Below are 72,089 nucleotides of genomic sequence, written 5' to 3'. Positions count from 1 at the left end.
CTGTATGACACTTTAGTCCTCTTTTTCTCTACAACAATATAGCCTCCTAATTCCGTCGTGAGAGTAACATATTGCTGAGAAATTTCATCGGCCCATTCACCACATATTTTTAAACCAGTGACCGGAATATTTTTATTGTGGGTGTTTAGTTTTTTTTTCTTATTTATGAATTGAATTGCAGTAAGAAAAGAATGATGACTTTCAAAGTTATCCCCAAATGTATTAATAAAATTACTATCTTAGATTTTTGATTAAAATTAATAGTTTAAAAATTAAAAGTTATTTTTAAAGTCAATGGAGTTGGTGGCCCGCTGGTAAAATTTTTAACTTTGAGGGGATTTCTGTAATTTAAGATTAAGAGTATATTAGAATGTTGTTTTTTTTATAAAAAAAAAAAAAGAAGAAGAAGAAGTTTGGTTTAAATTGTGATCCTTAATTTGAATTTAAGCATCAATATCTTCAATTTTACAAAATAAAGTTAACTTCAACAGGATCATAATCCATGAAAAAAGAAAGAAATGACACTTGGCAAAGAGGCACGGTGAACTAGACATGAGCATTCGTGGGAACCAACAAAGTTCGTTAGCCTAGCATCCATTATTTTGTTGCATTTGACCGCCACTCTCTTTGCCTAATGCATGATGTTCATTTCCTGTCCCTGCATTTTGGCCCCATTCTAATTACTTCTCTTCTCTCAATTTAATAAATTACTAATTACTTTTGGACTTATCCGAGTATACGTTCAAAATTTCTGACCTGTTGTATTGTATTTTTTCCAAAGAGTAATATTATTCACATTTAGCAAACTGATACTGATAGACTATGTATATTTGTAGAATATTATGTATTTAATATATTGATATTTAGCTTGGAGAGAATTTTTCTTGGAGATATTTGTTACCTATTTTATAGACCTTTGTATCTATATATTGTAACGATATTGATCAATGCAATTCAAGGATTTACATTCCTACATGGTATCAGAGAGTAAAACAGAAGCTCTGGGGTGTCCTAATTAAACGATGATGCCATAAGTCTTGAGAAACAGCAGTAAATGCAGATGGGGAAGTAACACGACCACCAAATGAGGAAGTAAGTGGGTACAAATCACCGGTGTTGTTACATCTCAGGATGGGTATCTGCGTCGGGAAGTCCTTCACATCAAAACCAAAGAGTTCAAATTCAATAGAGATATTGTTGTCCACGGTAAGGCGACGAACAGAAAGAAGATTTTAATAATGTGAGGAACATTTTTTAAAGAGAGAGGCCGGTAGGGAACTGATAGAGTTTGAGAACCAGAACCACGAATTGGAAGTTCATGTCCATTACTGACAACAATATTTTGTGGAATGCTCATATTGAAATAAGAGGAAAAATTACCTGATGGGTTGGTCATATGAGAAGTTGTTGTTGAATCCATATACCAATTGTTGTCCCGGGAAGCCAGACTCATAGTATGCCTAGCTTGCTCGAGATTATTAGGAATCGAAGTAGAAGCTACATAGGCCTGTCGGGGATGGGCTCCAAGTATGCCACGGATTGAAGACGAGCTGTTGGTATTGGGCTTACTCTAATTTGAAGTGGGATAAGAGCAAGGAGGAAAAGCCCATGGCGAGGAGTTCCAGGCCCAAAAGGGATTAACAGCCCAGGTAGGGGGCGGTGGTTGTGCATGGGAGGTGTCTCCAGCATTACTGGGATATAAGCCTCTACCACGACCACGAGACCCATTACGACCATGCCCGCGACCACGATTTTGTGTGGAAGTAACATTATTTGGAGTAGGGGGATGGTCAAAAGGTGATTCTTTTTGCTTGTTTCTTCCATAACTAGACGGGAGCGAGCAAGATAGAAACTAGGGAGCGGATCAGATTGTTGAAGATTAGTAGCAACCTCGTCATAGTTCTCATTAAGACCAGCAATAAGTTGTAGAACAAGACGTTGGTTGGACACCGGTGCTCCAACATTTGAAAGTTGATCAGAGAGCATCTTGAGTTCTTGACAGTAGGAAAAGATGTTTGGAAACGAATCCAAACGAGTATTAGAGAACTTATTTTCAAGGTAGACGGCACGAGCATTCTTATTGTCTTGGAAAATATTTTCCAAGACATCCCAAGCTTGCTGAGCGTTGGAATCGGGGTTAAAAATAGTATGAAGGAGGTCACTAGAGATAGTGCCATAGATCCACTAAAGTACAATGGCATCGAGACGATTCCAGAGGTCACTATCAACTGATTTTGTTGTATCCTTGTCATTGGTTTTATTTTTATCAGGCTCAGAAGTGTCGGCTTTTGGGGGTGGTGAGATGTGGTCAAGAACTTGATAAGCTTGACAATGAATTTTAAATAGGCCCGCCCATGCGTTATATTGGCCTTTCTTCATCTCAAGGGTAATAGGGATGAAGTTTCGAATGTTGTTAACGGTGACTGGACTGGTAGGTAGAGTTTGCTGTCAGCCATGAGAATAAGAAAAAAAGTAATAAAAATAAGAAAAAGATGAGACAATCTTAGCATTCGTCCTCCTCCTGCTTCGATTGCAGGGGTATGATAGACTATGTATATTTGTAGAATATTATTTATTTAATGTATTGATATTTAGCTTGGAGAGAAATTTACTTAGAGATATTTGTTACCTATTTTATAGACATTTGTATCCATATATTGTAACGATAATGATCAATGCAATTCAAGGATTTACACTCCTGCAGATACAGTGAGAAGTAGCCACAAATATACGATTTTTATACTGTACTACATTTACATCCTATTAAATTTTGTAGCTTTCCATAAACAATACACATTCATACGTTTACGATAAATTGTATCTCTTCGGAAAAAAAAAAAAAACGAGTTTATCTGGCTTTTGATTTATTTAACAACATTATCTTAAATATGACTCAATTAGTATCCAATTAATTAATAAGGTGATGTTTCCAAGATTTGACTTGCTTATAACATTTTTAAAAATGTAACACATAAAGGATAGCAGAAATTTTTAAAAAATACTTATAATTTCCGATTAAATGGATATATTTCAATTCACGACCGAGAATAAATTTTGTAAGAAAACTTACGGTACCTTTTTTTTAACGGCTAATATGGGTTCATCTCTTTTGCCACATATTTGGCGCACTGTGAGAGAACGAGAGTACTATATTAATACTTATTTTTTCAAAGTAACATCTTTTAAGAGACCGAGAGTACTACGATATGCAAGCTTGTTATATTTTCATTTAATATTGATGTTTATGTTATACTAGTGTAAAATTGAAAGAATATGTTACAATTGTTTGTTTAGTTTAACCAAATGTTTATTTCCCGTTAGACAAATAAGACTAAATGTTCATCTTCTTTTAAAATTATTTTATTGTTATTTCTCAAAAAGGTGATCTTCCTTGAATAATCCAAAACATCCCTATCATATATCAATGGGGAATAATAAATTTACAACAAACGTACTCAACCAAAACAATGCATGCTTTATACATTTGTACATTGTCTAATATAGTAACCACATTTATTGTAGATAGAAATAATTTGATGTAGAGACTTTAATAAATTTTTTACAACGTTTTGATTGATAATAAAAAAAAATTAATTTTTAATACCATGCATGCCCGTGAAAAAAAAATTGTCAAGATTACTGACCCAATGTAGTACTGGTTGGGGTGTACTCGAGCTCGAGCTCAAGATCATTTTAGAAGCGCGAGCTCGATAAGTGATCAAAACTAAGCTTGATTAGTATTTGGAAACTCGATTAATACAATATCCATACCCCTTGTAATACAAACTGTGAGTTTTTTAATCCAGCATATTCTTTCTACCAAATATACCCTTGTACAGAAACAAACCTTACACGCTCCTCATTGCCCCCTTACTTCTCCTCTGCTCACACTCAACACACACACAAACACACATATCTCACCATAACCACTCACTGTCGTCAATCACCGCAGTCCATTACCACCGCAACCATAAATCCCAAAAACCATCATCGTTTAGCCGCCGCAATGTGCGGACATCCATTTAGTTTATGTATATAAGTAATTATAAATTATATTATTATATTATATATGAAAGCTCGTTTAGGCTCACGATCGAGCTCAATCGAGTTATGTATTCGAAGTTTGAGTTCGGACTCGATATTCTTCTTACTTTACTTACTCTATATATCCTCCCTTTATTTTTTTAGATATATATCTTGATCATACAAAGCCTTATATATATATATATGTGTGTGTGTGTGTGTGTGTGAGAGAGAGAGAGAGAAAATATCAATCGAGGGCAAAATGGGCCCATTTTTTCTAACACAAAAAGGAAAAAATGAATATCATTCATTAATTAGGGGCTGATTTTAACTTCATATGAAATTTTTCTGGTGATCAGTTCAATTTCTCAATCTAGTTCAGTGTTTTGGATGCGAACTGTCTTCTCATGATGATTTTCTGTCAATCTAGTTAAGTGCATGCATGTTTTGTATGCATGCGAAATGTCTTCTTATGATCCCAATGGGTTGGTGTTCAATTAGACCTTGGGTATTCCACTTAGGTTCGATCTCACGTCCTACATCTGTAGTTGTGATTTGGGCTTTGCATACTGTCCAATTAGATGTTGCTATGATGTCTTAAATGTTAACTAACTCGTTATTCAAGGAAAAATTGTCTTCATAAAAATTTTTTTCTTATGATGATTTTTTGCAAGTATACTACACTAGTTTTTTGAGTGAATTAACATGAATGAAAAAAATACTCTATATTAGCAAGCAAGGAAGGAAGAAAGCAAAAAAAATATATATGTTGTGCATGGTTTTTTTTTTTTTTTTTTTTTTTACATCAGCATAAGTTCTTACTATAAACATTTGTTTACCTATAATAATAACATATTCATTTTTCACAAAAATAGCATAGAATTAATATGTATACACAATAATTATCTCTCCATATCGTTTACAATCCTTTATTACCTACAAACACTCTGAGCAATACGCTCTTTCACAAACATCATCTACATCTCATCCCATTCTTCTCATGACGTATAACCTCACATTAATAATTCAAAATTAATATCTATTTTTATGGATTCTTAATTATGTTACACACAAGCTAGTACTACTACTGGGATATGATCTGTGGTATGTGGATCTTCTAACACACATTACAAAGTAATATATAAATAGTAATATTTAGTTTAGAATTGAATTGGAAATAGAATTTAGAAACATATATATGATACATGAATGATAAGTGATTGATTTATGATGGGTACATGCATTTTGATGATTTGCATTTAATTTTTACATTTTTGAGGTTTGACTTTTATTTCCTTACTTAAATTATTGTTAGGACCAGTTTTGTCGAAAACTGGCCAATCTCCAGTTGTATCTGGAGACCAGAAGAATTGTCCAAAAATATGTGAAGTCCAGTTGCAAGGTACAGTTTGTGCAATTGATGACTTCTTCCAGTTGAAGATCTACTCACAAATCTGAAGACATTCCAGTTGAAGTCAGAGACATCAAATTAGAAAGAGAATGTCAATGGCAGCGAAGCCCAGTTGACTTTCTAATTAGATCAATCAACTGGACACCATCAGTGTAAACGCACTTACAAAGCTTTACACTGATTACGAGGAGGACCTTTATGCTTTACGTGTTATTATCTGGACAATACCAATTGTCCTTGATTAAAGTACATTTGACAGAAAGGAGCTGGGATAAAGTACCTTTTAGGTTTACTTTATCTAGCATTTCAAAAGAATTAATTGTAATTCCTTAAATGCTTGATCTTCAAGCCGACTCTCTATTAGATTGCTTCCCTTCTGTCTCTTGAGGTCCTGTTCATCCTGTTGATGGTAATCAACAAACGTCGCAAATAACTAACTTTTTGGTAGATAACCATCTACGCTCGAATAGTTGTTACATTTCTCCCTCTAATCATCATTATAAAACAAATACAATACATGGACTAATCATCATCATAAAACAAACCATTTGTTCATCAAACCTTACACCAAATGGTAAACTCTCTTCATTTGCAGGTATTAATTCCGGTTCATGTAGTAATATTTGTCAACATGCTATACAGGTTATTTGGAAACAGAAAGCATATTATATTAAAGTAAGATGCTACATAAATTTGCTTGCTTCACATAAAATTAGGGTTGTCTAAAAGTCTAATCTAGGTCAACTTTCTTTACATACAAGATGACAACTTCATTGGTAGCCAATGGAGTAAAGATACTTTTAGCTAATTGAAATGAGGCAACTAGTTTTAATATGCACATCTATCAAGTTGAAGCACACAATCCCTTAGCAACTAAGTTGAAGAATAACATTGTTGACCTAAAGATTATCAAGGATCAAAATATAACTAAGGGGAATTATAGCAGAGATAATAGGTCAATGAGAAAATGGAAGCTACTTTATTTACAATGAAAAGATGACCAGGCGCTTAATCCTTGATTGAAATGAAGGTAGCACTTTCAATGTAGTTATTTATGAACAGTCAATTAGGGTTTAAACTAAACTATAACGGGTCAGCTCATTAAATGAAATTGGGTTGGACCAGTGGGTTAAAAGTCGGCCAGAGTATATATGGATGACACACAAAATCAGTCACCTATTTTAACGAGATTCATGATCAATGCATATGAACATAAGGGTTCACAAGATAAAACACTTATATAAGTGTAACCACTCGGATACCCCTGATCTTTGCCCAGGGATGTTCAAATGTCCTTTCATCCATCTTTAGTTATTACCAAAGAATCAACAGCAGGTAGATTTACTGTCCCTCACCATGGTGCAAAAATCTACATAAAAAAACCATATGTTTAGCCAATTATATCTCTAGAAACACCCATCAATAATTACGACGTATTTACTAACCATTCTCAATACCTGCCCAGCCCATCTCATCCCATCAATTATCCCCACTGCAGATTTTAACTACATATAATCAAAATCAAACACAATTTCATAAAACTTCCCATCTAATCTAATTTCCAGTTTCTAATAATGACCTCCATTGTCTAATCTTATAATACAAACAAGATGGATTAGATAGGATTAGATACCAAGACGCAAGCTTGTCCATCAGGTCTACTTTAAAATGAAATAAAAATGAATGAACATAAAAGTAAAGGAAGGGTAATAATCGGTGAGATTAACTTTGACTTCTTTAATTCTTCTTTCTTCTGATCCTTTTTCCCATGTGCCCAACACAAACAAACATCTTATGATTCTTCGAAAACCAATCAACAAATTCACCCAAAATCCAAATTAGAAACATATAATAGAGAGACTATTTCTGCCTGGGCATGTGGTATTCATGCTAGATAAATCATCATCTAGATCACAAGAAAAGCATTATATAACATTATACATGTGACTTTCGAATAGAGACGAACCCCAACTACTTAACATAAATTTCCAACACTTGGGTCAACATTAGGGTATTGGTTAGTAGGACGTAAACGGTCTTACCCTTATAACCTGCTAATTAAACTAAATTCTAAATGGGCTGGTATAAGTACACATGTTGTTTTCTAAATGAAACATGTAAGAAACTTTCATAACAAATCTGAGGATTAAATAGAAGGCTACGGGGTGTACACGGGGATTAGGGTTTGAAGTGAGGAACGATGAGGGTCGCACGTTATTAGAGTTTGCTACGGCTCACGATCTGGTTATTGCAAACTCTTTTTTCCGAAAGAGGGATTCTCAGCTGATTACTTTTCAGTGGCCTAAATAAAACTCAAATCAACTACTTCTTGGTGCATAAAGGCGACTTTAGGGTTTGTAAAGATTGCAAGGTACTCCTGAGAGAGGCGGTTTACTCCCAACATAGACTGTTGGTAATAGATTTGCTCTTAAGTAGAAAAGCAACTAAGACAAAGAAGGCTGTAAAGCCAAGAATCCTCTAGAAAAACCTGATGGGTGAAGCAGCAGAGACGTTTAGGTCGACGACTAGCTCGAGGTTCACAAGGGAGATAAGAGAAGGTTCGCATATGGAAGCCGACGAGTTGTGGACACTCTTGGCAGAGGGTATGAGGGAGACGACAAAAGAGGTACTAGGAGTAACTAGAGGAACTGGACGACAACGGAGAGTGGGTAGGGAATCTTGGTGGATTAGCAAAGAGGTCCAGTCCAAGGTCGCGACAAAACTTAGTTGTTTTAAGGATCTTGTCAAAAGCCGCCAGAACAGGACAAATGAAGATTGGTCTTTGGCTAGGCAGAGGTACTACGAAGCCAAGACAGAAGCAAAGAGGATTGTTGCTATAGCAAAAGAAAGAGCGTATGAAGAGCTGTACAAGAAACTAGATTCCAAAGAAGGTGAAAACAAAATCTTCAGAATTGCTAAAGCAAGGGAGAGAAGACGTAGGGATTTAGGAGATGTCATTTATATCAAAGACGAAAGTGGACGGAGCATTGTGAAGGAGGGAGACATTAGGAAAAGATGGGAAGAGTACTTCGCCAACCTGTTTAATGGGAGAGGGTCGGGGAGAATTAAAGGAGGATAGAACCTTACCGCACACCCAAACACACGCTACGACGACGACGATGCTATGAGGATCAGCCAAGAGGAAGTAAGGGTCGCCCTAAAGAAGATGGGGAGAAACAAAGCAGTAAGTCCAGACCAAATTTCGGTTGAGACATGGAGATGTTTGGGGGACGTAGGGATAAACTTGTTGACAAGCCTCTTCAACAAGATTTGGACGAGTGCAAAAATGCCAAAAGAATGGAGACTTAGTGAGGTTATACCTATCTATAAGAACAAGGGGGACGTACAGAGTTGTAGCAACTATAGGGGCATTAACCTCCAAAGTCATACCATGAAACTCTGGGAGAGAGTGATCGAGATGAGGCTTAAAAGAGTTACGAAGGTGGCAGAGAACCAATTTGGTTTTATGCCAGGGAGGTCGACGATGGAGGCTATCCGCATCACTAGAAGCCTTATGGAAAAGTATAAGGAAAGACAAAAAGTGCTACACTGTGCCTTCCTAGATTTGGATAAGGCATACGATAGTGTACCACTTGAGCTGATCTGGAGGACTCCAAGCGAATGGAGTTACTGGGAGATAAATTAGTGTTACCAGGGATATGTATAATAGGGCGAGGACCGGTATTCGAACACCGGTGGGGAGCACAAAGCTTTTCTCGGTAGAAATGGGCCTACACCAGGGTTCGGCGCTTAGCCCATTCCTTTTTACCTTGATCTTAGACGAGTTGTCCAGTGGCCTTCAGAAGGAACTACCGTGGTGCATGATTTTTACCGATGACATTGCTCGAATTGCGAGATCGATGAATGAGCTAAACCGTAGGTTAGAGAAATGGAGAGCAGCCCTTGAAGACAATGGTTTGTGTGTGAGCCGAGAGAAGACTAAATACCTACGATGTGACTTCGATAAACAGGAGATAAGACAAAATTGGGATGAGGATATTCGCATTGGAGAGCGGATACACAAATTAGGGGGGATAGACGAATACATGATACATCGAATCCAAGCTGGATGGATGCGGTGGAGAGCAGCTTCTGGAGTCATGTGCGACAAGAGGATCCCGCTAAAACTTAAAGGCAAGTTCTACAGAGTGGCTATTAGACCGGTTATGTTATACGGGTCAGAATGTTGGCCCATGATGAAACTCCAAGCGTCTCGAGTAGAGGTGACAGAGATGAGGATGCTAAGGTGGTCTTGCGGGAAGACTCTATTAGATAGAATCCCCACGGGAGTTTTTAGAGACGAACTTGAAGTAGGGACCGTCATTAACAAGCAAAGAGAAGGGCGCTTGAGATGGTTTGGCCATGTTAGGAGAAGGGATCGAACAGCACCACTAAGAGAGCGGAGTCTATTCACGCTGAAGGCATACGAAGAAGGGGAAGGCCTAAGATGAGGTGGGAGGACAGATTAGCGAAGGACCTAATAGAGCTTGGTTTGTCGGAGGACATGACGTTGGATAGGAAGGCCTAGAGAACTAGGATTAGAGTAGAGGATTAGGTTAGGGTATGACTTTTGCGGGACTTTGAATGGCACCTTTTTCCCATATTGCCTTGCCTAAGGTGATTTGTGTTGGTTTGACCGGGAGATGTAGGCCCAACATAGGTAACTCGATGACAAAGAAGGCTTTGACCTGGGAGAAGAGGTAGGTCGACGGAGGTGGAAGGACAAAATACCGAAGGATACGAAGGAATTTTCTGGTGGAGGAGGTGGACTGTGAGTGTAAGGCATATGGGAATAGGTTTTTGTAGACTTTTTTTCTTAGACTTTGGTTCTCAGTAACCTCCGTAGTGGTTTTGGCCTAAGTAGAGGGAGGCCAAAATCGAGGGGGGAGGTTACTCTTGGTTGCCCCAAAATGCTTTGCCTGCTGGAGGACATGACCGATGAGAGTTTATTAGAGGACTAGAACTAGTTTAGGGGTTTGGGAGTTTGGTAGAGGACTAGGATTAGGTTAGTTAGGCGGCTAAGTTAGTGTGTTTCATAGGTTGCGCAAGGATTTCTTAGTTAATTCCTTATATGGAGGTTGGTTTGGGCTTTATGCTGGAACTCTTTTACTTTTGTCTACGTTCTATATGGTTGTTATTATAAGTGTTTTGTTAAACCTGTGCTTTTAGTTAAACCTGTGTTTTTAGTTATCTAGGTTGTTTGTTACTACTTTTCCTTATCCTTTTGTTGTCGGGTGTACTCAACTGACAATTTCTAGAGGACTGGGTGTGTAGGTTACCTTTGTCGTTTTGTGAGCGTCTTTGTGAGTAGACTAGGATTAATTTAGCTTAGCGACCTAAGGTACTTTGCTCCGTAGGTTGTTTAGAAATAGTTAATCCCCTTAGTTTTTAGTCATTTCATATGTATAGATATGGTTGTCCTGGCGGTTTACGTTCCCTCTGTTTGAGTTCCTTGCCGAAGACTTTGTTTATTATGTTCCTACATTTTATGCTATAATTTGCTTACTATGGTTGCTAGAGTTTATATACTGTGCTAAGGTATTGTTAGGCCGTACGTTTGCTACCCTTCCCTACTCTTAAGGTAGCCATACCCAGCGGACCCAGCTGACAGGTATATCATTTTATCGTGTTCTCGACAGACAGGTATAAACACTTTACCCTACTACGTCTTTTACATCTTCCTGGCCGGAGGTCCTTATGGAAGCAGCCTCTCTACCTTTGGGTAGAGGTAAAACTGTCTATAGCTCACCTCCCCCATACCCCACTCAGGGATTGGGTACAGTTATTGTGGTAAGCAACATGGATATAATATTCATCTCAATCGTTAATAGAGTATGATTCTACATTTAATATGAATCACAAAAATATATGCTCCATTTGATATTTAGCATCCTTCATAAATATATATAGATAGAAATAAGTATATATATTTTATATATATATATATATAAGATATGTTTATCTCCGCATTTTCATTGCTCCTGCTCCTCGTCCTCGTTGCGGCTATGGTTGTGGCTGTTGTTGTACTTACACATGTTTAAGTCTCGCCGAAGATGGTCGTCATCGCCGGATGATCATGGTGGTGGTCGGAGATGGAAGAAAGAAGGAAGAAGAATTGTGTAAGTTAACTTACACATGTACTATAAAAAGTACATGTACAACAAATAACTCACCCCTATATATATATATATATATATATATAGTACTAAGCATTTGTTATTTAATTATGTCCATTTTAGTCATTTATACATTTTATGCGACATAGTATTTCGACCATTTTTTTTATATGATGTTTGGTATATGATAAAGATTACGAGTTTTAAGTTCACTAATGTGTGTTTATTACAAGTAAGCATGCTCACTAACTTCTTGTTGCTATTGGTTTGATAGGTATTTTGCATCCGACATTCCAAATGATTTAAACGAGTCTATTCCCACAAAAGAAAGATCATTGAGGGAAAGGGTATGCATTTTGTCTCCTTTGGCCATTTTCTCGCTATTATTATCTCTTCTGGACTAATGATTAAGGCAGCTAGTTGCCTAGTTCGTTATATTGTCTTTGATTTTGGTTTCATATAGGAGTGGTATCCATTTCCTATGGTATCCATCTCTTCTGAAATGCTGAAGTATGAGCCCATTTCCATAAAAAGAAAGACGGAGAGATATGGTAGGCGTTTTCTCTCTTTTAGTCTGATAGGGTATCCATCCGAAAGCCCAAAGGATTTATATGAAAATGTTGTGAAGGGACATGGTATGTATTCTCATTTTATTTTTGTTATAAGTTGTCCCTGCTAAAAGGGTAACAAGTCAGCAAGTTCTTTAACTTGTTTTTGTTATTGGTTTCATAAGAGCTTGCTCCCTGGCATTCCAGAAAGAATATATATGCTTGTTAAGAAAGCAATTGCTATCAGGGGGTATTTGGAGACGAATAAGAGTGAGGTAATATTGAAACTAAGGTTGCTTTACCAATGACATCATTATTGAATCTCGCTACACAAGTTCGTCAAGTAGCTGCCCCCTGACTAGAAATAGTTTGTAACATGCTTCTTTCCAAAAAGTTCCTTGATAATTGTTGTCGGTTTTTACCTATATCTATGCTAGCTAACCGAATCCATCATATCATGTACTGTAATATGTTGCATTTATAGACACAAGTAATGCAATAGTTTGCCTTTCTTGTACCTTTTTATTGTATCCAATCAAAGCTACAAATCACCTTGAAATCGAGAACATAGTAACTGATATAGAATAACCAGGAAAGATGTCTTCCTCAAGAGTCGAAGACAAGGATTTTGTTTCCTGTCAAAGCCATTTCTTTCATTTTATCATCAAGGTTTTTACTTTTGACAATATTCATCTCATCAAGATATGACAACTTTACATGTGTTTGACTTTGAGCTTTAATCATGACATTGCTTGAAAATGTGTGATTTAGTATGACTAGCACAAGTAACTAACCAGATTTTTTCAGCTGGCATCTCAATTTAAGGCTTTTGACTGGAGGATACTGAAGAACCGCTTTCAACTCGCTTGATTTCGTTTAACACCTCTTGTAAAGTCGGCCGCTTCGACTGTGTCGAGCTATTACTTTTCAAGTTACTTAGTAAAGCATAAACATGCGTTAAACATGAGAGATACTCCCCCTTTATTTCAGCAAAATCAGATAACGACATCGGCTTTCCAAACTGAAAAAGGTATTCCAATTATAAGTCTATTTCTAGCCATTCGTACAAGGGTATAATCATGATTACCTGTCTATAAGCAGAAATGCAATCAAGAAGAGCATTCTCGGCCTTGGAGAGTCTTGCGTCCTTTTCCTGTTACCCAATTAAGGGAGGATATGTGATCGGATCAGAAACTTCGAGTTTATAACATGAAATTTCCAAGAACAGGACATTAAGGGGGTGTTTGTTATTGTGATTACAAAAAAGATTTTGCGTTTTCAAAATAGATTATGCGTATTCAAAACTGCGTTTTGAAAAAGCAGGTAGGTACATGCTTCTTCAAAACTGCGTTTTCATAGCAGATAATCACTTTTTCACACAAACATTTTTTTAGATTATTTGCGTTTTACGAACGTAATAATCAGATAATCACTTCAAAACGCATTCACAAACACCCTCTAATGCATTCACAAACACCCTCTAATGCAATCTTCTATAATGTATATATGTATCTACTTTCATGAAACCAATGGGATCCAAGTTGGTCACGATTTCTACCCGTTTAGTTAGATATGGGTTGATTTGGGTTTATTATTTACTCTCTAACAGGTTAAATGAATTGATCCGAAACCACTAGAATTGTATTCAGATGCTTACAACCTCCTAAATCTTTAATATAAAAACATTAGAGTATTATCTCAATTGTTTATTTGTATTACTTTTGTTGTTATTTTTTAATACATTTCAAGAAACCTGGCCACATTTGACTAGCGCATAATGAGGCTTTGGCCTGTTACCCAAAATTTGCCAGATAGACCATTTGCCACTATAAACCTAGAACAGTTGCAATCTATATATTTGTAAAAAGGAGTAACCAAATTCCCCTCGTATTAATACATAATGGAAAGTATCACATTCTGCATCATCTTAAAATATGGAAATACTTACAACAGAACCTCGTAAGTCGGCCTCTGTAACTTCCAGTTTGCTCAAAGCATTTAACGCTTGCAACTGCATAACATCAAGAACCAATATATATACATTTCACCTCTAGCTTACATAGTTATTATAGTAATATATGTATCACGTAGATGAATGTCACAGCAGGGAATATTGGATAATAATCTATTAATCCATGTGTGTCAAATAGTTACGTATATAAGTTAAGGGGTTTAATGTGTCAGAAATAAAGTCTACAACCGAATGGTAGTTATATGTCAGTTAGGCAGTTTAGTTTCTAAAGGGATGCGTCTTTTAGAACAGGTACGTTAGTTATAAGTTTGGTGTCGGTTTGAACAGTCATGCTTGTTGGTATGTACAGGTTCGAAAACTATATATATACATGTAAACCTATGTTGTGAAATAAGAAGAATAGTTTTAGTTCTATTCTGTGTTCGTGAGTGAGAGGGACGAGGGACCAACAGTGGCATCAGAGCCAAGGTCATTCGAACCAAAGACAGAGACCAGCGATTCAAGATTGATCGCTTAGAGAAGAGAGACAGAGAAGAGAACCGATTTGATACAGGGAATCAATCGAGAGAAAAGTGATCAAGAGTAAACCGATCGAAAGAAAACCAGAGAAGAAAATTGATTCAGGGGAATCAAATAAAGAAAGAAACGACTTGTTCAAGTGAAGATCGAATTAAGAAAAGATAAAGAGAAATGTACCAGATATTCGAAGAAGAAGAAGAAGAAACCGTCGCCGCCATCGTGTGTTGCCGGAGAAGAAAGAGTAACCGTCATTGAAACCGATTAACCACCACCACCGGAGAAAAAAGGAAAAAGAAACCAACACCGCTGTGTGATTGAAACAAAATCCATAGCACCACTCGATTAAAAGAAAGCCAGAAGAAAGAAAAAGGGGCGATTGGATTGAACCCTAATTTACGTGTTAAAGAAAGAAGGAAGAACCAGAAGCAGCGTGATTTTTGGGAAAAGGAAAAGGAACGGCCATATATCAAGAAAAAAGAGGGTCGTTGTTTTTATTGGAATTAAAAGGAAAGGGCCATCTATTTTGATAAAGCCCACAAGAAAAGAAGTAGAAGCCCACGAAAAAAAAGGGAAAGCCCAAGTAAGAGGTTCTATCATTCTTATAAATACTTGTGATTTATTTATTTTGTTGTTAGAAGAATCGATAAGAAAAGTTAGATAAGAAAAGTTTAGAATCTGATTATTATTTGAGGTTAGACGGAAAGTTAAGTTCGACTATTGTTAGAAATTTATTAGTTTTAGAAGAAAACCAAATCGAAAGGATATGACGGGAGATAAAAATGGAAACAACAATCATGTTGTTGCCATACCATTATCATCCTATCAATGTCCAATTTTAAACAATACGAACTATACGTTATGGGCCATAAGAATGAAGAAGATACTTGTGGCAAATGGAATATGGGATATAGTAGAAGGAACGGGTACATCAAAAGTGATCGATATAAAGAAAGATAGTTCTGCATCTGCGTATCTATTTCAAGGATTGTCAGAAGATCTACAAATGCAAATTGCGGGATGTGAAACGGCAAAAGAAATTTGGGACTCATTAAAGGCCAGATTTGTTGGGACAGAAGATGTTCAACAAGCGCACTAACAACAATTGAAGTCAGAATTTGAGAGACTCGTTATGAAAGAAGATGAATCAATAGATTCATTTGCCGGAAAGATGATGAGTATCATTGCTGCTACATGTGGATTGACATTTGATGAACAAACGAAAGTACGAAAAATACTCAACGCAGTGCCAGATAAGTTTATACCAATAGTAGCAACCATTGAAATGGTTGTTGATTTTAAGGAAGCGAAATTGGAGGAGGTTATTGGGAAACTTAAGACTTACGAAAAAAGGCTTACGTTTAGAAAAGAAAGTGGAGAAGATAATAGTGAGAAATTGTTGTTCACACGCCAAGGGAATGGCAGAAATTATGAATGCAACTATAGGAATAATAGACGAGGAGCTGGTAATCAAACAAGAGGAAGAGGCCAAGGAAAATTCATGAGAGATAATAGAAATGAAGATAGTTTCGATCGATGGAAGAAAAGCCCTGGAGATCAAAACCATCCAAGAAGACAACTTAAAGACGTACAATGTTACAATTGTCAAGATTTTGGACACTTTGCTGCAAATTGTCCAAAACCAAACCATAGAGAAGAAAAAGCAAATCCTGTGTTTGAAGATGACGAAACAGCGCTATTGATGGTTACTAATAAGGATGAAGAGGATACAACATCCTTGAAAGAAAAGAAGAGAAGAAATGGAATTCTCATTAGGGAAGATGAAATTCCAAAAGGAAAGTTAGATGAAATGAGGTCAGAGATAGAAAGTGACTTGAGAAGTAAACTAGAGTTTTGGAAGTTTGAAATGCTTCAAGACTTTGAGATGGAGAAACAAGAATTTGAGAAGAAAATGAAAGATAGAGAGATAGCATTTGAGAAACAAATGCAAAAGGAGTTTGAGAACCTGAAGAAGTTAAGAGATTGCACAAGAAAAGAGATAAAAGAGTTATAGACAAAAAGAGAAACGTTTGAGAAAGAGAACCATGGAGTTTTTTCGGATAAGAAACTCCTAGAAGAAGAACCAAGAACTAACAATGGCGAATGCAAGAAGCATCAAGAGATGCCATCAAGATTTCAAAAGGAAAGGAAGAATGAGAAAGACATCTAGACAAGAAACAAGAAAGTTGAATACGAAGATCGTAATACAAGAAACAAATTGTTGGAGATTCAAAATAATGGAAGATACCGACAAAGTTAACAACGATGATCAAGATGAGATTGAAGACAAGAACATAAGAAGCCAAATCGAGGGAGAAGTTCAAGACATAGTTTGTGTTAAAGATCAAGACAAAGAAAATGGAAACAAACCAAAGTTCAAGGATAAAGACAATGAAGCTCTTGAAGAAGTAAAGGCATGGATTAATAAATTAGGGGGGAGTATTGGATAATAATCTATTAATCCATGTGTGTCAAATAGTTACGTATATAAGTTAAGGGGTTTAATGTGTCAGAAATAAAGTCTACAACCGAATGGTGGTTATATGTCGGTTAGGCAGTTTAGTTTTTGAAGGGATGCGGTTTTTAGAATAGGTACGTTAGTTATAAGTTTGGTGTCGGTTTGAACAGTCATGCCTGTTGGTATGTACAGGTTCGAAAACTATATATATACATGCAAACCTATGTTGTGAAATAAGAAGAATAGTTTTAGTTCTGTTCTGTGTTCGTGAGTGAGAGGGACGAGGGACCAACAGGAAAAGTATGCCAAAACAAAACCTACTAAACCTACTAACTGAATCATTTTGGGACTAATACTACTAAATAACCTAAAGTTGGAACATAGATATCTATCGTCCCCAACTATCCAACACCTATTGAGAATATTGCAGAAAATTGCAGCAATTAAGTAATTTTAACTTTCTTTACTTCAATCACATGGCATAGTTATTAAGTTGAACGCCAAAATTATCACTCTGGGGATGCATTTACAAATAAGCTATAACAAAGATATGCACATGTCAAAGATGACATATGAGTTTGCTTCTTATGGAAACACCTCAATCTCGGCCATAGCAAATAGTTTTATTTGTTGGTTCAAGGAGAGCACCTAACACATACTAGTTGTTCTTTCAGATTATACATTTCCAAACCATCAAGTGGCACCAACAAATGCATGCAAACTTATGATTATGTAGAGCGATAAGTGTGAGTCACTAAAACATTCAAATTAATTTACTGTCTACAGCCAACGGCTAAAGGTTCTGAATGTGTATCATATCTTACAGAGATTTCCTCTCCTGCTTCCCCAATTCCTAAATTCAGTAGCACATAAAGCATCTATGCTGCAATTTAATCATATTATCATGAAGGCTGATGGAGCTGAAAATAGAAAAGAATGCATGCTAAGAGAGTAAACAAATAATGAAACCCATTTCACCAAAATCGACATTTTATTGTTGCTGTAAAAGTTAAAAAACTAAAAAAGAGTCCAAAAGGGTCACATTTTTTAGGAGGTGGTTTATTTACATCTCAAACAGTGTATATTGCTTTAATTTTTCATAATGGTTGTTTTATAATGGTTTACATGCAGACAGGCAAAGATATTTAGCCACAAGAAATATAAGAGTTCACATAGAAATTTAAGAGTAACTTTGTGTTAGATGTCAACAAACTCATATACAACTAAGACCACCAATCTTATCATTCAAATACAGCTTTAACATCAAAACTCACAAGTGAATTGAAGACCTTAGAAGCAACGTTTATGACCAACGGAATCAAATTATTAGACAAAGTAGTGTGGCACTTAACAAACTCATATACAACTAAGACCACCAATCTTATCATTCAAATACAGCTTTAACATCAAAACTCACAAGTGAATTGAAGACCTTAGAAGCAACGTTTATGACCAACGGAATCAAATTATTAGACAAAGTAGTGTGGCACTGACCAGTATAAGCAAAGCTGTGCGCTGAGTGTGCTTATCTGTTCTGCCTACTTCATAAGAGTTACGGGTTACTCCTTGTTTACTAAACTTATCCAACGTCTGTTGAGCAATCCTGTCAAAGAATACATTGTCATTTTAAAAAATAGAAACCTTCTTGATATAATACAGAGAAATATAGAAGAATCTATTAACGTTTAACGTAACATGTCCAGGCAAGCAAACAGTTCTAACTTCTAATAAAGGCACACAAACTACATATATACTAGAAATATTTCAGCATTGATGTTTATAGACATTTATCAAATGAAAAGCTAAAAAATGTCAATTAAGACTGCATGGAGTTATTAGTGAACTAATTCACAAAAGAAATTGAAGCAACCTAGAATCTAATGCAACGTCAAGTCGTCAAGTGGAAAAAAATGTAGAGGATGACACATCCAGACTGAATAGTTGTATTCAAGTAGAAACTGAAACCTTATTGCATTGCCTAAATGATCTCTTGCATTGTCAATTAATATGGCTGCTTCCGAAATATCCCCACTTGTTTTTTTGTATAGGAGACACTCCACCCTAGCCATGTGAAGCATGTTGGCAGCTATCTGACACGAATAAAAGAACATTATTTTTAATATTTATTGCAAATAAATTCTGACATTGCTATAATTAGGTATATATCGAACTTGTCAGATTTATTTATCATAGTTTAGCACTGAAATAGCGTTAGATGCAAGAAAAGCAAGAAGTCAGATATAAAGCAGTTAAGACAAAAGTATAGCTTTGAGCATGACAAATAGAAAAGGGATTATTACCTGTGGATGTAACTAACTTTAACAAAATGTGTATGTTATGTAAAGATTTCGTAAAATATCTATGCAATGTAATGAACTTTCAAATTCTGGTCATTGGATGTACCCTGGTATATGTGGCAACCATATAAGTTGCCACGTGTAAGTTTTATCCAATAATCGGGATTTGAAAGTTTATTACATGACCGAGATATTTTACAAGATTTTTACATAACATAGACATTTGGTCATAGTTAGTTACATCCATAGGTAATAGTCCCAATAGAAAAACAACATTTGGTGACTTAAGGAGTAATAAAATATAGCAGAAACCTGAATATGATCTTGGGGAAGCAACTTTCTTCGTGAATCAAGACATCTACAGCATATATTAGTCAAAGCCTTAAACCATTTTTCACATCCATTACAATTAATATTAGAAAGTTAAGCAAGTAAACCTTTGTAGGAGTTCTTTTGCCTCCATCAAACTCCCTGATGACTTAAGAATAATCAATGCAAGGCTTTCAGCTGCAATCACAGTTTCCAAAGACTCCCATCCCTGACCAATCAAAAAATTTCTGATTATCTTTGCCAACACTAGTCAGATAGCAACACAAAGAAACAAGGTCACACCAACGACATGAGACTAATATTCCGACCTACAAACAGCTTCCAGGTATAAGGTTAGACATTTGGAAAGAAAAGCCGGTACCATAATGTTCATCAATCCCCTAACATTACAAGGTGGGAGTCGAGACACACCATAGTGCAAAACATTTTCAGATTCAAAACCAGAAACTTATATGATAACAGAATAGACAAAGTAGAGAAGCTAGATCCAAGAGCTCAAAAACAAAGCATATCATACCAGTCTCCACAAGACTAGCTCTTGAAGAAAACTGTATAAAATTAATGAGTCATCAATGATTTTCATGAATAGAAAAATCAATGTGCTAACCTTGGACATTTCCATTGTATGCAAGATTTTTCTCTGTATATTCAAAGCATCTGGGAATTTACCAACATTGATATAGATCTGCAAGGATTTGATAAATCAGAACACTTGAAACCACTGTGTAGGCAATATAAATGTGATATAGCAAAGGGTGGTCAATGAAATCAGGGACAAAATAGGACAATGTTGCAAAAGACTTGGAAGAGCTAACAGTAATTCAGATAGACTCTAACATCATAGATAAACAAGATTATATCCATGTGTCATGTTTGATTTATGCATTAGGCACTTGAATAGTTGTAACTAATTATACTTGAAATGCAGGGTCAATTTTGTTTGTCGAGTAACTGGTCACTTATCTAAAGCATTTACGATTTCTATCAATATATTAAAGCATTTGAAGATTTTTGGCCTAAATATAAAAAGCATTTACGATCTCTACGATCATTGATAGCACATCTAGTCAAACTTGGTCAAAGGCGGCCAAAGTCGGTAGCAAAATCATTTAATTTACACCAAAAGGTTGTTGGGTTTCTGAAGGCCTTGGACCATCTACAATAAGGATATCCATTGGAGATTTGTGGTGACATGGAGGGTGTTTGTGGGAAGAGTTTTGATGTGGGTGGTGACATGGAGGATGTCCATCCTTGGTTGTTTGTAGGGAAGGATGGAGAAGGATGAAGAGAGATGAAGGTAGAAGACAAAAGTTACTTCGGAAATTATTTGGTTGTTTGTAATAAGAATGTATATATTATTATTGTGGGTAAAAGGTGTTTGTGGGAAGGATGGATGAAAAGCTGACGTGACATGCTGATTAGGATGTTTGTTAGAAGGACATCCTAAACTGATGCGGATATCCTTACGGGCTTTGGGCTTTTTAAAAGCCTTTGGCTGCTAATGGGAACATACTCTCATGCCAACGACTCTTAGAAGCATTTTTCTCAACACATAAAGAGTTCGAAGTTAGTGTCACATTTGCTTAGAAAGTTCGGAATTCCGAATATTCAAAATAGCAAAGTTTAATATTTAAAGTTGAAATGAATGTGTTCATACAAAAAGATAAGTTTTTAACCCGGATATTCCAAGTTTTTAAAACATTATTGAGGTCTTTTGAAAAAATTCGATTCTTCATTGTTCCATTCTCGAATTTGCGCCCATAGTGTTCATCTTAAAACTCCACAACAAATATTACTTAACTCATAGAAGCATCTGTATTATTTTTTTACAGCAGTGTCGGCACCTGAAAAAATGTAAATATCCTTCATTTTTTACTTGTTTTCTAAAGTAAATATCCTCAAAAAGTAAATATCGGTCTGCAAAGCCTATCTTGTTAGGAACTCAGGTCTGATTAAACACACACACACAACTGAAATTCTGGAACTTAAACAGAAAGTAAAGAACACGAAGATTTAACGTGGTATCTCACACTAAACTGTGTGAACTAATCCACGGGGGGAAAGAGGTTTTCTTATTGATTTTCCACACAAATACATGTACAAGAGATAAGAGATATATATAGGCTACAATTAGGGTTGCTAAACTTGCTCCCCAAGTCTGCTCAAAACAGAACCGGGCCTGCTGCCCTGATTAAGTAAGGCCTGCTGCCTTTAGATTATTCTGGAAGTCTAGAACTTAATAGCCTTTAGTGGGCCTAAGACAACATAACGCCAACAATCTCCCACTTGGTGTCTTCGGACCTCGAATTGCACCATCTTCAATCTCTTCTCTACATCAGTATTAAGAACTAAATCTTGTTCTTCAATGCGTCCTATTTACCCCTAGCCTCGTCTTCAGGTAACCTGAAGGCCCGTTAAATCTTCCACTGAGTTTCAACCCATCAATCACGGCAATCTCTACCCCTAACTCGTTCTCTGTCTCTACCGGCTCCCACTCAAACGAACTGCCGGATCGAGAAATCCGGAGAACAAACACTCTCCTTTAAAGCAGATAATAAACTGGAGAGACATTAACAGCTGGAATAATACTAGCTCACTTAACCCACTGTCTGGAAGCTATGACTGAAGCACAACATCCATGCTCCCACTGTCAACAAAATCCTTGACTGGTTTCTCTGAACCTTTCCTAGCACGTTCAACCTGAATCTGGCCTGTAGCTCTGGGTTTACCAACTGCAAAGCAAACCTTCTTCTGCCCACGAGATTCTGTGAACTGAATTTTGTTTTTCTTCTGAACTGGGATGGTCACTCCCTCAGATGATAAACTGACCAAATAACGCGAACCTCATTTCATAGCTCAAGTCACAACTAGAATTCCCTTGATGACTCTCTACTGCCTGTTCCTGAACTTACCTCATACCATGTTCATCCAATTGCCGGACAGAACCAACTGTCCAGACATGGAGTAACCAGGACTTTCAAAGTCCATAATCCGGCTGGAGTCTTCAAATCTATGTCAACCATGCCTCACACATCAAGAAATTCATGTTCGTCGGTCTTGCCATTTCAAAATCCCCAACTTTCATATTCCGCAGTGCTTCACTGCTGTGGGTAGCATTAAATGAAGCACTGAAATCCACGACCCAAGAATTCATACTACTCTCTACTCTGCAATCAGCGCCTAGCGCCTCGTCTAAGTTGTAGTCTTCTGTAGTGTTCAGTTCTTTATTATTTTCTGGACATTGATTTTCTAAAATGTCCCACCTCTTCTGATTATGCTTGTTCAAAGAAATATCTCCATTGACCTGAAAACGAGCCACCTGCTTCTAACATTTTCTTTCACCTTGCTAAACGAGACGAATCCAAAGCCACCTACTTTAACGAATCCTTATTGCCTATTTTTCATGTAACACAACGGTCTCCTTATATCATGAACAAGCCAATCAAGGCCCGCAAAGAACTCAAAAAAGTATCAAAATGCAGTTATATAAGCTATCACTTTTTCAATTCAAGATCAACTCTTCGAAGGGTTTAGTGAGAGTATCAAAATGCAGTTATATAAGCTATCACTTTTGCAATTCAAGATCATCTCATCGAAGGGTTTAGTGAGAGTATCAAAATGCTGTTATATAAGCTAGAAGTTTTTCAATTCAAGATCAACTCATCGAAGGGTCTAGTGAGAGTATCAAAATGTTGTTATATAAGCATCGACTTGAGAATAGTGAGAAAGCCTGGAAAAGACCCAACAGGCATACAAACTCAAGTTTCCGAATTAGCTTTAGAGATTGAGCAAGTGTAAAAAGTATAGAGTGATCTGGTTTACGCGGCTTTTAGGTTATGTCTACTAGAATAACAACCCGTAGTCTAGTTGAAACCCTCTTTTACAAGATTACAGACTAAAATGACTCGCTTTCTTTCTGAATCTGCTTTCTCTATTGATATATAAGAGTCTCGACTTGAGCGCTTCCTCGAAATAAAACGGCGAAGGAACGCCTTCTCTCTCGTGCTAACATAGCACACCATGCTGAAAATTTTGATCTGATCTTCACTACCCAGAAATTCTTTCTCAACAACCACCAACCAAATTATAAAAAAAACAACTGACCCTCCTGCTTCTGTCCCTTTCTTTTTTCTAGCTAAGCATGACCTAGTTCAAAGCCTCCTGTCCGCTTCTTCAGCTCTGGTTGGAATAACTTATGCCTCAAGAACAAGCTGTCTTGCTTTTCTGTTCTTATACTAGGCACAAAAGAAAGAATAAAACTTGGTTTGAAGATACCTGATCAAAACAGTCCCTCAAAAACAGCCCTGAAACAGCTCTTGCCGTCTCAAAGAGACTTGAAACAACCCCTGCTGTGAGCAATCTCTGTTTTTCTGCTGTTATACACACTCCAGGAACAGCCCCTGCTGTCCCAAAAACCAGTTCTTCCTCCTGTTAATTCACCGACCCCCAAAAAACCCCAATCTGCCAAATCAAGCCCTAATATGCCTAACTGAACCTTGATGTACCAAAGTCAGACCCTGAACTGCCCAAAAGATTATCGCCGGAACCCTAAACTGCCCAATTCAGACCTAAATCTGCCTAAATCAGAGACCTGATTCTCACAAAAGCAGAGACCTAATACTGAAATCAGTTTTGCCCGATCTCTAATCGGTGGCTGTGGTGTAATCTGGTTGCGGCTGATGTGGTAAATGGTATTGGCCGGAGCCCTAATCTGGGTGACGGATTTGTGTGATCTGTGTGAATCAGAACCTTGGAAGCCGTTAACCTTGGCTCTGATACCACTTGTTAGGAACTCAGGTCTGATTAAACACACACACAACTAAAATTCTGGAACTTAAACAGAAAGTAAAGAACACGAAGATTTAATGTGGTATCTCACACTAAACTGTGTGAACTAATCCACAGGGGAAAGAGGTTTTCTTATTGATTTTCCACACAAATACATGTACAAGAGATAAGAGATATATATAGGCTACAATTAGGGTTGCTAAACTTGCTCCCCAAGTCTGCTCAAAACAGAACCGGGCCTGCTGCCCTGATTAAAGGCCTGCTGCCTTTAGATTATTCTGGAAGTCTAGAACTTAATAGCCTTTAGTGGGCCTAAGACAACATAACGCCAACATATCTTGTTTCCTAAAGGTTCGGAAAACTCCTGGTTGTTATGCAAGCAGTCAAAAACCAGGGTAAACCCTCATCAAAAGCAATTTTCTACATGGTATCTCAAGTAACAGGTTATGCTCCAGATTTTGGATTTGATTCTAGGACTCTATACACTGGGACATAACTCCTATGCGGTCAACATGGAGTCAACCATACATTTGATTTTGGGAATTTGGGATTTGCATGAGGAGTTTGCTTTAAGAACCTCATTTTCTTCACGACTTGCTCCTAGAGAGTTTACCAGCATGTGTGTTAGCGCACACAATAATGAGAAAATAACAAGAATGAAGAAAAAGGGAGATTTAACGTGGTATCTCACACTGAGCTATGTAAACGGATCCGGGGGGTGGGGGCGGGCGGCAAAGATGTTTTCCTATTGATTTTACACAATACATGTACAAGAGACAAGAGAATATATATTATATAGGCTACAATTAGGGTTTAGCTAAACTTGGTCTCCAAGTAACCTAACAAAAACAGGGGCCTAACTTAGATTAAGGGGCCGGTTTACATATCCTATGTAATAAGATCTGCTGCCTTAATACTTCTTCTGCCTTCTGCAGCCTTAGTGGGCCAAATGACAACATCTCGCAAACGATATGATCTCATGTTGTTACTTTTCTTTCGGGTACAGAGCGAAGGATTCATTAACATAATTTTCTAATCCTTCTACTGGTGTATGGTTGCTAAAAGTCACAATCTTTAGATATTCTTTAAGAGAAGTGTAGAAAGAGTCTGGTCCAGGAATCCTTTGATAGCATCTGGTAATGATAACTAGTGTGGATATTTTGACACCCGTTATCTAAAGATGAGAAAGACCTTCTTAACAAGTTAGAATGTTTTTTGTGGCACCAATAAATTAAAATAATCAGTCCACCAGCATGGCCTCCTCAAATAAATATTTTTCTTAATCTAGATTAACATCTTTGTTGCATAAGGTGAGTAAAAGTGTTTTGGCCACCTTCATCCACTATCCAGACACCGATTCTATATAATTGTGCTCATTTTTAACCATATATCATCATATAAGAAGGTTTAATGCTTTACTATATAAACAAGTAACGTAAAGCAGAACCTGGACGAGGTACTGTAGTCTCCTCATGCATAAGAGAGATTCGGCTTGCCCACCTTCCTATATAGTTAAACAAAAATCAGAATGACACATAGAAATCCAGCAAATAGATAGAAGTTAATGTACAAAAAAAAATGCACCTCAATTATCCGAATAGAATCCTTTATAAGGACTTCTGCGTCCTTCGCATTTCCTTTAAGGTATAGTACCTACAAATAAAGATTAAGCATCTTACTGAGTGAAGATCAAGACTCTGGGAAAAGACTAGAAACATACATATCTAAAAAACCTTGGATAGAAGCATAACTCATTTCCGTATATAACTTAAGTTGGGTTTGAAGGCTTGCTGGCCAGAAGGCCCGATCTATTAAGGAGGCCTGTTTAGGTTTCCTTGGGGACCAAGTTATTTACCCTAGCTGTTCTCCTATATATACCTCTCATTGTAATTGTAATCTTATGATTTAAAGCTTAATAAAATAACCTAGTTGCAGCCGGCGGACTAGGCCCCCCCACTGGGGCCGAACCACGTTAAATTCTTGTGTCGTTTATCTATTTTATGGTTGTTATCTTCTTGTTTAATTGCTTCCGCTGTGCTACGGCTAAGGGCTGTTAGGTTTTATGTGATCAGTTTTTCGATTGTTGCTGCTGCTGTTCGAATTGTGATCTGCCTTTATTTAATTCGATTGGTGTTGCTGCTGTTCGAATCTGTTCTGCTGTTCACTGTCGTCTGCTTCTGGCCAGATCTGTTCCAGCTGTGCTACCAGCTGTTTGTTCGCGATTAAGGGACTGTTCTACCTCTTTGTTCGCTGCTGAACTGCTGCTGTTTCAGCTGTTGTTGCTGCTGTTATTAGCTGTTGTTGGCCGCTTCTTCCTGTAATCTGTTTTGGGTCTGGTTTGCAGCTGTTGTTGTTGCTGTTCCGCCACTGATTCATCATCAATCAGCCGCATGTTGTCGCTGCTGTTGCAGCCGTCACTGCTGCTGTCAGCCACCGGTTAGGAACTCTATTAGGGTTTCTGATTTGGGGTTTTGACGTTGATTTATCAATTGGAAGATGATAAAAGCATTGTTCAGTTTTTCTTGTTCGAGAGGTATTGGCTCCTGTTCTTGGCTTACCACTGTCACATTCTTGTTCGTCATTAATCAGGTGTTGAGGTACATGATTAGGGTGTGGTTTTTGCGGGTTGTTACTAAGTTTGTTGCTGTAATATTACCTTGATAGATTAGAATAGAAAAGAAAAGAAGACAGGTACCTTTGTTTGAAGTCAGTCCATTGAAACAAGGTATTAGGTTGATTAGGGTTAAGCCTTTGTTCAACCGGGTATATACGGGTGTTTTGGAATGGTTTGGATTATTGTTGGATGTGGTACTGGTTATTGAAGAAAATAGAGCAAACAGGTTTGGAGTGCTTGGAGTTTTTTGAGTATTCCTGTTCTGGGTTGCTAGTGTCGACACGACTGAAAAAAGTTAGTCAAGTCATGGAACTAACTCTTATTTTCTCTACGGTTGTTATTGATCGTTTGTTGTTAACTGGTCTGGAACTGTGGATGGCATTCCTTGTTCAGTTTTGACAGTGACTTGACTTTTGAGTGGATCTTTGTACCGGTATTAGGTGAAGGTTTTCGCTGGTTGAATACAAGAGGAGGTTCGTCTCATGAAGCCTGGTTTAGCGTGGTTTGGAATAACAGGGAAAGTGAGAGTGAGAGTTGTGCGTAGTTGACTTGTGGGATTGCATGAGGTGCTCAAGATTTTAGAGTCGTCCGGGGTTGAAAAAATTCTGCTTATGAGAATGTATCTGGGTTGATGCATTGGGGCTCATTGGAAGGCAGTGAAGACTCTTGTTACAGATTCTGGTTTGCCTCATTCAATGTTACCCACTCTAGTAAAGCATTGGTGAATTTGTTGATTAGACTTTTGGAGTGTGCAGATTACTACGCTACTGGAAGAATTGAACCAACTTTTGGAGAAAAGTCTTGGCTCGCGGATTCGAGAGTTATACGAGTCTGGTTCGTAGAAGAGGACTCTGGGACTTTCAGGTAATCTGTTTGAGCGTATTCGGAGGTTTGAACTTGGACGGGATTTTGTAACAGTGTGAGCACGATGAGTGTTTTGACATTTGTTGAGATCGACGTTAGGTTCTGAAGACCAGGTTTCCGAATGAAATCTCTTATGCGATGCTACCGCTAGTGGAGAGTGTTGTTAATCTAGAGTCTCTGGAGCTGGTATTTTAAATCAGTAAGAGCCGGTTGAGATTGAGGACGAGTCATTGGTGGTCTTAGCCATGACTGGGTCAGTTTGATTGTATTGGAGCAGTTTAAAGTTTCAATAGGCCTTTCAGGCGATCGATGTAAAGGGCCGCTGCAACTAGGTACACTTTATGCATGGATTGAAGTTTGGTTGTTCTTGGGAGTTGGACCTATGAAGACTTATGTTCCTATCTGTTTTTATTGAAATCTTAGCTTGTTCATAGAGAACCGAAGACTTGGAAAAGTCTATTTTGAAGTTTTAGTTTGTTCTTGAAACCGGAGGCTTAGAGGATTTCTGTTATCGGAAGATTACTAGAGTTACTGTGTGACCGGGATATTGTTTGCTTGAATGACGGGCTAAAGTTTTTTGCAAGGCCTTCAAGTGGGAGATCGTTGGTTTGAAGGCTTGGGCCAGAAGAACTGGTCTATTAAGGAGGCCTATTTAGGTTTCCTTGGGGACCAAGTTATTTACCCTAGTTGTTCTCCTATATATAACTCTCATTGTAATTGTAATCTTATGGTTTAGAGTTTAATAAAATAACCTAGTTGCAGCCGGTGGACTAGGCCCCCTACTGGGCCGAAACACGTTAAATTCTTGTGTCATTTATCTATAATCGGGTTGTTATCTTCTTGTTTAATTGCTTCCGCTGTGCTACGGCTAAGGGTTGTTCCTAACAACTTATCCAAACTGGACACATATTACCAAGAAATACTTACAGAGATGATAGTTTTATCATAAAAGTAGAGTAGTAGTTGGAAATAACTAAGAGAATTATAAAGTTTGTTCGCCATAAAGAGACTTAAAGAGGAACTTTATCGGCCAAAGTATCATTGTTGATAAGTCATAAGACCCACATACTAAAATGCATGCGTCCATGAGACAATTAATTTCAGTATTTCACATGGTAAATTGCATAAAAAGGTATCAAACTTATGCTTATTTCTCAATTGAGGTACTTAACTCTTTTTTCACCATTTAAGGACTCAATTTTTATCTCCAAAAAAGGTTTTTTGAAGATTTTTGTGTAGAAAAGTCAAATAACTTCTTTAGAAAAAGTACCTTAAAAATATAATAGCAAGTTTAGCACCGAAAAGGAAGTATACTTTTCGAGGCCAACAACCTTGTATGGTGAAAAGATTAAAAATTGAGTCCTCATATGACGCATAAAAAGTTGAGAACCTAAACTAGGATATTGGTATACGTTCGATTCCTTTTTATGTCATTTACCAATTTCACAAAAGTTGATTACTAACCCGCCACCATGGTTGCAAATATCGGCCGATATATCGGTGATATATCGGATATCGGCCTTCAACTGATACGATATACGGGTTATCGGCTGAACTTATCGTTTCGGTCAAATGTCGGTCAATATCGGCCAATATCAGTCAAAAAAGTTGACTTTTTTTTTCTTTTTTTTTCTTTTTTTTTTTATTTTTATAAACCAAAAATAGGGTTTACGACTTTAAGTTCAAAAGGTATGTAAAATTTGCTTCATAACATAGTAATTAAGATTAAAGGTATGTAAAGTTATGTCAAATTGTATCTATTGTTAGTATATATATATATATATTTAGATGAATTCCTTAACAATTTAGGGTATCCGACATATCCGATATATCGCATATCGGGGGTCGGCCGATACGATACCGATATTTACAACCTTGCCCGCTACAGCCCATAGGATCGTAAAGGCCTCTTACTCCTAAGATATAAAAGGCATAACATGAGCACATGATAACACATAATTTTCCTAATAGCCAAAACGGATTAGTTTAGTCACTGATTACACTATTTAAATTTGAACTGTTCCTTTTAGACTGGATTTTTAGCTTTACTCGTTTTAACGGTTAAAGATTGAATAACATGTTATATCAGTTTTTGTAAGTAAATGGGTCAAATTACTACCTTAACTAGAATCATTGTGGCTTAGATCGAAGTAAAACATAGCTGGATTCAAATCTTAAGAAAATATGAGTATCTTTTCTTTAGTCCTCCACTCTAGTCAAGACTAAAACCACATTTGAGCACTACATACATAGACAAACAAAATAATGAGAGACTACCCCGCATATTTTAAAATCAAATAAATGATAAACAGAAGGAAAGTATAAGCAAGAAACCTACATGGCAAAGCAATGTCACAGTAGTACCTTTCCTAAATGATACATAGTCTCCGCATAGTCAGCATGACCCTCTCCCAAAGCTCGCCTCTTTATCTTTGTAAAAAAAAGATATTGTAATACATCAACTACTGGTACAAATAGAAAGAACAAAAGGGGAAAGATATTGTATATATCTGAATTAGATCATACCTTTAGAGCACGCTGCCATTTAGGAGATGGAAGGTAACAAAGATGCAAAGTCAGTAATAATACATTGCATTAATACATTAAGTTGAAAAATTAGCATCTGAAGCTAATAGCTCGCACAAATATTGTATCTTCGGTAGTATAAATTATAAAAGGAAGTTGAAGAGTAAATCATGCTATATCTTCGAGATGAACACCAACATTAAGTATCATCCAATTGCATATATAAAACAAAGCTTGTGAAGAGTAAATCATGTTATATCTTAGAAAGTATAATGGTCGATATGAGGTTAGGGATGCCAAATATTGCCATTTTAACATCCACTATATATGAATGCAAGAGTGATAATTACATACACATCTTTTGACGTATTTAGTATCTTCACAACCTACTCTTCTAACAAAAGGCATAAACCTGAGATAACTTTGACTTCTAAAGGCCCGTCATTTAGAGAAGTCTATTCATATATATTTACAAAGTTCGTATGTTTGTTAATAAATATAACAATGAAATGAGAGAATAACTTTAGGATTCCAAAACCAGCTAGATATAAAAGACGATCGAATATAAAAGAATATCACATATTAAGTTAACAAACTTACTAACTCTATCTATCATTAACATTGCACAACAGCATAAGCCAACAATTAGACAATAAAGGTAAGGTAACCATTAAGTTTTCTCTTGTTTCTTTAGTTAGCATTATCGAAAACAAAACCCATACCTTGTCAAAGATGACATGAGTTACCCTATTAAGTTTTTGGTCTTCCAATGGAAAAGATAAAAACTAAAAACAAATTGTCAATTATTCTAGTCCGTTAATATAGCAACTATAAAATCAATCCACCATGTTTTGGGTAGAAAAATAAATATATAACTAAATCAAAAATAGGTCAACCAAATTGGTTGACTATCAAGCTACGCATATATACCTCATAGCAAGTTAGGGCTTCATCTACTTTTTTTTGGACAAGATAAAACTGGCCAAGATTGTGTAGAGCAGCACCAACCCTACAATGAATACAGATTTTACAAACATCATAATATGCAACTTTGTAATTGACACCAGACCTAGTAGCTGAAACATCATGAAACTAGATGACAGATACTGCTTACGATAGAGGCTCAATTTAAATTACATGCTAATGACACTAATAGAGTTAATTACTAGCTCATTTATTCAAGATCCAAAACAAAACACATTCCATGAAATCAAATTGGCATCGCTAATTACTTTACTCCTTTGGAATCCAAAATAAGGTGCATATGTTCACAAAAGCTAGTTACATGAATAACGGATCATGTACCTTATGTCTTCGTCTCCATATGATGCCTCCAGAATACTTATTGCCTCCAAGTACAATGGTTCAGCTTTATCAAATGCCTTCTTGACTCTGTATAATTCAGCCTGCAAAACATACAGCATGCTCAGATAAAAATAAAAGTTTTGTGATATGTTGGGTTGCGTAAGAGAGGTTGTAATATGTATGAGAGTCGAATAAAGGATAGGTGTACATATAAATACTTGTACAGATATAATACCTAAATCTAAGAGTTTACATGAACATTAGTAAAGTTGTAACAATCATTTCCCTATTGCAAAACAACATTCTAAGTTAGCAACTAAGGACCATTTAATGATTTGAATCCAGCATCTACACCGAAGCAAGAAGATATGGAATCACAAATTATCTGGAAAGAGAGACTTCAACGGCAAAAAAAAGAGGCATGATAGCACTAATCATCCTACAACTTGCTTTCTTTCCAAGCCTACAGAACTGGTTGCATCAGTCTAACAAATAAGGAGCTATCGCTATACATCTTTGTTATCTAACAATATCCAACAATCAAGGAAATTTAACGTAAATCTCATGAAGTAAAAGGAATTCTAGACACAACTATAACGGCTATTATTTAATAGTATTAAACCTTATTGAAGCTAGTTTCTCAAACAACAATACAAGTAGATAGAAATCTTGTAGCCAAATAAATAAAAGAAACCCACAAGATTATTGCATGAAGAGGCAACATGCGGATCCCGTATCCCGAAACCTTGTTTAGCTTGTTCCAATGCACCCACAAACAAGCGCTCCGCATCCTCCAATTTGCCCTGTAACAAGAAAAAAGCGACGTAATAAAAAATAATACTCGAGTTGAAAATAAAGAAAGCAATGAGCTTGATAGATTAATCTGGCATTTGCCTGTAAAAACAGATCCCTTGCGTTGTCGGTGAAGACCCTCCACTTAGACGTATGTATGTTAGATACAACAGACGTCTCATCAAGTTTGCGAAAATCGGTCCCGTCTGAATCGGTTGATGATATATCTTCTTGAGCCAAGACAGGGGCGAAACTTAAGCAGCCGAGAAATAGTGCTGCGGCAACAATTTTCTCAAAAATTAAAAAACAATCCATTTATTTATACTAGTAGTAGTATGTTGAGAATTATATGTGATATACTTTCTTGTAATATTTATTTGAAATATTATGATTCAGTTTTTTTTTATTTGAAACTCCATATTTCTTATATAAATATGAATCCCCACATTGTACGGATACTAAGAATTGTATCTTGTACAAACTGATTGATTGATTGATATATATATATATGAACTAATGTATATATATATATATATATATAGGTTAATAATAAGGAAACATATATATATAAAAGTGAAAGTGAGTGGGGGGAAGGGAACCTGGAAGTAAGGGGAAAAGTGTAGAAGTAGATTTTTGAAAATGAAATCCAATTGTTGTTAATGGCGGCGGAGGGACAGAAGTTTTATTAATGATCGGAATCGGAAATGTTCTTCTGGTGGTTGTTGTTACCCTAGAAGCAGCAGCAATACGCCACGTCCTCCACATTTCAGTGAGTGTATTCGCTTCTCATGGAATGGAATAGTGAACCAAATACACTCATCACAATCAAATACCAGTCTGTGTTTTTTTATGAGAGATTTAGGGTATGTTATTGAGTTTTGTTTTAAAAGGAAAAGAAAAGATGGCAAAGGATTTTAAAAATATTTGGGTTATTGAGTTTTATTTAAGGGAAGAAGAGAAAAGAAGGGAACAGATTTGGAAGAAGAATTCTATAGAATTTGTTAAAGATATTTTCTTCCCACTTTTGGGATGATTTGGAAGGAAAGAAACTCCACCCCTTCTCTTCCATTCATCCCTCTTCTCTTCTTTCCACTTCCTTTACATATAAACTCGAGAACACAGCTTAGGGTCTTAACTTTTAGTTTGAACTTTTAAGTCTAAATAAATGGACTCGTTGTTTTCGACTCAACTTAAAATCTTATTTTTAGTTAACTTAAAAAAGGAAATAAGAACCGGAGAAGAGAGAGAAAGAAAGTTTTTTTTGAGGAAAACTTTTGAAGCAAAAAAACAACTATACTCCCTCTCCTAATTCTTTTCACTCTTTCCCTTTCCACACTTAAAAAAATCTTAAGAATGTATTTTATAAGTTTCCCCCCTCTTCTCCTTTCCTTTCCACCTCTAAATAAACTAAACAATACAATGTTGGACTTCTCTCTCCATAATAAAGCAAGGTTCTTTAAGACTAATTGCTTTTAAAAAATTGACAAGTGGCAGTCTCTCCCTTTCTTTAAAAAAAATTACGAGTAATTAAAAGAAGAGAAACAAATATATTAACGAGACAAACAAACAACCAAATTTATACATCAATGATAATCAAAAAAATCTTCTCTATATAAAAGATTGTTGTCCTTATACTTTCTTTTTTGTATTCAATATCCAACAATAAGATTAAAGTTTATGCATCAAATAACATCCAAAGTTCTTGTGGAGAGATTTGAAGATTAAGATTAAAGGGGAGATTGTCGGTTTCTTTTAACATATGTTTTTTTTCAGTTTCGATTTTTATGATGTGTTCCAGTTTGGCCGTATGAAATATCGTTGGATAAGCCTACTAAAAAATGAGGTATCTACAACTTTCAGTTTAGTGGTTTTAATAGGTATTTTTCCATTCATGGTTACTGATGATATATGATTTGTATAGATTGAAAACAAAGATTTGAATAGAGATATTTGTTTCATTGTTATTGATTTGAAATAACCCATCAGATAGATATTGGATTTGCATTATTTGTTTTTCTTATTGTTTTTCAATTCTTATTGAATTTATTTTTTTCAGTATCCTTTTCTCAGATATTTGATTAATCTTTCAGGTTTTTTTTTCTTAATCTGCTTTTTTGATGGGTTTATTTTAGTGTATTCATAAAAATCATTGTTTATTTACATTATAAGCATTTTCAAAGTTATGCCTATAATGTGTTTGATAATATGTTTGAATGAATAATATAATTCATATGAGTACTTTCTTTCACTTAATTGTGTCTTTGATGTGAACACATGATTGATTTCTATTCAGTAATTGCAGCTAGAAATAACATGGAACTATAAGTGTTTAGGTTGATTTTCTAATGTTAGTTGAAAAGTTAACAAACCGATATCTGACTGATGAAATATTGAAGTTCTAGAACTTGGAATATGAATGTATATCTTTTTGAATTTTCAATTATGTTTAGTAGCTAAAGTAATAATGTTCGATATAACGTTTCGTATGTGAAGAGTTGTAGGTTGTATGTAAGGAAGACTTATAGATGAAATTTCCTTGGTTCACATTTCATTTTCCTATTCTATCACACTGTTATTTCCCTAGACTTTGATATCCTAATGATTCTAGCTATTTCATATTATAGCATCTTCACCTTGCTTTTCTAAAACAATTGTAAACACCGATTTTGATTGTTTTTAGGTGGTGCAGGTTACATATTACTCTACCAGTTTTCAAGAGTTGTTGGAATTGCAGGTTACTTTTGAGGTTTCGTATGGCATCATTGATTTTGATTGAAGCTAACTTTTATAACGCGACAAACTGAGTGCTATTGTCTAAAAGCAACTGGCTATTATTGTGATTTGCCAAAGTTTCGAGAGGGCATATATAACAAACGATATAATATTTTCCATGGTCATTTTAAGGTGGTGAAAGTTATTAGTTTGGAAGTCAAAGACTTTTATTAACAATTCTTTATTTTGCTTAAGTTTAAAAAAGTGTATGTGCAGTGCATTTTTCTTCATTTTTTTTATCAACAATTCACAAAATGGATAATTAGGTGTGCATTCAGGTTAGAGATCACAAAATGAAGTTCTAATATACTAGTATAATTATATAGTTTATGTCCAGATTTGAATTGAAATGAGTCCAACTCAAATAATCTTTGATTTCTAAACTAATTAATATCTTTGACTTGTGCATGATGATGGGGAAATTGACACACCTACAGGAAGCAAAACTGGTGAACCTCACAAAGGTAGAAGAGCGTATGAACTTGCAATCAGTTCGTCTTGCTTGACTTAAAAGGGTTAAAGTGCTTGCTTGCTCGACTTATTAACGTGTTGTAATGATTTATTAGTTGGATAGTTTAGTTCAAATATGAAATTGTGGGACATAAAAGATTGTAATTGGTTTAAGTGTATTCAAACATAGAAATTTTTTTTATATTTTTCTAATCATGCCCGGGTGATCACCCGGGTTGATTAGCTAGTGGATTATAAAATTCAATAATATATATTTTTATAATTATAATTATATACAATTATATATTGTAAAAACATATTATTATATTTATATACTAGCTAATTAATTCGGGTTCAACCCGGGTATTCTAAACAAGTTTTGTAAATACATGTCTATTATCATAATAAAGCATAAAAAAAAAAATTGTAATGTAAAAATATCTATATTTTTAGTGGCAAGTTATCAATGTTGCTATAATGAAAAGAAAAGATTCAACATTTACTACATCATAAAAAAATGTTATTATACATTAGGGTTATTTTACATTAGGCTTCATAGTTTTAAAAACTTTCGAATGGTACTAACACTTAAAATTCAAAAGATGATCTTATAAATTAATTAGATAAAAAATAAATGATTAATAAAAAAAAGTTTAATAATGCCACATAAGATTTTTTTTAAAAAAATGGATGTCATCACAATTTTATTTTATTTATATAAGAAATTAAGTTAGTGATTATTAAAAAAATAAAGAAAAATATAACTTATTTTATAACTCGTGACTCGGACATGACTCGAACCGACTTGCACCACAAAAAACGAGTCATGTTACGAGTTTGGAATAAATATGAGAAATCCATCGAGTCGGCTTATTTTTATTTCGTTTTGACTAGACTCGTACGAGTCGACTCATAACTCGTACGAGTTTAACAACTATGGATACAATCATATAATAGGTCATGTTTTAAAACAAATAAATACAAGGAATCAATAAAATTCGTGAACCTTAATTTGATCCACAAGTAAGTAATGTTGTTTGTACAAAGCATGTATATGTGTCTCAAAATCTTTTTTATGTGTCTTCGTAATACGAGGTTTGGTTTCTAATAAATTGGTTAGTAGACTTGAAGTAGGTTAGTTCATCTTAGGGTGTGAAGGCTCTTCTAGGACATTTTGCAGCAATATAACCAGATTTAAGTTATATTAACAACATATTGCAAGATATATGTAACATGAAAAACTTTTGGGAAAAATTAACACTTATTTAATTTGCTCGGTGGTGAACCATCCATAACAACTTTTATAGGATTGTGTACATTTCAACGAAGTATTATGCATCTAGCTCACTAAGTACACATGAGAGGAGAATTTTGTACTTTAAAATTCATTATAAAACAAAGTTATATGGTGAAGATTGAAGTAAACTTGGTTCAAGGATCTACCAACCGGAAACGACATGTTGTAGCAAATTGACATTATGGTATTGATAATATGATAAAAATTGATATTTGACAGTTGAAAACATGAGATATAAGGTCATTCCCTATGTATAAGTCTTTACCCCTTCATCATGCAAGATGAGAAGGACATAATAGGAACCACCACATCTTTATTAGGTCGTCATCCTTTACTCTCGTCATTTTTAAGAAAAAGGAAGACAAGAAGTGGGGCCATGTTGTAGGTGAATAAACAAACAAAAAAGCACTTTTTGATTAAGAATAGTGATTCCATGTACAATTTCACCCGTGATTTATTTTAGTATCCATATATCCATTTTTTTTTCTTTTAAACTTTTACTTGTTTTATGTAATCACTAAATCACACTTCATTTTACACTACTTCAACATAAAAACCATACTTCAACCAAAAAAAAAAAAAAAAAAAAAACTCACCCAAAAACATACTTCTAATTTATACTTCAACAAAAAATATCGAATTCGGCTTTTTGACTGTGATTCCATGTACAATTTCACCCGTGATTTTTTTTAATATCCATATATCCATTTTTTTTCTTTTAAACTTTTACTTGCTTTATATAATCACTAAATCACACTTCATTTTACTTTACTTCAACATAAAAACCATACTTCAACAAAAAAAAAAAAACACCCACCCAAAAACATACTTCTAATTTATACTTCAACAAAAAATATCGGATTCGGACGATGATTAGGTTATGAAAACACTATGGCGTCATTTACGACTGTTTTCAATACACAATTATATCAAACCTTTGTTGATTAAATAGATAATGAAAAAGTCAAGCCGAAAGTTCACTGCGGCGTCCGTTCATACCAAGAAGAACATAGCTAGAAGTCATCTCGGAGCCGCAAATCGTTTGTACAATCATTACTTTGCTCCTGAACCGCTATACTTGGTCGATTATTTTCGGAGACGATTTTGGATGCCGAAGGAATTGTTTATCCGTGTATTCTAAGGTATACATTCTTTTACCGTTGATCCACTACCTTTCCATTCTAAATTCTTCCATTTAGGTCCGTATGATGCAGTTGGTAACCCTAGATTTAATATTTGGTAAAAGTGTACAACTGCCATACGCCAGTTAGCATATGGTGGCAATGCCGACCAATTAGATGAATACTTAGAAATGGGTCAACAAACATCGTATGATTATTTAGAAAACTTTTGTAAGTGTGTTTATTAGTTATATCGCAAAGAGTACTTGAGGAAACCAACACAACAAGATGTCGAACGCATAACTGATAAACATTTGGAGGTACATGGTTTTCCGGGTATGCTCGGAAGCATTGATTGTCAATGGGGTTGGATGTAAGAACCCAAACCTTTTAAATCAAAATTGATTAATTTTTTTTTTTTATCGGTGCCCACTACGGCGCACTGAGGCGAAACACCTCCACTGTGGCGCAGTGGAAAACCTCGGCAACAAAAGATCAAAAGCTCATTGCGTCGCAGTGAGCTGGGAATGTCTCCCACTGCGGCGCAGTGAGACCACCTGTAGGAAACCTTTTTGTTCAAAAAACAAATTCTCCTCCACATTTACGCAAAATAGTTCAATCAAAAACACCATTTTCACTTCCAACTTTTCAAAAAAAATTCCGAACCATTCACGATATGTAAAAACACCATTACACTAAAATTCTACCTTTTATACACGATTTACAACTACATAGTTCAACAAACGGGTCAATTGCCCAATGTGGATAATTGTCAAGTCATTCACAAATTTTAACAAAAGCTTACATTTTCATCACATCCACCAAATTTCCAGAATTTTACCAAAGTTAGATTAACCAAAAAGGAAAATGTATCAAGAGCCAACATGTATCAAAGGGATCATCTACCCTAGTTACCCAAATTGCCAACCTTGAGATGGCTAAAAACCTCCAACTTGACTTTCACTCAATTACTTCCTTGCCCTTGCTACTACCAACTCCTATAAAAGAGTTAAACAACTAAAACGTAAGCGACGCTTAGTGAATGCATACACATATAATCACAATCATGTTACCGTAACAATGTGCATCAAGCACCACATAAAGCCTAGCAAGCTAGCCATTGCATTCATAACAAACATCATACATTCATTTTCAACATGGCCATGGACAATTTGGCTAGTAGAAATTTACCCACCTACTAGCTCTTGCATACAATATTACTAGTAGGAATTTACTCACCTACTAATTCTCAAAATAATCAACAAATGGGTCATAGGAATTTACCCACCTATAACCTCTAATAACAAGAATATGATTATATGCATATATACTCACCTCAATTTGGCTACTTGACACTATAAGGCTAACAAGCTCACAAATTAATCTTCAACACCTATACATAAATCAACACATAAACATCTATGAGTTCTATGACTCAACTTCCTTATAAACATCTACTTGCATTCATCAATTCTAACATTATGGTGTTTGGCTACTCAAAACTTTTCTAACAAATTCCAAATTTTCATAATAGAAATCTATTTCATAATCACTAGCCAAACACCACAAAATATGAGATTCTTACTATGGGGGATTTTCATTATTAACTTTCACTTTCAAACAAACTATCCATTTTTCAATCAAATTTATTAGGATTTTACTTGAAAATCTCAAATAACAAAAACCCCTAATTTCTAAGATTAAGAACCCTAATTTTCAATAACAACTAAAACTAGGGTTATGGAAATCAATACCTCAAGAATTCAAGAAGTTATACTTGAATAAAAAGTTCCTCTTCCTTCTTTTCTTTCTAAATTTTCGACCACCACCCACCACACACACAAACCCTAACTTTTGGATTTTGCTTATTGAAGATTGAATAGAAGGTTTAAGAAAACTTGAGAAGAATAAGAGACTTAGTGATTTTATGAATCACCATTTGAAGTTGGCTGGGCATATCACCCATCTGCCACGTTTTTCTTAGAAATAAAAAGGGTATTATACCTGCTATCCACTAAAGTTCTAACTAAATTAACCTCTTAACTCAAAATAAATTACTAGGAAATTAATTTAATGCCAAAACAATGAAAAAGGTTAATTTTCTATTACCTTAAAAAATTGGGGTGTTACATTGGATAAACTGTCTGGTAGCATGGCAAGGCCACTACACACGAGGCGACAAAGGACATCCAATGATCATGCTCGAAGTGGTTGCCTCGTATGATTTATGGTTGTGACATGCTTACTTTGGCCCTTCAGGTTCGAACAATGACATCGGACCCGACTATAGACTTTTTATTTCAAGACGACCTTGTTACGCGAACACCGGGTCGCAACGTTAGCCGTCGGATTTCGAGTTCTCGTGATGCCACATCCGGTCGATCATCAGGTTCAGAGGAGTCCCAACGAATTAGCAACTTGGTCTGTCAACAAGCCGAGACTTTGGCACGGATTGAGATTAGGGATGCCATGAAGTTTTTGGCAAAACCGATACCTAACGGTTTATCGAGAAAAGATTATAAAGCTCAGTTGGCGTATCAAAAACATTTACAAGAACAATTTGGGAACCATTTTTATACGGCCGGTGGTGATAGTGACCATGACGACTAGTTTCATTTTTATCACTATTTATAATGTCATTTAATTTGTAGCTTTATTATATAGTAAAATAAATGTTGTAGTTTATTTGTAGTTTAATTATGTAGTGAAATAAATGTTGTAGTTTATCGTAATGTTTTTCTTTAGTCTCGTAATGTTGTAATGTTTTATTTAATGTAATGCTTTAAAGTTTTTTAGTGTAATGTTTTATTTTAGTTATACGAGGGAAAATGTCCGCGCATTGTGGCGGTGAGATAGTAGGAGTGATAGGTGTGAAAATAGGCTTCCTTTAATAGGAAATTCGTGTAAATAGGTTACCTTTTTATGGATTTAACCCTTTTTTATATTCAAAATTAATTTAAAATGTTATAATAATATTTTGTTTCAAAAAAATAAGTTAGTTATCATCATTAAAAATATAATAATTATTTTATCTTAAAAAAATATTTCAGATTTTATTAAACATTTAAAAAAATAAATAACTCATTGTATTATATATAAATAAATTACAAATATCAAAAAGTAAAATGCTAACCAAAAAATATATAACTATAAAATGCTGGCGACTATATTGATATATGTATCATCTTTCCCTAGAATTAATATCCGAATAATGTTGAGTACACCGAACAAGTTGGTCACGCATATGATGGGTTCTACCAAAGTATCCCTCACTTGAAGTAACCGACTAGAGTAAATTTTCATGGATGGGGATAGTCTTAGGAAAGAGGAAGGCTTAATAGACCATCATAACAAATTGATATTAAATACGAATAATACTATATGAATACCATATAGTATAGTTATCATCTTACAAACAATATATACAATTTCCATAGACAGGAAGTGATCTTGAGGCAACATGCCCATTAACGACAAATAAAAGTATTCAACCACTTGGTGAATAAAATGCCGATGCACAATTTCCCCCAAAGTCTTCATCTTGTCTTTCAACTTTTTACGAGGTACAAAGAAAATGAGATACTAATAGTTTTAACTCGATAGATTGTTTATGGTTTTACTTATACGAAAGGTAAACAAACAATGTTCCTAATATTTTTATTTTAATTTTCTTATAAAACAATAGAATACAATTGATTCATTCAACCAATAAATAAGGTTAGGGGCAGTGTTATTATCCATAAGATAATTGAAATAATATAAATAAAAAATAATATAAATCCTAATCCTTATAGGATCCCATTCATCATTCCTATCACTTTCCTTATCTTTAGCTCATTATTATATAACATCTTAATTCACACTCATCAAAAGAAAGCAACAAACAGTTTTTACAATATCTGAATTCTGTTACTTCAGTTAGCAAGTAAAATCCATAAGATCTGATGATGATGAAAACAATTGATGAAAGGAGTATACTAGAAACGACGTCGTCGTTGAGGATCATTGAATGTAGTAATTCATCATTATCTAGTAGCACCACTTCTTCTTCAATCGGAAACAATAGCGACACCAATGATCAAGATCAAAATGATGATTATGATGATATTCAAAGTCCTTACAATTATAACAATAATAATGGATCTGGATCCTCCTCCTCCTCCTCATCATCATTTGATGATGCAATCCAAGCTCTTGAACAAGCCCTTCCTATCAGGTAAATATATTACATATATCTTTTGACATATATTAAAAATGTAATTTGTTTTGTTATATGTATGTTCATGAATGACCTATTAAAGAGGAAACATGTAATGATGTGGGTTTTTGCAACAGGAGAGGGATATCAACCTTCTACAATGGCAAATCAAAATCCTTCACAAACTTAAACAGCGAGTGGCCAACCACGCCGATTTCCATACAAGATATCGCAAAACCAGAAACTCCTTTCACAAGAAAACGAAGGAATCTTAGCAATTTTAAATTGCCAAACATGAACACTGGAAGGATATGCAAGAAATCCAAAGCTACAACGTTGCACTTTAGTGCAACTCTGGAAAGGGAAAAGGACAATCTGCACAACTTCCCCGACCATGGTGCATTATCTCAGGTCAAGAGACCATTGCCGTCAAGATCATTCTCCATGGTTAACTTGCTTCGATAATATTCCACTAAGATTAGAAATTTTTAGCTAGACCTTGTCTTGCTAAATTGTTATGCCATCTAACATTTTATAGTTTGTATAGTTTACAAACTAGTAACACGCTAAGCCTCGTATTATCAGTAAACTATCGGCATGTACATTATCATTATTGAAAAGGGAAAAAAAAAAAAAAAGGTTTATGTAATCATTGTTCATCTCCTTTACAACAATATAAGGCAATATATTGTAGGGTTAGCCAGAACTCGCTACAGCTACATCTTAGGTTAAATGTAAATATCAGACGAGTAATCCACTAAACAATGATTAATACAAAAGCTTTACAAATGAATAAAAAAGATTGTTTTTCCAATATAATAATATGAATTTACACTAATGGTCTAATTCACAGCGTGGCCCTTTACATGAACCTGGCCTTGCCATCCTACATATCCTAAAACTAAACAACAAATACAGAAACAATACATTTCCACTTCCACCACTCCTACATAACAGATACACACGCTAAGCCAGTCGTACACCAGAGACACGCATAAATAGGCATCTGATCAAGACCTTGGCTTTTATCTTATGCACATTGCACGCCAGGAAAGTTACTTTGGATTTTGAAGTAAAAACTGTGCTGAAGGATATTCAGATAAGAACGCAGGGGCCTCGATATCTGTAGGGTCAACAGCGGGAATCGCCAGGTATATGTCCTCTGTAGAGAATGGAATGCTGAAATACACAAAACCGTGATCCAGATTAATATAAATCAAGAGGTGTCAATTTGAACCCATTTTCTAAATAACCATCTAGAAACTAACTGCTAAAAGAGGAATGGTTTAAAAGTTGACTAAAGTGTATTTCTAGAGCATAATCCACCTAAATCGTTTTGCTAAAAAAAATTAACTGATCATAAAAATATAGTTTTGTGATCAAATTTCTGCATTGTATGTTTTCTTAATGAAGTCTAAAACATAGACTATTGCAGGTCAACCCGACATTTTTGGCCTGCAAAAAGATCACCCTTTTCAATCGACATGTCCATCTTGCATTCTTGCCACCTCCAAATGTAACCAGAAGTCTAGAACTTCTATCATAACAACACAGAATTAAAATGAATGCAGTTACAGATAAAGGGACATCGGAATATTTTGCAGACACGAGAACAAGAAACACTTTCAAAAGCACATAAAAGGATGGTAGTTTGAGCATATATCGGCATAAAAAAATATGTAGTAATAATCAGCCTATATGTAATTCAATCCTAGATATATGATAATATGAATAATCAAAGCAACTTGCCTCAAATCATCATCCAACAAGAATGAATTGGATGTAAGATTCTGAGAGTCCTTGTTCAATATCTCTCTCATCTCAGCAACTACCTATAGTCATAGAAAGAAAAAAACACAAAACATCACAACCATATGCATAACATTACACCAACAAAACACTAGTATAAAATGAGAGTTACTAGCCTCGTTTGATACACTCTGGGTCCCATATTTGTCATCCCAGTACATTGTACTTATCCGATATATTTGCCGAACGGTCAATGCCTGTCCAAAATGATGAATTAAGTGAGATCCTTATTAATGTAGGCAGGGGGATATATGTCATATGTTAAGCTCATAATAATAAAAATATATACCGGACACAGGTCCTGTCTGATTTCTTCTAGAGACTTCTTGCGTTTCTGGTGAATTACCTAAATAGATTAAAAGAGCAGTAAGTGAGCCGAAGTACAAAACTAATTCACACCACCAAAAATCACTAGAGCAGACAGTGATGTACCAGAAACCCAACTGCTTGTCTGATATAATTTAGTTCATGCCAAGAAGTTCCTGCAAACTAAATTGAACATAAGTCAGCCTCAGCAGGAAGTGAAGAATCCATAGCAAGAAAAAAAAGATTGATGCAAACAATCACCTCTTCCTTCGCATTGGCTATCCATTTCTCCAGTTCTGCTAGACCAGATTTGACATATTCCCCATTGGAAAATGTGCAGCATTCCCGCCGCAATAGAAGACTTCAAGAAACAACAAGCTCAATATGAAATCAGCTCACTTATTCTAGAGCAGATGTGTTTCAAAGATAGGATCACATACCTGTTGAAAAGCGATATGTTGACGAATGAAAAAACCTGTGTAGTAAGCTTGCGAATAAAAAACGAAGGTACCTGCAGGTAAAAATAAAAAAGGTAAATGCCTAGGAACCCCTTAGTCCCATAGAGAAAATTTTCCTCTCAACTCTTAAGCTAGCGACCCTGCAACGCTACCTGATGGTAAGACCCCATAAACCTTGGCTGGTTGAATATGCTTTTGCAGGGATTCGAACCTGGGTGGTGTTCCCACCAAGTCGCTTTTTAGGGCGGGGGGGGGGGGGGGGGGGGGGGGGGGGGGGAGCAGGTACAAGCATGAAAGAAATAAAAGGTCTTATAGGGAATAGTCTGAAGGGAGTATATACTATACACAGCTCACCCTAAGCCAAAAAGTGTTATAACTTCATTTTAAATTTTTAGTAAATAAATATTCTACAAAAGCATATGAAGCAACTACATGGAACCTATATATATGCTTTTGACATGTACCCAAGTCAAAACTATATAAATATATATAGTTATATACATATAATAATATATATACACTTAGCACCAATAACTTCAATTGAAATAGAAGAGGGCAAGAGATTTTAGCTAACATGATTTGCACGTAATCGATCCATAAGAGAATCCAGGAATTCTATGATCTTCTCCCACTGACTACCAGCAGCCTGCTGCGGAATACCAGTAGGTGACCTAGATGATTTAGCACCATGTACTCGTTGGTTTTTGGGAGCCTTCACAAAGATTCACAAAATGTTAGTATGGACCAGTTAGCAATGTCCCAATCATCAAGCTCTTCCCTTCAGTTACAAGCTGAAAAGTAAAACCAAATCAACAAATACTCTTTCGTCAAGAAAAGAACACTAACTTGGATGCATGAATTTAAAAGTGGGGATATTTCCTTCTTCAAGTTATCTCTTATCAATCCGAATATCTTCTCCACGCAAGCTGTTAACTGTTGTTTAAACAATATTGCTGGATAACGTGCTTCCATTGTTGAGATTCCATCGTCAAATCCAATGTACTTGTGTGGGGTGTAGCCCTGAAAAGTGCATAAAAGATCCCTACAATTATAATGGAAATAATCTCGACCCTCCTTAATTAAAGAGTTGGTATACTAAAAAAACAAAAATCTTAAAAGGTTAAAACGAAAAACAAGGTAACTATTATTATTTAGGTCTTAATGCTGACAAGAAACATGTGCTAAAGACAATTAACACTTGACATACTAATTAAAAGGTTTTCCAAACGGCAAAAGCCTTTTTACCCCAAAAAAATAACACTTGACATTCATGATTCGACTTGATGAACTCTTCTAGACTTATAAAACTTACCTGTGCAACCCTCCCATTGGGCAAAGAGGACACACCAGAACGCTGAGAAATAGGTGTCAGAAAACCATTGGAGCGGAAATTCCTTTGCAGCAGACATAAAAGAGCTGAAGCATTAGATAACCAGTAAGGCAATGTAACACCTTCATCCCCCACCTGGAAAATTATGTTGAAATTTAGGAGATTCTCTTATTCATAATAAAAGAGCATATTTACCTTTTATATACTCTCATCTAAGAAAAGAGAAAAGGAAACAAAAAAAAAGCATAAACCAAAACACCAAGTAAACAAATGAACAGATTACTTTAAGAACATTATTGATATTCTCAATAATGAAGTCAAATATAGCAGTCCTTTCCGACTCGAAGGCATGCCAATGTAGAAGACATTTATATATAACACTAGCAGCCACAGGTTTTCCATCCTTGAATCCCAAGTTCTCTTTAATGCACCGTGACAGGATTTCCGAGTTCTCCTGCACCACGAATTTCATAATTGACATAGCAAGCAGACATAATCACGGATATAACAAGGTGCATATCAGGACAACCTTGTTTTAAAAAAGAGTACAATATATATCTGCCTTGGGAAATTTACAATAACCATGCATACAGGGGAAAAAAATTCCAAACCTGGTGTTTTTCAGTAGCCATCTTTGACCGACGTGAATCAGTCAAAGCTGAAGAAATAGGATTTCCACTTTTGGTAGGCGTTGGTGTTTCCTACAGCAGAGTTACAATGTGCCTTAGGAGAAACGTATATAATATATTTGATTTCAAAGCTACATACAATGATCTTACATATATAGATTTTCGTTCTGAGAAGGGAAGAGCAAGTGAGCCAGAGTATTTCTGCGTAGAATGACCACATGAAAGTCAAAGCACTGTTTATGTAAACAAAACTTGCTTATAAAGTAAACATGAAAACAAGAAAACAAAGCAGAATTAGAGACCTAATTATAATTCGTCTAATATGTTTGTTATAGAAAAATACTGTTACAATAAAAGAATTCCCATTTGAGATTTTGAGGGGTGAATGTAACTGTACAATACAAGTCTTTAAGACAATAAATTTGCAAACAATAACACAATTACATCCATCTGAAAGTAACTGAATAAACTGCTCAAAATGTGATAGCTTGGATAATATTTGATAAGTTTGATTTGTAGACCATCACTAACTGACATGTGTATGACCTGGAAACATTATGTTTTGGTAGGTCTTGTATGACAAGATTAAGTAATCACAAGGTAAAATTCAATGATTAGAAAAAACATATATCAAATGCCACTCAATTTGACTAGAAACTTGCCCAAAAATAGATCCTATGCTGATTATCAACATACCTCAAGAAATGGCTTGGTGTTACTTGCCCAGTTCCCTTTCAAAGGGGTATTGAAGGACTTCTGTCTTAGAACGTGGTTTTCATTCTCCATACTTGATAGCTTCTCCTCAAAACTACATAGCAAAATAAATCAACTATAAATCAAGTTTCACTACTAACAAAAGCCTCCAAATGTTGTCACTGATGCACATAAGAAAATTAAGTGCAGCAACATACAAAAGGACCATATAAAAGAAGTGCAGCAACATAGATACAAAGGCTTTCTGACAAAAACAAATACTATTTTTGAAAAGCAGACCACCGAGACTTGAAACCGGTGGAAGTTGAAGCTGGGTCAACTCCTTTGGAGTACTTTAATTCCTAGGTATTCAACTACTCGGCCACCCTTGAGTGGTCTGATATGAGGATGATAGTACAGAAGCTCAAAGTAGCATAGATCTATATGAGCTATGGATACCAAGTATCTTACTTTCATATACATAGATACAATACCTTTTTAACTTCTGCTGGAGCTGCGAACATGTATTCACAACCTCCCTTAATTTCTTGAGGTTAATGGATGCATCTTCTTTAGCCTCAGTGAGCTGGGCCTGTAGAGCTGTGTTCTTCTCTTCCAATGTGCTCAATGAACTCTGCAGGAAAGCAAAATAAGGTGCCGATTTAGTTACACTTGAGCTATCCAGATAAAAATCTCGGTCATCGAAACTTTTTATATTCCTTTGTTTTAGCTCGAACCATCTCACATTGGAATGATGCCATATCTGGGCATCTAGGTAATCAAATAATACATAATATACCACCTTCCACATCTTTGTTAGCAGAATGGTACATATAAATAATGTTTTTGATGCATACTTCTTTTGCGTTCTTTCTATATATTCCTTTCTTTTTACATCAAAATGTGTTTCACAAATAACAGCATGTTTGAAGTCCCATTGTTTTATATAAAAAATGAACAAGGACAAAAAGAGCTAAGTGAATCTTAACTTACCTTCAAATATGAATTTTCATTTCGCAGATCAGCCATTACAGTTATTTCTCTTTCCAACGAAGATTTTTCTTTCACCGACATTTCCAATTGGTTTCGCAACACTGCATTCTTGTTGCACTCGTTCACTGTAGCCAACTTCGCAGCATCTAGCTCAAGGACCAACGATTGAACTGTTTTCTGAAGTCTTGCAATTTCCACGGACTTAGACTCGTCAGTTGAACCCTGCAATACATTGTGGCCAAGTTAAATCAAAGCCACTAAAATTTTAGGTAAAACATTGCTCCAAGTGTTAGGTGAAAAATCATAGATCTTTACAATGTTTGACCGGGGGACAAATCAATACCATAAGCGTTAATCATGTGAAAGCAAAACTATTATGACGAAACTGAACTAGAACCAATACCCTTAATTTTTTCTCCAGTTGCAAGCGCCACGTGAGATCCTCCAGCTGCTTTTCTAGCTTAGATTTTGCTAGGCGCAAGGCACCAGTCTCATTAGCTTCCTGTTAAATGTAAAAGAAAATGACATATTATAGATAACTAGAAAACAAGAAATGAAAATTATAAACACAATGTTTTGCTTGTCGTTTGTTTTGCTTTTATTGGTGAAGGTAGTTTCTTTTATCTGTGCAAGCAAATAAGCCATGATTGACATATAATGAATACGATGAAGACCACAGCCAAGATATAGTGAATGAAAAGCAAAATCAAAGCAAACTGAACTCAGACAACGTACACATTTGCAAAACATAATTATATAAGCACAGAAGCATAGATTACAAGTAAAATCATTGAGTCGTTACCTTCTTAAGCTTCCTGAGCTCTCTCTTTGCCAACTTTCTTCTCCAAAGACACTGTATTTTTGTAATATCATGCTGACGATGACGAAAAGCAGAACGAATCTTGAATGTCCTCCAGCGAGCCTGTGAGATCAGAAAATGATAGTATCAATGCCTAATATGTCCACTAATACTTGTCAGCTAAATCTTGTAAAAAATATCCTAGATATGAAAACTTACCTGAATTACAATGGCAGCCCTGTGCTCCCTTATATGCAGAAATCTTTGACGAGTAGTGAAACCACGGATGCTTGCTTGCAAGAGTAAAGCAGAGAGATACTTCTGCGCATAAGCAGTCTTCAGAAGCCATCCACGAATAGATTTTTGTATCAAAATGGCAGCCGCAGCTTCTCGTTTTGCAGCATATATACATCTAGCAAGATATCCTGCATAAATGTTGTAGGTAATGAATTGTTAATGAAAATTTACATGAAAGCGAAAGACCCAGCAGAACACGTGCAGTTAGGCGATTAGAATAAGTACATTGATGTGTGAGTAAGTGAGCTCATTTTCAAGAACCTTGGTTAATACAGTATTAATTATTAAAACTTCCTCAGTAGATACTTTAAATCTTTCACAAATAGCAAGCCATTTCTTAATATATGTGCAAGCCATTTAAGAATGTAAATATCCACAAAAATATATGATTATATAACTTCGCAACAAACACAGACCAATTATGAATAACCTGATATTCGATAATCCAGATAAGCGCTAATTTTCTATTCAATATTTATTGTCTAATTTACTAATTATATGACTCGGCCTACATGTAACTTAATATATATATATATAATATTTTCTTAATAAGGATGGCATAATGGTCATGTGGGCTTCACACAAACTGTTTCAGGTTAGAATAGGTTGCCGGTGAGGCAATGGTGTAACGGAAAACACGAGCACCTCACACATCAACCTTGGTGTTCCCAAGCATTAATATCTGAGGATCCACCATCCAGAATAACATGACAGACCTAAAAATGTTAGGCATGCTAATATTCAAGAAAATTTGAAGAGCAGAACCTCTGCAATATGCTTGGAAAGAAACTGCAGCTGCTCGCTTCAATGTAAAATCCTTGTGTGCAATAAATGTCCGAAGTCGAAACTGGATGCGCTTTGCAGCAGAATCCAAGACCACAGCACGTTGAGAGTCCAAAACACCAATTTGACCAGCCCTCAAAAAAACTTTGGTTTTTCCCAACTGCAAAAAAATATTTTCAAGAAAAGTAGTAGTTTAGATATCACTGTCCTGTGAGGTCTGAAAGACCCAACAGCAGATCAACTGCATATTTGGTAACGAAACTCTAACTATAGATGTAATCATGTAATCATAATCAACTTGTATGCTGTAGCTTTACGTAAGCAGACCTGGTAGTTCGCAAGGTTAAGTTTTTGCAGAATTTTTTCGGTCATGGCCCGTCCATCGTAACTGCAAGTTCACCATAACAAAGATTAATGCAACAACAATACCCAATCCCATATGAATACAAGGTATTGGGGAGGTATGACATAGAGAGACTGCTTACTGAACAATAATTAATGAGAAATGTTATTTAAAGATTTCATACTAATTACTAAGCAAGCAAAGCTCTGTACAATATAAGATACTGTAGAACCCAAGAGTACGTGAAAGAAAAGAAACAAAAAAAATTAATAGAAATTTGTTTTTTAGAAGCAGCTTAACAAAAATAACAAAGATAGAAGCTAAAATAGATGAACTGGCGGATATTAAATATTGTTTGACTCGGTAAACTTGGACTTAATTCATTTAGCAGGGCATGCGTTTTATTACCAATAATACCAAGATACAATACAAGAAAGCAAACCCAGATTAAACTAACCTTCCATCCATAACTTCCATGGCAATGATTCCAAACCGATCTACAAACTCATGGTAGGTTTTACGGGTAGGATAACCTGCCAGGCTAATTCGGACAGCCTCCAAAACACCCTACAAGAGACCACATCATTACAGCTTCATAAACGAAGAAAAAAAACAGAAGTAATATATTGATGTAAACTTATAATTGTTTAGCCTGTAGGTGGGTACACTTCAACAAAAGAACTGGATATCAAACAGAAAAATAAAACAAATGTGTTCCAAATTTGTTGATTATAATACTCGTCACTTGTGATAGGTAACCAACGTCCATGCATAGGTTGATACAAAATGTTGAACAAACTAAAATAACAGTTCAAAAGAAATATGAGCCACTGACCCCGCAACGTAGCTGATGTAACACACTCTGATTCTCAAACATCTGAGGCCGATTCACTGAGTTTGGCTTCACACAGCGAACATAATGTGGCTCTGTTGAACTGAGGGTATCCATGAGAGCTTGTAGTTGTTGCTATAACCATGAAAAACCAAAAACATTTACATTTATCAACAAGAAAATGAACAAATAGCATAAAAATATTCTCAAACGAACAATATAGATGTATTGATACAACAAGAATAAACGTAGAAACATTTATGACAATCCATCAGCAGAAACCAAAAACATTTGATGTCAACTGGTTCGATAATTCATAACTCATGTCATGCACGACTCAACATTGAATATTTTTATATTTATGAACATGGTCAAATCTGATGCATTCTGCATTATGAGATTAGGCACATAAATACACCGGATCCCAGACAGTATTAGCGTTCGTTTGCATCTGCTTTCACAGCTTAACTAGTGGAGCAACACAAATACATATAACTGAACTTAGGCATGATGAGGTTAGGCACTTTATGTTAATATGTTACAAGTCATGGTTTTCATAATCAAGGTATCCCAGACAGTATTTGCATTATCGCATATGCTTTGGCATCTACATTCACAGATTAACTAGTGCAGCAACACAAATACATTCAACAACTAACCTTAAATCTAGATGCCACAGAAGAAAATTTGTATGATGATCTAGAAGATTCTTCTGGCAGTGCCGGGAAAAGAGCAGCGATAAAAGTACACTTTGATGAAGACATCAAGTTACAGTGATCAATGACGACATAATCACGATTTTTTTCCAAGAAGGAATCCGTTTGATAATTGACCTGCATTTGAAGAATCCAGAATAATATTATAATGTATTCTATGTTAGTAACACCTACATTCTCTTTCATAGCATTCTGTAGTCTATGACTTGCCTTGCCAGCATAGTGAGAAATGGTAAAATCGGTCTCGGAGAACTTCGCCTTGCCTAACCTGGGGTGGGCACGCAAATTCTGGAAAAGCTTATTTGCAAATGTTTCATGTGTTGACTTGGGAAACATGCTGCAATAACATGAAAATTCAACATAAGAACATGCCATGAAAAAACCAACAAGCAGATGACTGTCCACCAATAAGAATCCCATAGATCATTTTGTACCAAGCTTCATCCAGTAGAGCAATTACACCTATAGGCTTCTGCAATATCAAAGAGCATGATGATAAGGAAGAATAGATAATCAAGATCTATCGGCAACGCATATAAACAAATGGAAGTATGACACGCAACGTCGGAACTAAAGTAGTAGATAATCCTAGGCATCTCTACGTGAATGAATGAAATAATTATAGTGTCTCCTAAAATTTTTGAAGAGAACAGTACCTGCATGTGATTAATAAAGAGACACAATAATTCTATCTCGTCAAATATTATCAAGGACCAGTCATAGCCAAACTACATGCGTACCGGGTCATTTACAATCATGGCCCATCGGTCATCGGTTCTTTGAAAATTAAAGGTTGAGAAATTTATAGGAAACTCGTAGTCTCAGAGAGCAGAGTAAAAGACAAATGAAGCATAAAATCAGCCACTGACATAACTACCACTCAAAAAACCAATTAAGTGTGTGGCATGCATGATTGTATTCATGTCATAAATTGGAACTATTTATCACATTAAAAACATCTTTGACAATGTTGAAAATTTTCAAGCAGATAGGTTGCCATTTCAAAACACCCTAGAGTAAACAGAAGCTTCATTAAAATAACGACCACCTAACAAAGATTCATTCACCATCCTTATGAAGTGGCAAATGATCTATTTTTCCATGTTAACATAATTAACTAAGTAGAGCAAATTCACTTAGAAGGATGAGAGAATCACTTAATAATTAATTTATTAACTAACCAAAATCATATAGGGGGCTGTTTTGTCCTGGAACATAAGCATCCAAGAGACAGCATAGAAAGCAATGATATCAAAATAAGAGATAACCTTTTCAATGAGATCTAAAACATCTTGATTATCTATAAACTCAATGTAGCTCCAAGTAATTGCTTCTTTCCGGTATTCCTCCTGCTCCATCTTAAATACATGCTGCAAAAATCCAACATATGGAAAATAAATCCAGAGTAGATGACATGCTAGAAAGGCTTCTCAGATACAGAGTATATAACCAAAGAAAACCATATAGAAGAGAACCCTAATTTCCCAATTCCCATTCATCATACAACAGAACATTTAACAATAGAGTCCCTCGTCTTACTTCATAATTTCCTATAAATAGCAATCGAACACAAAAATGATACGTCGCTCACCTCATTAAAATGTTGTTGAAGCTTTTCATTGGCAAAATTAATGCAAAACTGCTCAAAACTGTAAACAAGAGGACGTTAATGATCATTTTATGAGATCTTGTGATAGAAAAACACTAAACAAACCCCTTAAAAGAAAGCTTAACAAATTGCCTATGATGAATTATAAATCAGGTCCTAATTGTCAGACTTCATAAATTAATGCATACGAGCATGGTACCCGCGCAATGCGGCGACGGTGGTGGGGAAGGTGGTCTAGTGGTGTTGGTGATGGTACTATTGGTGGTGGTGGCGGTGTCAAGTGGTGTAGGTTGATGTAATTCAATAATCGTGATAGTGGAAATTTTTAGAATATACAGGCTTAAAGTGTTAATTATTAAAATAAAGGTTTAGAGTGTAAATTAATTAATTAAGGGCAAATTTGGTATTTTATAAAAACTCTTTCCATAGTGGGTGTTTATTAAGGGTAATTTAGTAATTTCGGATGCAACTATTGTGTAACTATTTCTAAAAACAGGGGGTGTGATAATTTTTATAAAGGAGTATAGAAGTATAGATAAACCAAAACACACAATAAAGAGCCACATAACTAAAAAGATAGTAACCTGACCTGTTATGCTTAAAGCATTCAAATCCATATATATCAAGAACTCCAATTTGCATTCGAGAATTATGATCTTGCCCTACCGACTTATTGATCTTTTCGACAAGCCTTAAACAAGATAGAAAAAAAAGGTCAACTAAATAAAAAATCAATGAAAAGAGGATGGAGAAACATTTGTATAATGCAAATATCGCCAGACCAATCAAACAGTCGAGCATAAACAGTCTTTGCTAAAGCATCACGACTCGCCACAGCAGCATCGCATTCAAGAGCTTTGATTATGATCCCTTCACGAGTTTGAATGGAACGTGTACACAGAGTTGCCAGCAAATGTTTTACATCACACCTGAAAGAAAAGCCAATAAATCATACACAATTTCTGATGCCTACAAACACAGATAAACGTAAAACAAAGCTGAATAATGGTAATGAACTACATATTAAGAGAGAAAACTGCCAAAAATATATACTAAAACACCCACATAAAAAGTCTAGCAGCAGTATGTAGATGAAACTTAGATTTCTCGTCCTTCACCCCCGATGAATCATGCTCTTTCCCAGGAGAAAATTCTATGTTGCCCAAATGAAGAATGGCGGCCAAAGTACGAAATATGGCTTCCTAACAATATAAGAAACTGGTAAGATAAAAAGCAGCAAATACTAGACCACGCCAAAAAAAAGTTAAAAACCAATACAAACAGTGAATAACTATGCTCGTAGAAATGTAGATACCTGCTCGTCATTGTTTATTCCAACAATATCCATAGCCCTTCTGGTCTTCACGTATTCCTCTGCACTGCTCACGCCTTCCAACTCATAGACCTTGCTTTGATTTAAGTAATGGAAGTTGCTTGGATGACCTAGATCATAACTTTCTGCATCCTGGAAACAACAGACTATCCAATTAAGCTATGTGCATTCAAACTTCAAAAGGGAAAGTAAATCAAAGATATGCATTTTAAGGCATTGGTAAATGAGGTTTAAAATCACGTGCTTCCTGATATGTGGGAGGTTATAACAAAATAACATGTATGGAAACTGTTATCATTTTTCTGTAAATATGCTTGTGCATTGCATATAAATTTGCGCATATCATTGAAAAGGATGAAAGAGGAGAGAGTACTCTTCCAGATGCACACAACTGATAGAAGCAGTGGTAGTTTCTTTCGGGATCAGTAATCTGGACTACACGAGATCGCTCAAGTAGATAAGTCCTAACTGCAGCACCGGAAATTCTGCCATTTGCATCAAACTGAATCTCGACGAACTTCCCAAAACGACTGCAATGAAAAGAAACATTATAAAACTGTCGCAATATCATTTTAAAAAATTGTCGATTTCCTAACAAGTACAAGTGCTACAGTATTCCATACTGGTAAGTGGATTCTCCAAATAGGATGCAATGAATATAAACATCATGAACTGCATAACCGATGTTATTCAACTGTAACAAGCTTATATCTTGTTTCTTTTACTGCTAAATGGCATAATCTGGTACATGATCTATCAAACAAAGTACACTACTAAAGTAAAGGAGTCCTAGTTAGATACTGTTTTCCTTCGATAAAAATGAATGTGCAGACAATAGCCTCGTGCCAAGTCTATAAGGCAAGAAAACCTTCGATCATGGACATTTCACAATTATTTTTTCACCATAAATAATATATAGAATAATCTATAGAAAAGACCAAACCAAAAACAAAAGCTGAAATCAATTACCGTACATGATCTATCAAACAAAGTACACTACTAAAGTAAAGGAGTCCTATTTAGACGCTTGCTCCTTGTCTCCAACTGCCGTACTTTTTTTTAGAAGCTCAGCTCAAAATACTGAAATCAAATTCATTGGAGTCCTTTTGCCGTTCAAAAAAAAAAGAGAAAAAAAATTCATTGGAGTCCAAAAGACTTACGAAAAATAAATATTATCATACATTAAACACCAAAAACATCCATTTTTAAGCATTTGCACCACTATTATTACTGGAACCCCATACTCCCAATTCAAAATATTGAATCAAATCTATTTAAGTCCTACAGAAAATATTAAATATATAGAATTTTCATACAAGAAATTCCATTTTGTGGACACTTTAATAGACTAAAAAAACCCGTACATCATATATATGTACCAACTATGTATCTGAGCAATGTGGCAGCGGCAAATGATAGCAAGCAGCTCCACGGCGAGGAAGTGGTAAGGAGCAGTGATGGTGGGATAGTCATGGTTCGGGTAGATTTCTGACCGACAGCAATATAGCTTTCGAAAAGGTCGTGGTAATATAGGGTATGGTGTGTTTGCATCAAGTAGGTGTGAGTTTGTCTGACCAGGTTAAAAAAGAGCTGATGAGATGGATGGTTAGGATTGCTATATATATACCAAGGCTCACAATTCACCTCCTTAATCTTAGAATGAGGAGAGGGGCAAATGCTTTGTACAAAAATACATGAATGTATAAATATACTACTGTGGAGGCATGGAGCTAAACATAGATTGGAATATACAGCATAATTTTGCTAGCATATGCATCTTATCTTCTCAAAGAACTGAGTCCAAAGTTAAGCTACATTTTAACTTAGCTGACCATTTTTACAACTAAAAACTTCATAGAACAAGTTATCCATCACATGAGAAACAATGTAGAGTGGCATACTTCAACGAAATCACAAAAGGTCATTCCAAACAAACAAATTGCCTGAACACGTGATATAAATTGTAATAAATTGCTGATAGCCATGCTTTGTAAAGCTGGATTGTAAGAAAAACAAAAAGAATAGCATCATGGCAAAAGAGAAGACGTAACTAGAAAAGATATATGAAAACTATAGCAAACCTTGAGTTGTCATTTCTAACAGTTCGTGCATTCCCAAATGCCTCCAAAAGGGGATTCGACTGTTCAAGGAAAAACATATCAACTCAGATTTGACTGTTCAAGGAAAAACATATCAACTCAGACTTAAATTGCGCAATGTACCAATACAATGTTTTTTCATGTAGTATTATTCATCCCTGAAACAAGAATAGACCAATGTATCTTATACTTATACATATAATAGGTGGATTTGATAGGAAAACATATGCTACATTTTACACAGACCATTTTATTCTAAACAACCGGATAAGAAGTGAACATCCAGCGCTATACAAAGAGCACAACGGCCATCAAAACGTTACAATTAATGAAGATAGGATCTACAGAACTTACTTCAAGGACCTGTTGTTCAACCGTTCTATCATCACTGGCGGCACGACCACCAACATAAGTAAGATACTGCATAATCAATTTTGTTGACTCAGTTTTTCCAGCCCCACTTTCTCCACTAACCAATATTGACTGGCTTTTTCCATCACACATCATTGCTCTGCATATGTGCACATACAATTAAAAAGAAGCCAACACATCAGATCCCCCTCAGGTATTGATGAATTAAAATCATCAAAGAGTACACAAGACTTGAGGAACCTGTAAGATGCATCTGCCACAGCAAATACATGGGGACTAAGCTCACCAAAAGGAGCTCCTTTATATTGTTCCATCATGTGCACATTATAAAGATGGGGAAGCTTTGTGAATGGGTTAACAGCAATTAGGATACTTCCTGTGTATGTCTGACATGAACATCAACCAATTCAAAACAGATTAAAATAACTAACATTTATATAAGGTAAGGTAATGTGTACAAAAGAATTATAAGTGCACGAAGTGATTAGAGAGCGCACAGTATCAAAACTGAGGGGAGGCAAATGACAATTAAAAAGTGTATATAGTATTGTTTGATTATTAACTTGTAGGTTGGCACTAAAGCAAGCATCAAAAAAACATACACCAACCACAACAACAACGCATGTTTGAAAGATGCTGAATCTCCATGAAATGTTGAAAAGTATCAGGGCAAGGTGCAAATGCAAAGAATTAACCAGCGAAGCAATACCACAAATTTCATGCGCAATTATATGGTTTACAGTTACTGATGGGATGAGTTCCTTGATTTACTAGTCAAGAGATTCTTTGGATATAATAGTGATAATAGTCCACTAACCATGTCCTGTCATCATATTGGTTACCCAGGAAGCATCGAGATAACATCTCAAAAATGAAGTATGAGAGGAAACTAGAAGAACCAAACTCGGTAGCTGCATAATGCTCTAAAATCTAAAATGCACTAGTTGCACAAAAGTATTGGAATTGGTAAACTAAAAGAGTTCCATGAAGAAAACCATCCACAGTCTACTACTCTCGAGTCTTGAATAAAAGAAGAATTCCAAGTGTTCTAAATTCATAGAAAAGTAGGTATTACCAATGACCATTCACAATGTACATATAAAGTGAAATACTAATTTGTCAAGTGCATAGATCTTTTCTATGAAAGTCATTTGTTTGACATCCAATTTTTATATGTTATTATTCGTGACAAAGCTATTTCAAGTAACAATCTTAGCATTTCCATATTTTTCTCTTCAACTAGGACAATAAGTATGTCTAGTTCTACTACGCTCGCTTAAGTCCCATACTCTCATCTAAATCATTTGCTTTAACACCTCAAATCAAAACCCAAAGACAAAGGGTAACGACAGTACTGGTTCACTAATAGCCACAAATCGATTAACAATGATACATATTGGGTTGACCGATATCTTTTCTTGACAATCTAATATCATTATTACCCCACAGGCACACATTGAAGTGTACAATTAACCAAAGTCAAATGCATGAAAAGTACCAAACTAGAAGCAGAAGCGTGTACACAAAGCATAACCAATACAAATCATTAGATATACATCAATATGCATATTTATTAACACTCAGTACTCATTTCTGTCAGGTAAAAAAGTTCAATGTAAATTTAATTCATAATGCAACCACGCTCAAAAAGAAACAAGTCACTTACATATATCTCATTAAGAGCATAACGTTTCTTAAGATTGTCAAGCACACCAGGTTCATTCAAATAAGCCAATTTGGTCATATCATCCACCCCGCCATAGTCTGCATCAGCATCTCTTAGTAGCAGCTTTTCAGCAGAAGTCGAAACCTTCAAAGCAACATGAAAAAGTAGATTGGTCAAAGTCAACATACAGATTTGCCTTACAATGTCACTTGCTTTAGTCTCGTATATATGAAAGTGTGTATAGCTTTTACGTCACCCATTACTTGCTAAGCATTTAATCATTTCCTTTTCCATGTTTTTCCCTAATAATTCCCACTGAACTTCTTAGTCAAACTCTTAAAAAGGCATTCTAATGTATGATGCCAATGCCACAACTCGATTTCAATAATGATTATGTTGATCTTAAAATTCCAATTAGAAGAGCATTATATGTCTAGAGGGCTAGACATTAATGTAATCATTAATGTAACCATTAAATGCCAATGTAGTTAATAACTTCTACATACATACAACTCATGTGTTTGATAATTACCATATTATTAGTCTATTACTATAATATCCACCGTAGTCCCAACCAAAACTCAAATCATTACACATCATGGTACTAATTTGTGAGCAAGAATTCATGTAACCACCTTACAGTATACTAAAACAAAAACCGTAATCTTGACTAATATCATCTACCTCCCACAATCAATATACTTCCAAATCAAAGCACGAGTTTTTCTCCGTATCTAAAGTAACGCTATGTAGTCGATTTCGGTGGTATACCAATGGTATTTCGGTTTTCGGTCCTCCACTGGTATACCGGTATAGATTTTTGTCTACAATTTCGGTACCGAGATTTTCGGTGAAATTTACCGAAATCGGTCAAATTTCGGTGGTATACCAGTTTTTCAGATTTTTTTTTTAATTAAATTATTTTTGTCCAAACTAAAAAACAACATAAGAAACACTAAAATTTTTAAGTATTAACACTATTCTATCAAATATTGACACTTTTAAGCTTGACTTTGATATTTAGATTGAGTATTAACTTAATATACTTGCTTTTTGTGTGTATAATTGCAATCTTTTTGGTATATATATAATATTATATAACATTTTTTTCATAATATTACGATTACCAAAATACCACCGAAATACCACTGAAATACCACTAAAATAACCGATATTTCAAATACCAGCCCTTGACCGAAACACCGAAATTTTGGTCCTTAACTAATTAGAAGTAACGTCTCCCAATTCGCAACAACCATTGCTGGTACTTAATGTACTCGCAACATTTCGATTTCATACCAAAACTAGGCTTTTAACAAGAACACTATCTAAACACAAACTAAGTTTCAATATACAATACTTTTGCAGTAGCTTTGGCATCAAGTTATCATCAATTTTTTTTATTATTATTATTTTTTTGTTTCAAATTGAAGTAACTTATAACAAGTAGTCAAATCAACTCAGTTGACAAATTACATCCAAAATATACAAACATATACATACACATATACATACATATATATATACATAAAAATCAATTAAAAAACTTACCTGTTTGCCGGAATCAGTAACAACTTGAACCAGTTTACCACCGGAAAAAGCGGTAACTTCGGCGGCGATCCAAGCGGCGTCTTTATCTTGAATCCAAACTTTAGAGCCCTTACGCAGACTCATACTTGCATTACTACTACTATTACTCATCATCATTCTAGTAATTATATTTATATATAATATATCATTTGATTACGTCATGTATATTGAAAGCCCTAATTTTGAAAAAATTTGAATCTATAAGAAAAGAGAAGGTGAGAGAGAGAGAGAGAAAGAATGAATTTGGAGTTCCCGCCCTAAAAATCAAAGTAAAAAGGTCCTACACAGAGGAAGAGAGATGAATAAATATAGGTTATATAAATAAATATATAAATATATAATTTATATATATATATGACATATACATACAGTAGATGGATATATTTAGATGATGATGTGTGTGTGTGTTTTGAATTTGGTTTAATTTTTGGAGTGTGGAGAGAGATAAGTTGCAGTTTACGTTACGTGGTTATCAGCCAAGTTGTTGTTGTTGTAGTAACTCTTTTTAAACTCCCCCTACCCGACCCAACCCACTCTTCTTTCTTTCGTAACTTATGACTTGCCTAGTCTACTTTTTTTCTTTTTTTTATTCCTTATTTCGTTTTCTCTTTTCATTTTGACTCATCCCAAATTCCCAACTAATCAAAATATTCCCGTGATTGTTTCCGAATATTAATTCTGGTCATCCCAAAATACATGTATTTATACTTACATGTTATGCTATGTTAGAAAGCATATCCGTAAGACAATCTCGATCATTTGTAATTTTTTTGGTTGTACAACTAAGACAAGCATAATGTACAAGTTGTTAATATAGAAGCATCTTAAACATCTTAATTAACGCAAAATATATATATAAATATATATAACTTTTAATAATTCAAACTACCTTTCCACATATCAATACACGACTTTTTTAACCACGGGTTAAACCTCATTAACCATGGGTGTTTCACTAAGCTTGCTATATGAGGCCCCGGGGGAATTTACTTTAAGATCTCGAGTTCAAGCCTTGGTAGGTTCTGCTTTGAAACGACAAAACTCGACTCGACCAAAAGTTAGAAAAAAAAAAAAATTTTTTTTTTGTACTGGCCGTAAATTTATGGTTGAAAGCCGTAAATTTACGGCTTAATTACAACTAACCGTAAAACCTAGCCGTAAAATTATGACTCAAATTATAACTAGCCGTAATTTGTTCCTGGATTTTTTTCTTCCCTGATCAAAAGTACTCGAAAATACAAAGGGCCGTAAATTTATGGTCCTAGACCATAAATTTACGGTCAGGTCTGCACAAAACCATTTTGACTCAAATTTGATTCAAACTCTTTCCAAAGCTCAAAAGTTCAAACAAAACACCAAAAAGAGTAATATCACATATTACAATATAAAAGATACATCTGAAACCTTAACCATTAAAATTTACATTAAAACGATCAAACAGGTCACATTACCAAAGTTGTCATTAACCAAGACTATTCTATACTTTAAGTTACAAAAACCATGACTCCAAACTAAGTTTTTGCAAAAATATAGATTACCCAAATATGACAAAACATCACAAATGACCAAGAGCCAAGTTTAACAAAACAACAAGAGTATCATGAACCATAATGAGGTAGGATGACTAAGGGTCCGTTTATTTTTTTAGTCATTTAGTGTTGAGTGTATTAAGTGGCTGAATGCATTAAGAATGTCTGTATGCATTAAGTAAAATATATGTAATTGACGGTTATTTTTATTTATTAAGTCAAAAAGGACTGAATGATTAAGTTCTTAACTATTAAGTTTATTAAGTAAAAAAGAAACAAGGCCTAAGTATCTATACCAAAAGTTTCGTTCTTCCGGGAATGGACAATTACCTTCCAAAACCCCTATATCAACTTCTTATCAACACTTCAAATCAACAAGGGCTTAGTTCCTTCTTCCGGAACCACCTAAAAAAATGGTGAACAACTAAAATATAAGTAAATGCTTAGTGAATAAACTTGCATGCAAATATATATACGAAAAAGGGCAAAAACACAAAAGACTATCGCATGGAGCCAATGGTACCGTCATACCATCACTTACATACTCACTTTTGCGCTAAGAAACACATACATGGATCCATATACGCTAAACAATAATCAAAGAGGTTATTAGGCCTTATCTCAATACAACTATGCGGTTCTTAGGCCCCGGCTTCAAAATTAGGCCCTAACGCCGAATCGATTACCACACACGTAATCAACCATCATATGGTAATCGACCTAACGCACATATAAGAGTATGCAAATTTACTCACCTCCTACGCGACTAACAACAACCAAGATTGTCACAATAATTGCAAAGGTTTCAACCTAGCAAATCAACACAATATGCATATAAGACTTTATTCACAATCTTGACTAACTCACTTAACCAAACTATCAATTCACTAGCATTCCTACCCACCTAAACTCATTCTCTTTGAGTAGGCTCATTTTCAAGTCTCATTAACAAAGTTCAATCTTTCAAAATCATCCATCTAAACCAGCTATCATTTTGCTAAAATCACATTTTACCACAATCATGTGGCCATTTAATCTCATTGTTTAAAGTTATTACCATATTCTCATTTTGACCATAATGGTCACTAACAGCTCAAAACTCAATTCCACCCATTCATGCCTTACTATAATCATATATTAAAATGTAATTTGAATTTCAGAAAATAATAACAAGATTATCTTCCAACCCAAAATCCCCAAATTGGATTTTTCCCATGAACCCTAATTCATAATAGAAATCAAAACTAGGTTAAGAAAGATTTACCTTAAGGAAATGGAAGAATAAAATCAAAGATTCAAGTTACAACTTCTTTCTCTTCTTCTTCCTAATTTGCAGCCACCACCACCACAATCAAACTCTCACTTTTCAATTTCTTAGATGATAGGAAGGTTATTATTATTATTAATCTTTAAAGAATGTCTTGAATTGTTTGAGGAAATTAAAATTTGGTTGGGATTAGATTGAAAGAAGCTTCAAGAAGAGATATTAGGTGGGAATGGAATTGTGACTCTGTAACATCCGTCAATTTTGACCATTTGACTTTTCATGTAATTTGGCTGATAACTTAAATTATTAATGAAAATGTTATTGTTTCAAGACGTCATGGCTAGTGATATGCTTAACGAGTCAAATCATCGACTTATTATGTGACACAATAACTAACATTGATCTAATAAACTAGATATGTAGACAGGTCAACCCATGGGTCTAACCCTAACCCATGACCAAACTCTTACACCCCATCCTCCCTCCACCCACCTATTCCCCTCCCATCCATTCATTCTTCATCTTATCTCTCTCTCTTTCTCTCTCTCTCTCTCTCTCTCTCTCTCTCTCTCTTTTCTACTTGCAAAAACATACACACAACCTCACTCTCTCTCTAAGATTCTTACACTCAAATTTATTGTTTCAAGTAAATTTATGTTAGAAAAATCTTTCTTGTCATCTTCTTCATAACATATCAAATTAAGATTTGACCTTCAAAGTGCAAGAAAACTCAATTTATAGTTCAAATTCGGATTCGAGCCTTTGGTAGCGGGTTTGGTAAGTAAAAATCATCCCATAATTATCATTTTATGTTTATTAACTTGTTTCTAGATCTTTCAAAGTAAATTCGGGTCACAAATCGGGTCAAAACGCGATTAGGGTTTGTCTAGGGTTTTAATAGGTCAAAAATGATTTCTAGTCTTGATTTGAAGTTATGGGTCAAATTTATGAAGTGGGTTGTGTATAATCATGTTTATATGTGTGTATTTATTTGAAGGGTCTTTGGGTCGATCTTGGGGTCAAGTAGGGTGTTTAGGAGTGCCAAAATCGTGTTTGGATCATCATGCTTGGTTGCAGATCTGATGTGGGTCGCGTCGCAAGTCTTCAGGGTCAAGCTAGGAAGTTGGTCAGAGAGCTAGGTCGCGGCTCGCCGCGAGGTTTTGTCCAGTTGCGTCGCGAGGAAAGGTGGTCACTTCGCGAGATTCATGGCAGTTTTTCAAACGCTTATAACTTTTGATCTGTAAGTCCAATCGAGTCATATGACCTATCGTTGGAATCGTGAGAAGGTCTAATTTATCATGGTATAATCATTTTGGGATGAATCTTTGTCCATTTTTAAAAATTTCGAGTCCAAGTGTCTTGTTCATGTCTGGAAAGGTTGTTGAAGCGTTTGAGGGTTGTGACTCAACTTTAATCTTGCTAAATCAACTTGTTTAGGATTATAGAGTTGACTTTGATGATATTATGATATTCATTGCTAGGTTGTGGACACGTAGCGGTTGTTGAGCGTTTATAACTCTTCGCTAACGCGTTATTGTAGCTTGGAAACCAAGGTGATTTCATAGCTCCCTACTCAATTGATATTCGGGCTGGAAAGTGCACCCATACGTGTTTGATTGTTTGTTTGACTTGTTGATGTTTTGATTGACTTATTTGATTTACTTTGCATTCGGTTATGAACGTATATTGTGGGTTTGGATGATGATTTGAGTTGTGGTTTGATTGATGGATAGCTTGATTGATTGTTTGATGGTTTACGCATATGATTGTGATATTGTGATTATTTAGGATAGATGTACCTATATGAAAGTCGGTTATACCTTTAAAGGGTTTGAGATATGGTGGGAAGGCTGCGGGTGACCTTGTATACAAGCATTAAGGACCCATTGAAAGTAAAATCCTCTTAAGTGTATGTATGTACAGCTTTGGTTGGTTGATGATTGATGGATTGTGATTGAGGTAACATGCATTGTTAGTTATTGATGAGATGTACGTAGCCCCAAGCTAATGGGAAGCGTGAGCAGGAACGTACGCACCCTTTTGTATGGGAAATGTGTGCGAGGCCGTTTGCTCCCCAGGGTACGTAAACACGCATACTTATTGATATTGTTATTGATGAGACACAAGCACCCCCAAGCTAGTGGTAAACGTGAGCGAGAACGTACGCACCCTTTTTGTATGGGAAATGTGTGCGAGGCCATTCGCTCCCCGGGGGACTTGAAAACTTTTGATGATTGTTGAGAGACACACGATATACACTCATGCATTGCTTGATCATGTCTCATACACATATACTTTATGCATCCTTATTGCTTCGCATACTCTTTGACGTTGATATTACTCATGCATAATTGTGACATGCATCTCTCATTCTTATTGATACATTATTGGTTTGTTATGTGATGAGAATTACCTTCAGTTACCTATCTTGGTTGATGTTGAGCCTTATAAAGGCTACTTGTAAGCCATTACTTACCTTACTTACTTATTGTGATCTTTGTCGATGGTTACTTGTGAACCATTACTACAAACTCACCAACCTAGTGTTGACTTTGTTTAGTGCACATTTCAGGTATACATGTGAAGTTGGAGACTTGATGGCTACTTGTTGTTTTGCTTGAGCTTGGACCGAGACTCTCATGGACCCGTGATCCGTTTGTCCAATTAGGGTTATGATTAAAAACTTATGAATTTAGTTCTCTTGTCTTGGATCTCTTATGACTACTTGTTTACTTGCATCTCGTTCTTAAATGTTAGTTTGGGTTCACTGAACCCTTTTATTTCATGTAGTTTATGTTCTACGATAATTCCACTGTGTGCAATATAATTTCTGTAATATTTCGGGCCTTAGCTCGGGGTGTTACAGACTCACAACAAACATGATGGTTGGACATCCTCCCATCAAGCCACGTTTTTTACTAAATTAAGTGGGTAAAATACTTACTATCCATTAAAGTTCCAACTAAATTAACCTCATATCTAAAAATAAAATACTAGAAAATTATTTTAATGTCAAAACTACAAAAAGGGGTTAATTTATTTATTCTAAAAATCTTGGGATGTTACATCCTCGATGGTATTTTCCAATAAAGAAGATTGTATAGTGAAAAAGGCTATTTAAGATCCGCTTAGTGCGGACCCTTTCGTTGTGCGATTAGCACACATCATATACGTCTGAGGTAAAATTTACTTGTCAAAAAACACACAACTTTTTGGTTTATTCTTCCCAATTCTTTCTACCAAATCACCAATACACACTAAATTTGTACATACACAATCTCAATCAAGCCAATATGGGATTAGCCCACTTGGTAGAAGCTCTTGCCAACTAAGGTTGAATTTTTCGCAATAATGTAAATTGATATTATTTGGTGTAATTAGTAGTTTGGTATTTTTCCTTAAAAAAACACACAATTTCAATCTGTCCATTCTTTTTATTTAGAAGAACAAAAAAACACCCGTCATAATAAATTAAAAAACCTACTAAAAGTCTAGATCATAGCATGTAATCATGTATGATCCCTAGCCAACGTTAAGCGTAAGCAACTTAGGACCGGTTCTATTCAAATGTTTATCCTTTTGTAATTGTTTCTATTAGTCCTAATACTCGTATGATGTACGGTATCTATATAGATTGTATCATAAAGAAGTTCAAATATGTCAGATACATTATTCGTGAGTATGAAATAAATTTTAGTTAAATAAAGCAATGATCAAATTATCAAAAATAAATTATAATAAACAATAATGATAACAAATATAATATATGTTTAGTTAGAGTTTTGGATTTAACTTAAACTTTTACAATCACATCAAAATTAGAACTTATTGCAAGCACAGTGGATGACGAATAGCAATGTGATGTCGGATCGTAAACTCAAGATTTTGAAGTCTTCATGTTAATAACTTATTATAAGTAATGGAAGTAATAGAAGTTGAAGAATTGAGAAAGAAAAAGAGACAATTTTATTAATGAAAACACGATCAATGAAGTAAGGTTATAATGTGTTTAGTATTTATAAGTCAAAAGTTAGAGTTTAATTCTAAATCTAATAAGGAAATTAAATCTATATACAATAAAAGGCTAATTTGACAAAATAAATAAATTTAAAAGACACGTGTCGATCAAAAATTACATCATGTAGCGTTCAAGAAAATCACAATTCTGTTTTAGATTATTTATAGATATGTACATTTATACATGATTAATACTTCTGTTGGTTTGTTGCAAATCTTAGTTCCATGAGAATTATTTTAAACTAAAAAAAATTAAAAGTCAAAAACCACTATTGCAAAACTCCAATGTCAAGTTGAGTGGAGCTAGAAGGTAGAGCGTCGAATCGACTCATCACGCCTTGATCATTTTGATCACCTTAGTACTCTCTGCATATGCATATGCCTGAGTATTTTCAATTTTTTAGTTGATTGTCTTACAAACATCTTAAGAAAACAGATAAAACATAGTATAAAAATCATTTCAATACTTATTTGAAAAACCCTTAACATATATTGCGGAGCATTGCCATCTAAGCTTGGTTTTTTGCTTTTAATTTTTAGTTCTTTATATTAAACTAGGTAGGAAGCCCCGCATTGCGAGGCTGCAATTGTCGTTATTTAATGTTTTGTTATTTAAATGCAATACCACAAACACAACATCGTAAATGTGTTTACTTTCAAATTAATAACTTTACAAAACATAATATTAAAAAAAAAACTTGCAAAGAATTAATAAAACACACACACACACACATATATATATATAAAGGCAATGGCACAACACATTCAAAAGTTGTCACTCCATCTAAGACAAAGTTTGTTTAATACTCGTATATAGTATGTTACGCGTAACAGATATGCCATCATGTTTATATTTACTCAAAAAAAATCAAAAAGTAAAAAATATTAATAAATAAACTCAAAAGTCAATAGAAAAAAATTGCAACAAAAAGAATCAAAAGAACATATGTAAAACTCATCTTTACCAAAAAAATTTAAGTTTTTTTTTTTTATCAAAATGTAAATTAAACATTTATAAATAACAAAATGTTACAAGATCAAAATATTACAAAAAATATAAAAGAAAACAAATATTATATATAAAAAACCCAAAAACTAAAATATAAAAAAAAACTTCAAAAAAAGTTATGTTAAAAAGATTATTTTGTTTAATTAAAAACATGTTACTTAAAATAATTTTATATAAAATCAAAAAAAAAAAAAAGACTAAAGTATATATCAATATCTTAAAATATAAAAGTCCAGGGTTATATATGAAAAATTTAATAGAAAATGAACCAAACTGAAACCCTTACCTTATATTTCACATATGTTCTATTTAAATAAAAAATGTTATATAAAAACAAAAGAAATACTATTCACATCTATTTCCTAATTTATTAGAATGTTAGGAATTTCATGTCGCTCAATAGGCGGCGTAAGTTTTTAAAATCGTTTGCGTTTATGTATGGGGTTAAAAAAACCACAAATTTATGGAATACAAAAAATATTGAATCCTAATTTTTTTAAAAATACAAAAGCAATATACTAAAACAAAAAAATAAAAACGAGAGCCAAAAAAACAAAAAGAAATACAAAAACTAAAGGAATAAGTTATAAAAAAAATGTTACATGTGAAAAAGGTATAAAAACGAAATTTTTAAAAGAATACAAAAGATATATATATAATGCAACAAAAAAGTTTTTAAAAAAAAGAACTGTGAAGTCCCTCAATGGTTTAACCCACAAGTGTAGAATACAACAAGTCAAGTAATCACTAGATAGAACTAGTATGAAACATCAAGTAAGCACTAGATTGGACTAGTTTACAATAAATATAAATGCAAGAATATATATAAAGTAATACGTACTTAAGCAATATAAAGATAAACAAGTAAAGTAAATGGTGAGACACAATGTAATTTTCAAGTGTATTTTATTTATTGATGTTAAATAAGATACAAGGTTGTTGCGGAACAAGATATTACAAAGTAAGTATCTAAACAACCTATGAATTACAAGTGATCTAATTTTGCTAAATAAACTTCTTGATCGAAATACTTAACATTGTGAAGTATAACTGTTTAGATCGAGAGTATTTGAGCAAAGGCACCAAATTGCAAAAGTATGTTATTTGGACGAGGAAGTGACTTGGTATTTATAGGCAAAAAGAATAAATATAATATTCTTTTTGCCGTATAAATATGGTTACATGCATTTAAGGAAATTACTTTAATTCCTTAAATGCATTGATTAAAGTACAAGAATAAAGTCACATGATAGTGACTTGTCTTCTAATTAAAGTCACATTTAAGGAAATTACGTGTAAGGCTTTTAACAAAGGACAAATGGATTATCCGGGTAAAGGCGTGTAAAGGCATAAAGTCAATTCCTCGTAATCAGTGTTCAGACTTGTAAGGTCTAGAACAATGACAAGGACTCCAGTCAGGAGATTTGGTAAGTCTTCCAGTGAGTCCCGCTATTTGTCAGACTTCTTTCTTCAGACTTCAGTGAAAATGTTCTTCAGTGGAAAGATCTTGACTGGAGTGAAGTCCAGTGAACAAATCTGGTGGAATTCAGATGTCTGTACAAGTAAGTTGTTCACTGGTCTTCACATAATTTCTGGACAAATCTTCAGAGGGCTCCAGTAATCACGTATGGAGCGAGTCCAGTAAATCTGGACCTAACAAGAACCTAAAAACATAGTAAATAACAATATATATAGTATTTTAAAAAGTTTTTAAAAAATGTTAAATGTGATAAATGTATAAAAAAACAAAATGTTACGAAAGATTTAAAAAAAACACAAATTATATAAAGTTATGTGGTTAAAGTAATAAAAAAGAAACAGGGGGGACTAAAAAAAAATTAAAACAAGGAGGGGCCAAAATGCAAATAATATTTTACTATTAAAAAAAACTCAAATTAAAAAAAGGGGGATCAAAATGTAAATTAAACATTTATAAATAACAAAATGTTACAAGATCAAAATATTACAAAAATAATATAAAAGAAAACAAATATTATATATAAAAAAAAACCCTAAAAACTAAAATCAAAAACTTCAAAAAATGTTTTGTTAAAAAGATTATTTTGTTTAATTAAAAACATGTTACTTAAAATAATTTTATATAAAATCAAAAAAAAAAAGAAGACAAAAGTATATATGAATATCTTAAAATATATGAAAATTTTAATAGAAGATGTAATCATGTAAATTTCAAAAAGAAAAGAAAGTTGGGGTGGAGAGGGAGTTGAATCACTGACCTACCCCTTCGAAACTAGGGCTTCACCACCCAACCAAACTCAAACCCTTAGCTTATATTTGACATATGTTCTATTTAAACCAAAAATGTAGATAAAATCAAAAAAGACATTATTCACATCCATTTCCTTTATTAGAGTACTAGGAATTTCATGTCGCTCAATGGGCGACGTAAGTTTTTGAAAACGTTTACGTTTATGGGTGTGGTTAAAAAAACCACAAATTTGTGGGAGACAAAAAATATTGAAACCCAATTTTAAAAAAATACAAAAGTAATATACTAAACCAAAAAATAAAAAGAGAAAAGAAAAAAGAAATACAAAAACTAAAGGAATAAACTATAAAAAACAAATGTTACATGTGAAAAAGGTATAAAAATGAAACGTTTTTAAAGAATACAAAAGATATATATAATGTAACAAAAAAAATTATAAAAAAACAAAAAAAACATAGTAAATAACAAAATATATAGCATTTTAAAAAGTTTTTAAAAAATGTTAAATGTGATAAAGGTATAAAAAAAATAAAATGTTACAAAAGATTAAGAAAACACAAATTATATAAAGTTTGATGGTTAAAAAAAAACTCAAATAAGAAAAAAAAAGGGGGGGGGGGGGTAGAGACCAACCACTCTACCAAATTCACTTTTGCTTTCCGGCGGTGGTTGTGACGGTTACTGTGTAGTGGTGAGAGCGACTGTTGGTGTGGAGGCGGCGTCAAGTGGTGTGGATAATTGATGTAAAAGTAATTTTTTAAAAAAGTTAATGAAGATATTTTAAAAGATAAATGACTGGTGATATAATTTAATCATTAATTTTATTTTAAGTAATTTCCCCATGTAACATTTTAAGAGATAGTTTGTTTTTTTTTTAATTAAATAGTATAAAAGTATTGATTAAGTGTATAGTGGAATTATGATTAAAAAATAGGGTATTTTGGGTATAAAAAAGTGCTGAATTTCCTAAAATAGAAGAATT

General features: G+C 34.7%; 4 protein-coding genes and 1 long non-coding RNA gene across 6 annotated transcripts; 3 read left to right on the top strand and 2 right to left on the bottom strand.

Moving 5' to 3' along the window:
* The first annotated feature begins 9,159 nt into the window (after positions 1 to 9,159).
* On the top strand, positions 9,160 to 9,885 carry LOC122591401. Its single transcript, XM_043763672.1, has one exon. It carries the CDS (start codon positions 9,160 to 9,162, stop codon positions 9,883 to 9,885), a length of 726 nt encoding a protein of 241 aa, XP_043619607.1.
* Positions 9,886 to 12,657: 2,772 nt separating this feature from the next.
* LOC122593455 (protein KINESIN LIGHT CHAIN-RELATED 3) lies at positions 12,658 to 33,410 on the bottom strand. Of its 2 annotated transcripts, XM_043765867.1 has the most exons (17): positions 33,160 to 33,397; positions 32,663 to 32,835; positions 32,467 to 32,571; positions 31,769 to 31,869; positions 31,394 to 31,472; positions 30,464 to 30,475; positions 30,302 to 30,367; positions 26,044 to 26,112; positions 25,907 to 25,963; positions 20,279 to 20,356; positions 19,779 to 19,879; positions 19,654 to 19,699; positions 19,010 to 19,134; positions 18,539 to 18,647; positions 14,047 to 14,109; positions 13,186 to 13,251; positions 12,658 to 13,119 (listed from the first exon to the last, which is right to left on the bottom strand). In XM_043765867.1, the coding sequence occupies exons 1-17, from the start codon at positions 33,323 to 33,325 to the stop codon at positions 12,919 to 12,921; spliced, it is 1,617 nt and encodes a 538-aa protein (XP_043621802.1). In that variant the 5' UTR covers positions 33,326 to 33,397; the 3' UTR covers positions 12,658 to 12,918. The 2 variants fall into 2 exon arrangements, with proteins under 2 accessions (XP_043621802.1, XP_043621803.1); XM_043765868.1 differs by lacking the exons at positions 12,658 to 13,119; positions 13,186 to 13,251; positions 14,047 to 14,109 and adding an exon at positions 18,291 to 18,354 and having other exon boundaries at positions 18,498 to 18,647; positions 33,160 to 33,410.
* A 748-nt stretch (positions 33,411 to 34,158) lies between these two features.
* Positions 34,159 to 35,946, top strand: LOC122590606. Its single transcript, XR_006322550.1, has 3 exons — positions 34,159 to 34,403; positions 35,241 to 35,294; positions 35,770 to 35,946. It is a non-coding gene; the product is annotated as an uncharacterized LOC122590606 (long non-coding RNA).
* A 6,112-nt stretch (positions 35,947 to 42,058) lies between these two features.
* On the top strand, positions 42,059 to 43,050 carry LOC122592330 (putative vacuolar protein sorting-associated protein 13D). Its single transcript, XM_043764531.1, has 2 exons — positions 42,059 to 42,416; positions 42,536 to 43,050. Exons 1-2 carry the CDS (start codon positions 42,145 to 42,147, stop codon positions 42,861 to 42,863), a joined length of 600 nt encoding a protein of 199 aa, XP_043620466.1. The 5' UTR covers positions 42,059 to 42,144; the 3' UTR covers positions 42,864 to 43,050.
* Positions 43,051 to 43,187: 137 nt separating this feature from the next.
* On the bottom strand, positions 43,188 to 61,284 carry LOC122592329 (myosin-15). Its single transcript, XM_043764530.1, has 38 exons — positions 61,017 to 61,284; positions 59,466 to 59,609; positions 58,040 to 58,185; positions 57,782 to 57,938; positions 57,410 to 57,468; positions 55,702 to 55,858; positions 55,311 to 55,460; positions 55,061 to 55,197; positions 54,778 to 54,924; positions 54,585 to 54,686; positions 53,978 to 54,035; positions 53,655 to 53,756; positions 52,821 to 52,858; positions 52,597 to 52,723; positions 52,330 to 52,503; positions 51,674 to 51,805; positions 51,296 to 51,405; positions 50,823 to 50,883; positions 50,478 to 50,655; positions 49,635 to 49,840; positions 49,419 to 49,538; positions 49,020 to 49,118; positions 48,617 to 48,838; positions 48,118 to 48,257; positions 47,627 to 47,738; positions 47,081 to 47,131; positions 46,913 to 47,002; positions 46,585 to 46,755; positions 46,284 to 46,436; positions 45,818 to 45,991; positions 45,546 to 45,683; positions 44,954 to 45,024; positions 44,775 to 44,874; positions 44,640 to 44,696; positions 44,497 to 44,553; positions 44,324 to 44,404; positions 44,148 to 44,230; positions 43,188 to 43,577 (listed from the first exon to the last, which is right to left on the bottom strand). Exons 1-38 carry the CDS (start codon positions 61,170 to 61,172, stop codon positions 43,454 to 43,456), a joined length of 4,584 nt encoding a protein of 1,527 aa, XP_043620465.1. The 5' UTR covers positions 61,173 to 61,284; the 3' UTR covers positions 43,188 to 43,453.
* Between the last annotated feature and the right edge of the window lie 10,805 nt (positions 61,285 to 72,089).

This window comes from Erigeron canadensis, chromosome 3 (genome assembly GCF_010389155.1).
Source record: "Erigeron canadensis isolate Cc75 chromosome 3, C_canadensis_v1, whole genome shotgun sequence".
Classification (NCBI taxonomy): Eukaryota; Viridiplantae; Streptophyta; class Magnoliopsida; order Asterales; family Asteraceae; genus Erigeron; species Erigeron canadensis.
Note: the sequence above shows the minus strand (reverse complement) of the source record. Positions and strands in the feature narration are given on the sequence as shown.

Bases quoted from the DNA above. Each gene is read 5' to 3' on its own strand.
- LOC122593455 (XM_043765867.1), bottom strand. From the start codon at position 33,325: ATGTGGAGGACGTGGCGTATTGCTGCTGCTTCTAGGGTAACAACAACC. The intron at 31,870-32,466 runs GTGGGTTTCTTT...TATGTTTTGCAG, and splicing joins CCTCTTCATGCAATAATCTT to GCTGAATTATACAGAGTCAA. The intron at 19,700-19,778 runs GTTTACTTGCTT...TATATGCTGTAG, and splicing joins GCAAAAGAACTCCTACAAAG to ATGTCTTGATTCACGAAGAA.
- LOC122592329 (XM_043764530.1), bottom strand. From the start codon at position 61,172: ATGATGATGAGTAATAGTAGTAGTAATGCAAGTATGAGTCTGCGTAAG. The intron at 50,884-51,295 runs GTTAGTTTAATC...GTGAACTTGCAG, and splicing joins ATGGAAGTTATGGATGGAAG to TTACGATGGACGGGCCATGA. The intron at 44,405-44,496 runs GTATATATTTTT...CATTTTGGACAG, and splicing joins TCAGACAGGACCTGTGTCCG to GCATTGACCGTTCGGCAAAT.
- LOC122592330 (XM_043764531.1), top strand. From the start codon at position 42,145: ATGATGATGAAAACAATTGATGAAAGGAGTATACTAGAAACGACGTCG. The intron at 42,417-42,535 runs GTAAATATATTA...TTTTTGCAACAG, and splicing joins GAACAAGCCCTTCCTATCAG to GAGAGGGATATCAACCTTCT.
- LOC122591401 (XM_043763672.1), top strand. From the start codon at position 9,160: ATGGGCCTACACCAGGGTTCGGCGCTTAGCCCATTCCTTTTTACCTTG.